The sequence below is a fragment of the Palaemon carinicauda genome, chromosome 42 (genome assembly GCF_036898095.1).
Source record: "Palaemon carinicauda isolate YSFRI2023 chromosome 42, ASM3689809v2, whole genome shotgun sequence".
NCBI lineage: Eukaryota > Metazoa > Arthropoda > Malacostraca > Decapoda > Palaemonidae > Palaemon > Palaemon carinicauda.
The window spans coordinates 29,468,723-29,540,811 of NC_090766.1; the positions used below are offsets into that span (position 1 = coordinate 29,468,723).

Here is a 72,089-nt window from a genome sequence, read left to right on the forward strand (position 1 = left end):
GCAATATGTTTCATGGGCTAATAATACTATTCCAGTGATATTAAGACTTCAATACAAGTGGCAGACAGACAAAAAGTCAAACAAAATTACTTGAAACTGAATTTTTTTATCCCCCGTATTATTTTTGCCAACCAACTTCAGGGGCCCGGCCAAAATGCACATGTACGGGAGTATAAGAAGAAAAACACAATATCCTATAAAAATTCACTCTGCTCCGTATGGCAATGGAGAACGCATATAGAAATATTTTGTCAAAATTCATCTTTTCTCTCATAGTTACATGGAAATTAATAAAAGTAACTCAATAAACCAAAAACATTCCATCCAAGGAAACGCAGTATTTCTTGTTATCGTAATTTTGATAATTATTACATCCTAATGTAAAACAAATTGTGAGCAATGGCCTCTGCATAGATTCCACTAGTCACAAGACTATGCATTACATGGTAATTACACCCTTTGGTCTTCTGTCCTACCACAAACCTTGGAATACATGTTTGAGTTTGACCTCTGATATTCACTCTATTTTTGAGTCTGTTTTTCTCGGTTTTGGCGGTTTCAGCAAGAATTTTATCAGGCCAAAAAGAATAGCATTTCAACATCTTGCTAACATAAGAAGAAAATTTGCTCTAATAAGAGTTCAGCAGTGGGTAATAACAGCGGAGTTTTTGAAGGAGAGAGAGGATTAAGGAGCAATTGTCTTGCCTAAAAGCAGCAAGATATTGAGCAAAGGTATCTTCATTTAACATTAAATTATGAGAAATAACTTTGTTTTATTAATATCCAAAAAGAACAAAATTCATAATCATGATTTATTAATACTGTCTTTGTAAATATATCCCTAAATGTAATCTTTGATATGAAGAAAATCTTTGAATGTCCATATCTCAAAATATACCTTTTGATCTTCAAATTCTATCTTCTCCCTTAGTTTTAAAGGTATAGCATTGAAATTTGTAAATAACTTAGACATTATAAAACAATCAAATATTTCCCTTTTTTCCAATTTTTTTTTCAAATTTTTCCCAGATTTAGAGTATTTTTTTTACCACAATGAGAAATTTCATATCTAGCAAAAAATTCACTTAGAGAGAAAAACCCATTTGATTGGCGGTCATTAACAGGTCTATTTAGGGAGGAGATAGAATTTGAAACACTCATTTTCAGGATAAATCCCCCTAGCGTCACAAACCCGAAAAACAGAGGAAAAAATCCTATGCAGTGTTGAGGTGTCCTAAGTCACCTTGAGTGGTATGAATGTCAAAGTTCTGGCCTTAAAAAAAAAGGCATTAGCTGGCCCTCTTTAACTCGAAACATGAACAGTTATATACCTGTATTGTGTTAAATAATTATTAGAGAATATATTCACTACTGTTGTGCATTTTGCATTCAAAAGTACAATTATATTTTTTAAATGAATATTTACAAAAGCTAGTTTATATTTCTTAATATGTGTGGAATTCCACAACAGTAGGAAAGCTCAGAGGACAATGACATTGGGCAAGATTTTATTGTACTGTACTGTATATCAATTGAGAAAAGCATTTTACTCAACTATGCCACCTACTACGACATATCAACTCGAGCGATCCTACAGCCTTACTGTATACAGTATTCTCTTTCATTCAAGTGTTTTGATAAAAAATTGTAAACAGCTTTGTTCACTACAATATGAACAAGCAAAACTTATTTCTTTGCTCTAAATAGGTGAAAATAAGGGTCCAGCATAATGAAATTCAGTTTAATTAACTTAAGATATTCCAAATATAAAACGGTTGGCTTTCAAATCAAGGGGAGTAAAGGAATGTCTAGTTTTAAAAACTACATGGTAGTTCCGGGAAAAAAATGCATTTAATCATATTCTCCCTCAACTTCCCCTTCCTCTTCAAATTCTGCTTCATCATCAGCAGTAGCCTCCTGGTACTGCTGGTATTCAGAGACAAGATCATTCATATTGCTCTCAGCCTCTGTAAATTCCATTTCATCCATACCTTCACCAGTATACCAATGAAGGAAAGCTTTACGCCTGAACATTGCAGTAAACTGCTCACTGACTCTCTTGAATAGTTCCTGAATGGCAGTAGAGTTCCCAATAAACGTTGAAGACATTTTTAAGCCACGAGGAGGAATGTCACACACTGCAGTCTTGACATTGTTGGGGATCCATTCCACAAAGAAGGAAGAGTTTTTGTTTTGAATGTTGTACATCTGATCATCAACCTCTCTCATTGACATACGACCACGGAAAATGGCAGCCACAGTGAGGTAACGGCCATGGCGTGGATCACATGCAGCCATCATATTCTTGGCATCAAACATCTGCTGGGTAAGTTCTGGAACAGTGAGTGCACGGTATTGTTGGGAGCCTCTGGCAGTCAAAGGGGCAAACCCGGGCATGAAAAAGTGAAGACGAGGGAATGGAACCATATTTACTGCCAATTTTCGAAGATCAGCATTAAGCTGACCTGGGAATCTTAAACAGGTTGTAACACCAGACATTGTCAGAGACACCAAATGATTTAGATCTCCATATGTTGGATTGGCAAGCTTCAATGTTCTGAAGCATATGTCATATAAGGCTTCATTATCTATGCAGTAGGTTTCATCCGTATTTTCAACCAACTGGTGAATTGAGAGGGTGGCATTGTATGGCTCAACAACTGTGTCCGATACCTGTAAAAACACACAATTAATGATATACTAGACTCATAACAAAAAAATTTACACTTTTCCCAAAAAAGCTTACACATCAAAGTTAAACATAAGCTAGGCCATTTTAATTCCAGTTTATCAGCCGAATGATTGTACCTTATAGTAAAGAATCTAATCCTGGAATCAAAATCTATTTCCATAGCTTGCTATCAAAAAATTTCAACTAGGGAAATGCTCAAGCAAACTATTATTATGACGCCAAAAATCAAGACAAACCAAGTCCCCCAGATAATAACCTTTGTATGTGCAATAAATATTTTTGAATAAGTTTAAAACTCCATAAATTAACTTACTTTAAAAGCATTCCCGCATAGAAATAACAGAAATTCTTGATACATATATGTATCCTAGCTCACTCTTGTTAATAAGATTAGCCTACTGAAAACAATGAAGGTTGTGGTTGGGGACTACAACCTGAAAGCCTAAGTCAATATGTTGGACTGATGAATCAATGCTTTTGAAATCTTAAGTAGGGAATTTTATAGATAAAAATCAGTCATTTGAGCAAGGAAAGGATCTGGACCTATACTCACCTTTGGAGAAGGAACCACAGAGAAAGTGACCATAATACGGTCAGGAAACTCTTCTCGGATTTTTGATACCAGAAGTGTTCCCATACCAGACCCAGTTCCACCACCAAGGGAGTGTGTAAGCTGGAAGCCCTGTAGGGAGTCACATTTCTCGGACTCCTTTCGGACGACATCCAAAACTGAATCTACTAGTTCAGCACCTTCTGTGTAGTGACCTTTGGCCCAGTTATTACCAGCTCCACTCTGGCCTGAAAAAAAAAAAAAAAAGAAACACTTTCTCAGCATCAAGAAATTTACTACTTACAACACCAAACATTATTAGAATTAAATTTAGAGCAACACCATATCTTCTGCCTACCTACTTCTTTCTTTCAAACTCTTTCGAGTTATTAAAGTTTTCAAATTACTTGCAAAACGGAGACTTGAAAAGTGAAGAAAAAGTAGACAAGCTCTACCCTTCAAACTGATTTACTCCTCAGACACATTATTAGAATGGTCTTACCCAATGCTAAACTTTCAAGACATACATATATACATATACCAAGGCACTTTTCCCAAATTTTGGGGGGTAGCAGACATCAAACAAATGAAACAGAAAAGGGGACCTCTCCTCTCTACGTTCCTCCCAGCCTGACAAGGGACTACCGAGTTCGGCTGGTACTGCTATGGGTGCCACAGCCCACCCTCCCCCGTTATCCACAACAGATGAAGCTTCATAACACTGATTCCCCTACTGCTCCTACCTCCGCGGTCTTCCAAGGCACCGGAGGAAGCAGCAGAGCCTACCGGAACTGCGTCACAATCGCTCGCCATTCATTCCTATTTCTACCACGCTCTCTTGCCTCTCTCACATCTATCCTCCTATCACCCAGAGCTTTCTTCACTCCATCCATCCACCCAAACCTTGGCCTTCCTTTTACTTCTCCCATCAACTCTTGCATTCACCACCACCTTTAGCAGACAGCCATTTACCATTCTCTCAACATGGCCAAACCACCTCAACACACCCAAATCCACTCTAGCTGTTAACTCCTTTCTCACCCTCACCAATTCATTCCTAACCCTATCTACACGGGATACCCCAGCCATACTCAGACATTTCATTTCAAACACCTTCAATTTCTGTCTCTCCGTCACTTTCATTCCCCACAACTCCGATCCCTGCATCACAGTTGGTACAATCACTTTCTCATACAGAACTCTCTTAACATTCATGCCCATTCCTCTATTTCTTACTACTCCCTTAACTGCCCCCAACACTTTGCATCCTCCATTCACTCTGACGTACATCTGCTTCCACTCCACCATTTGCTGCAACAACAGACCCCAAGTACTTAAACTGATCCACCTCCTCAAGTAAATATCCATTTAACATGACATTCAAGCTTGCACCACCCTCCCTTCTCGTACATCTCATAACCTTACTCTTACCCACGTTAACTCTCAACTTCCTTCTCTCAAACAACCTTCCAAATTCTGTCACTAATCGGCCAAGCTTCTCTTCCGCGTCTGCAACCAATACAGTATCATCCGCAAACAACCGATTTACCTCCCATTCATGGTCATTGTCGTCTACCAGTTTCATTCCTCATCCAAGCACTCGAGATTACCAGACTTCTTCCCTTCTAATCTATCTTACTGTAGGGAGAGTTTTATATTAAAAAATGCTGACCTTTTAGACAAGTATAAACCAGGGTCCATCAGATTTCTATTCTCTAAAGTTACATTTGGATGGTTTTATACTATGCAAACCTTTTAAGTGAAAATACAAAACCAATTGCCTTATCAAAGTTCTTTACTTTCAAACTTAATACTATGCTATCTTTCAGACTTTAAACAAATCGATTCAAGAGTTTAACTGACCAAACTTCCCAATACTACATTGTTGGGTGGGTTTAATATTTTATCCTTGAGATGAGTATTCTAATATTGATATAGTTTTATGCATGGCTCAAAATTCACAGTAGTTAAGGCACCTGAGGTAACCAATTTTTCATTCGGTGAGCTAGTTCTTACTAGCCAGCCCGCTTGGCTAGTCTAATAATATACAGTAATGCCTTACAACACTTAATTAGTTCTGGAGTGGCTTTCGTAAAGTGATTTTATTCATGTTGTAAGTCACATTTCACATGCAAATTGCCTAATTCGTTCCAAACCCTACAAAACACCACATTAAATCTCATAATAAAGCTACAGTATAACCACAATGAAATACTGTACAGCCAAATACATTTGAACCATTCAATATACCTAAACTAAATGTAATACCTATAAATTAAGTAGTTATTACAATATAATAATGGAAAATACAATAAAACAGTGCAATACTGTACAGATACTAAATACAGTTCCATATGTATGTACTATTAAAGTTACCCCTATTATAGACTACAGCTACATTTTCTGTAGTCTGAACCCATTTTCTTTAAACACTGATGGGTCACTATTTTACTCTCGGCCTAAATGGCAAATCTCTTTTCCTAAAGTGAAACATTTTTCGTAAAGCGAGTCACAAAAATATTCGCATCTCATTTCATAGTTCTTGAAAATTTTGTAAGCAGTCTTTCGTGAATTGAGTTATAACTGTATTTTTAAAAAAGGGGCAGGCTTGTTAGTTGAAAATATAAACACTGAATGCAGATATTTAAACAGCGTTAACAAAGCCACCGAACAGTAATGTAACGCACACTAAAGTGTCGCGTACAAAAAAAATTTAAAAAGGCCAAAAACAAAGTCAAAGCTCAGGATGTAGGGCGGATGTTGCCATCTCATGACCTCGTCTCCCTGATCCATGGGTAATGTGGGAAGCAGGTCGAGCCGTTTTCCTCATTGTTAGGTATGTGCTAACCCAAGCACACGTGTACTGAATCTGTTTCCAGATGCAGAGTGAGAACCAGTATGGTGCGGTTACATCACCTGCCACTGCTACCCCTAGGCGAGACAAGCCCTCAGAACCCCCGGCAATGTAGGGGAAATAAGAATACCCAGATGAGCGAGTCAAAGACCAGTTATGTTCGAGTCCGACTCGAGAGTGGGCAACCCTTACTAGTCCCACCTGCCATGGTAAGCCTACCTGAACCATGACGGACGCCTATAAGCCATGAGACGTCCAATAATTTCTTATAGTTTAGAATAATCTTAGTCATATAATTCTCTCCCCGAGTGTCCGCTCTCCCCGTGTGTATTATTTAATTACAAGTTAAGTCCCTGGTATGGAACTGATAAAATCGTTGGAAAGTCAGCGAGAAACTTGTGTCTTCTGTTACGTAATCCCAAGATTTAAAGTTCCATTTCACTCGCTTTGAAGAAGATTTATGCTCATTTTTCTTATGAAAACTACTTGCAATAAGTCTTCTTACGATGTAAAAACAAGTCTAATTCACTGCCTCTCAATTTATTTTTATGTAATTACCCACACCATGTGATAAATCTGGTGGCAGCAGTGGGATAAAGAGGATTAAAAAAAAAAATGTGATAATGAGCAAAAGAGTGCCGCAGCTACCAAAAATACCAAAAATTGACTTTTGACATGAAGAGATAGGAAAATGAAACACTAGAAACAAAGGGGAGACATTTAGGGAGAAGCAGAAAGGAAAAATTCTGAAGGAAAAGAAGTTAAAGAGCATAACAAAGATAATAGATAAATGGATGACCATAGAAGAAAATCCTGGCGATAATGTCGAGAATAGTAGCAGCCAGGAGAGGTTTTGTGAACCAGTTACCCACAGAGGACCTGTAGGGAAGATTGATTGAAAGTTTTCTGGCATCCTGACATTTAAGGTCATTGACGCCAATACCATTTACTGTATATGAAAATTAAAAGAGAATTCGATTAAAACCATAAAAATTAAGAAGTCATTACAATAGTTAAATAGTTTTCAGAAGACCTGCTTCTGAAATAAATCTAAAAATTCAGCTCGCATAGTAACACACATCATGACCAAGAATCTTGGCAAGGATAAACCTGCCATCCTCACCTCAAGCCTCAAACAGATATCTATTTCTTAAGTTAGTAAAATTAGGGCATTCGGTCAACAAATGCCTCACTGTTAAAGGTACTAAACAGTCCTTGCAATACGGTTGGTGTTGGCCCTTCAGCAGAAACTCTTGTGTCAACCGTGTGTGACCAATACGGAGACGACAAAGTCTTCTCCCATTTTCGGGGTATCATGTTATAACTCCAAGGTGATATATTTGTTACTTCCCTCATTTTATTGCCATCTTGACTATCCCAGTGCTGTTGCCATTTATCACAAACCAATTTCTTGATGTAAGGTAGGAAATCGTTACACGGAATGGGATACCTCCTTGGTAGCAACTCGGATGCCGCATTCTTCGCCAGTAAATCTGCCTTCTCATTCCCAGACACCTACATGTGCTGGAACCTAACAAAATCGAACCCTTATACCTTTCCGTCCAATAATAAAAAGCCATTCTAAAATCTTTAAAACTAGAGGGTTACTAGAATTAAAAGCTTCTAAAGCTTGAAGAACACTCCTTGCATCACTAAAAATTGTAAAATTACCCTCCTTTTCCAAAGCTATTTTCTCAATAGCGGTTAATATGCCATACAGTTCGGCAGTAAATATGGAAGCTGTTAGAGGAAGTGCACCTCTACAATTAAAATCATTACTATGTACTCCAAATCCAACGCCAGCATCAGATTTGGAGCTATCAGTATATATAAAAGTCGATCCACTATGTTCTTCAACATGTTCCATAAAAAGAGACCTGGATTCTAAGTCAGTCATATTCTTCTTAACTCCAATAAAGTATCTACAAAAAGATATGTCAGGTAATTTCCACGGAGGCGTTGATGATACCTTGAATGGAAGCACCTTATTTCTAATTATATCCAGATTGTTTAATAATTGTTTAACCCGAAACCCAAAAAGTTGAGGAGATTTTGGGTGCAACTCAAAGTAGGTAGTGTGCCTTACAAGGCTTGCAGTCTGAAAGGCTGAAGAATTAGGGAGTCTTTGCAATCTAAACCAATACTGAATAATAGTGGACATTTGGTAAAGGTCTAGAGGCAACTCCCCAGCATCAACAAGGAGACTTGTGATAGGGGAGGTTCTAAAGGCACCTGTGGACAATCTAATGCTAGCATGATTTATTGAATCTAGTATTTTTAACCGGCTTGGGGTTGCTGAGGAGTATATTCCGCATCCATATCTAATTTTGGAAAATATCAAGGCCTTGTATAATTTTAAAATTGTATTGCGGTCTGCCCCCCCATGATGTATGGGACAATACTTTCAAAGATTCATAGCTTCAACACATTTAGCTTTTAATGCTTTTAAGTGAGAAACCCATGTAAGCCTACAATCCAGTATCAACCCTAAAAATTTAGCTTCACTTGCACATGGGATCCGTTGACCTTTGATGTATAATTGATTGATTGATTGAAAGTTTTCTGGCATCCTGACATCTAAGGTCATTGACGCCGATACCATTTACTGTATATGAAAATTAAAAGAGAATTCGATTAAAACCATAAAAATTAAGAAGTCATCAAAATAGTTATAGAGTTTTCAGAAGACCTGCTTCTGAAATAAATCTAAAAATTCCGCTCGCATAGTAAGACACATCATGTCCAAGAATCTTGGCAAGGATAAACCTGCCATCCTCACCTCGAGCCTCAAACATATCTATTTCTTAAGTTAGTAAAATTAGGGCATTCGGTCAACAAATGCCTCACTGTTAAAGGTACTAAGCAGTCCTCGCAGTACGGTTGGTGTTGGCCCTTCAGCAGAAACTCGTGTGTCAACCGTGTGTGACCAATATGGAGACGACAAAGAGTCTTCTCCCATTTTCGGGGAATCATGTTATACCTCCAAGGTGATATGATATTTGTTACTTCCCTCATTTTATTGCCGTCTTGACTGTCCCAGTGCTGTTGCCATTTATCACAAACCAATTTCTTGATGTAAGGTAGGAGATCGTTACATGGAATGGGATACCTCCTTGGTAGCAACTCGGATGCCGCATTCTTCGCCAGTAAATCTGCCTTCTCATTCCCAGACACACCTACATGTGCTGGAACCCAACAAAATCGAACAGTTATACCTTTCCGTCCAATAATAAAAAGCCATTCTAAAATCTTTAAAACTAGAGGGTTACTAGAATTAAAAGCTTCTAAAGCTTGAAGAACACTCCTTGCATCACTAAAAATTGTAAAATTACCCTCCTTTTCCAAAGCTATTTTCTCAATAGCAGTTAATATGCCATACAGTTCGGCAGTAAATATGGAAGCTGTTAGAGGAAGTGCACCTCTACAATTAAAATCATTACTATGTACTCCAAATCCAACGCCAGCATCAGATTTGGAGCCATCAGTATATATAAAAGTCGATCCCCTATGTTCTTCGACATGTTCCATAAAAAGAGACCTGGATTCTAAGTCAGTCATATTCTTCTTAACTCCAATAAAGTATTTACAAAAAGATATGTCAGGTAATTTCCATGGAGGCGTTGATGATAACTTGAATGAAAGTACCTTATTTCTAATTATATCCAGACTATTTAAAAATCGTTTCACCCGAAAGCCATAAGGTTGAGGAAATTTTGGGTGCAACTCAAAGTATGATGCGTGTCTTACAAGGCTTGCAGTCTGAAAGGCTAGAGAGCTAGGGAGTCTTTGCATTCTAAACCAATACCGAAGAATGGAAGACATTCGGTAAAGGTCTAGAGGTAACTCTCCAGCATCAACAAGGAGACTTGGGATAGGCGAGGTTTTAAAAGCTCCAGTAGATAATCTAATACCTGCATGATGTATAGAGTCTAATATTTTTAACCGGCTTGGGGTGGCTGAAGAATATACCTCACAACCATAACTAATTTTGGAAAAAATCAAGGCCTTGTATAATTTTAAAATAGTATTGCGGTCTGCCCCCCATGATGTATGGGACAATACTTTTAAGATATTCAGAGCTTCAACACATTTAGCTTTTAGCGCTTTTAGGTGAGAAACCCATGTAAGTCTACAGTCAAATATCAAACCTAAAAATTTGGTTTCCGACACACATGGTATCCGTTGACCTTTGATGTATAAAACCGGGTCTGGATGTACTCCCTGTACACGACAGAAATGGACGATTGTAGTTTTACTTGTCGAGAACTTAAATCCATTCATATCGGCCCAATGGATAATTTCATCAAGAGTGAGTTGGATTTTTCTCTCAACCATTGCCATTCTGGCCCCAGCAAATGATATGGAGAGATCATCCACAAATAATGTTGCGAGAACATCCCGGGGAATGACTGAGGATATCCCATTAATTGCTAGTGCAAAAAGGGTTACACTCAGCACACTCCTCTGAGGAACTCCTCCTTCCTGGCATTTACTCTGTGATAGAGCTTCCCCAACTCTCACTTGGAAAACTATGTGAAAGAAATGACTGGATGAATAGTGGTAGCTCTCCTCTCAATCCGCACTCATGGATTCTTTCAAGTATACCGTATCTCCATGTGGTATCATATGCCTTTTCAAGATCAAAAAAGACTGTCACATGGTGCTGTTTGGAAGCAAAGGCTTCACAAATGGAGAACTCAAGTTGTATCAGCACATCAGTCGTTGAGTGCATTTTCCTGAATCCACATTGAATGTGATAAAATATTCTTCTTTTCAAGGTACCAAATCAGTCTTGCATTGACCATCTTCTCCATGATTTTACATAAACAAGATGTCAATGCAATAGGTCGGTAGTTTGCTGCTAAAAACTTGTCCTTACCGGGTTTTAAAAAGGCTAAAATAATGGCTAGTTTCCAAACACTTGGATAACTATAATCATGCCATATTCTATTAAAAATGCTTAAAATAAATAACTTTGTATTAAAAGGTACATGTTTAATCATTGCATATGGAATTCCATCGGGTCCAGGGGCTGTATCCTTACACGTAGCAAGAGCAGAATCAAATTCTCTTCCAGTAAAAGGAGAATTGTATGACTCTTGCTTTCTTGTTGCGAAGTTTAAAACTCTTTTCTTCAATGCTCCTATACTGGTGACCAGGAGCTGCTTCACACTTGCAGGATACATTTGAAAAATGGTCAGCCAGGGCATTGCTAACTTCGGTTGCTCCAGTCATATACTGGCCATTTATCTTTAACACTGGTGGTGGGTTTGGGGTGAATTTGCCTGCTATCTTTTTGATTTTCCTCCACACAGATGATGTTGGTGTTCTACTGTTAATGGAGGAAACAAATGACATCCAAGACTGGCGCCTAGCTTCTTTCATGGCACGGCGGAACTGTGCTCTACATTTCTTGTACATGACTAAATTCTCCTCAGTACGGCGCATGCGCAATCGAGTTAAAAGACTTTCCTGTGGCTCTGTGCAGGGCAGTTAGTTCTGATGACCACCAGGGGACTGGTCATCGTCTGAATATCCCTGTTGTTTTGGGAATGGAATTGACTCCTGCTGTGTGAAGAGTTCCATTAAGTAAGTCTATGGCATCATCAACACTTTCAAACTGTTCTGCATTTCCTTCAATTTCACTTAACTCCCGAAATCTATTCCAGTCTGCCTTATCAAGATTCCATCGAGGCGATCTTTGTAAAGGTGGACCATTGTTGGTGTTTATAATGATTGGTGCATGATCATTAGTATGCCAATCATCTAATGTTCTCCAATTAAAATCGAGAAGACAGTTAGAGCTTGCAACTGATAGGTCAATGCAGGACAAGGTACCTGTCTGTACATGAAAATGTGTGGGGTCTCCTGTATTAAGGAGCCTGACATCTTCATTCTCCAAAATTGATGATATAATATTACCTCTTGCGTTTGCCAAAACATCACCCCATAAAGGATGTCTACTATTAAGATCTCCTAGTAAGAGAAAAGGTTGTGGGAGTTGTTTAATCACCTCTACTATATTATCATACGAGATGTTATCATTTGGAGGCAAGTAAAGAGTACAGATTGTGTATTTTCTCCCTATATCTATCTGTACAACCACTGCCTGCAGAGGGGTACAGATGGACAAAGATATATGGGGAACATCTCAACGAACGTATATAAGACTTCCCCCATGGCTCCCTGCTCGTTGATCATATGGTGTTCTATAGCTAACATACTCTAGAGGACAAGGAGTATTAGCATCGAGCTTGCTTTCTTAAAGACATAACAGTTATAGGGGAGTGCTCACGTATGAGGAGCTTGAGTTCTTCATATTTCGCCCTTAAACCCTGGCAATTCCATTGCAGAATGGAGGAAAAAACTGATTTATTTTTTGGAAGACACCTTAGATGAAGTCTTCCCATTGGCAATATTTGATCTAACAATATTTCCCAGTGGTATCTCTAGAGAGGATCTTGATATAGTGGGTTTTGTGTTCTTTTTCTTTGTGACCTTTTGATCTAATTGTTGAGGAGGATGGTGGACCTCAACTTGAATTTCTGATTGGTTCAATTTGCCTTCAAGTTGATCAGAAACATCAGCAGACATCATATTTATTTGAAGTTGTGACTTTAATGTTTCTTATGGTAGGAGGCGAGAGAGATGGAGGTCTCTCTCTTCTTCGATTAAAAGGTTGCAATCTGTCAGGGTTTTGCACCTTCCCCACTACAGGTTCACCAGGTAAATTAGTTTCAAGTGGAACCTCCATCAGATCAGGCAAGGACACTGCCTGAGAGAGGTTTGTACTATTGTTAAGAATCTGAGTAGTTGGCTTTTGAATAACTCAGATCTTCAAGTATCTGTTTTGATTTTTCTACAATTTCTGGACAGATTTTCAATGGGACTTTCAACCTCTTTAACTACTTTCATTTGTTTCTTCATATTAGAAGTAGAGATATAATTTTCGTCAGTGTGGTTTGGCAAGTTTTTCTTCAGAACCATTGAAAAAGGTTGCCCTGGTCTTATTGCTTTTCAAGAGCTCTTTTACGAGCCTCTTTAAAAGTAACCCTTTCCATGGTCCTAATGGCCTGAATTTCTTTTTCAAAAATAAACTTAATGCAACTTTTAGATGTAGCTGGGTGTGCCTCCCCACAATGTATGCAATTAGGGTTTTCTCTGCATACTCCATGGCTACTTTTTCCACAGTTGGCACAAACAGCTGGCTTATTATTTACTTTTTCTTTGCATTTCTGGCTTAAATGGCCATACATTTAGCAATGATAACATCGCAATGGTGAAGGGATATAAGGTTTCACCTTCAACGATAGCCAACCAACCTTAATAACATTTGGCAATCTACATTGATCAAATGTTATAATCAAAGTAGCAAGAGGAATACGTTCTCCAACTCTCTTTCTCATTCTGATTACTTTAACTACTCCTTGACTTTTCAGTTCATCCTCAATTTCTTTTTCCTCTATATCTAGCAATTCTGGAGCATATATCACACCTCTACTCTGGTTGAAAGTAGGGTGCGAAATGCATTTTACACAATGACCATCCAATGTTGTCAGTGTTTTTAGCCTTTCACCTTGTAATGGGGATAGTGTGTCTCTCAAGAGACTTCCATTTCCTTGGGGTAAAATTTTTGGCTGCCCTCCACATAAATTGACTATTTCTCTGTTAGCTTTGAAAACATTTAAACGCTCATTTCTTCCATTTTCAAATTCTAAGATAAAAAAATTTTCATAATTCACTACTTCATAGTGACCAGGTATTACTTCTATTTTTCTAGATCTTTGGGAACTATTATCATTTTTCACACTCTTCTTCTCTAGAGTTTTCTTATCATTATTTCCATAACGAATATAAGGTTCCAACGTTACTATGTTAGAACCCGAGTTGGAGCTGTCTGTGCCGAGGTCCATGTTTGTATTTTCCAGGTCGTCAACAGAGGGGTGGGTTTTTTTGTAATGAGCAAGCCGGGTTATCCACCTCTTATCGGAGGATGTCAGTCCTCCTATCCCATGTGGCCCAACACGAGAAGAGGCTTCAGCGGGGACCAGTCCTCTATTAGAGAGGGGCTGCCTCTCTTTGGGTGGGCGTACAATGGTCAGTGGGGGTAGTTAGCCCCTCCCACCGTCGACTCCAATGCCTGGCGTCACCCATTACCCGCAAATATGGGTGACTTAAAACCGGATCACTGGAGCCCGACTCTTAACAGACTTGGTCTGCACCCAATGGGGTCTGTCAGAGGGTGATGGCGTCTAAATTGGCACAGGTTGAGATGGAATGCCGTCCATCCACACTGCAAAATCCAAAGCAGCATCCAAAGTATAATCGAACATGCCAAAGTCGTCAACAATATCAACCCAAAAGGAAGAGATGGGAGAAAAAAGAAATAACCAAAAGTAAAAGAGAAAGTGCCGACTGATTTAGTTGGATTAACAGCTGGGCACAGAGGTCCAGAGGGAAGTAGTTCCCACTGTTCATTAGACCCCAGCTGCTGATCCCTAAGCCCCCCATCCTCATCAAGGCTTCAGCATCTGGGGGACCTGTAGGGAAGAGACCTTAGCGCTTTTCCGCCGAGACAGATGGGCCCAAAACAGATGGCACCCAAGGGAGGAAACCTCATGGAAACACTCGTCCCCAAGAGGATGACACGACAATGTTCCTATGGGAAAGGAAGACGGTACACCAATGTGTACGCCCAAAATTCCTGTTTTGTTCAGTTCCCGTTGCGGGAGCAACAGCATCGAAATAATTCGCCAACAGAATTGGCGTCCAAGGACCCTTCTATGGGCCCTGTCAACAGAAGCAGTTGGGGTGCTTCTAATTGCCCTAACTATGGAGGATTTCGTCATCGAAGCAACAGCAGTAGGGGCATTGACAAAAAAGGCGCGTCCAAAAAGGCCAAAGACAACCCCCAAAATTGGAAGAGGTCCCAGACAACAACTGTAGGCTGAGACACACAAGGCAACCCACAGCAATCAACCAACACAAGTTAAGTAACTTAGTAAAAAATCAGCAGTTTTATGATTAACGAATATGTTGCAAGATTTTGTAAAAGTGTGTAGGGTAACAAAGTTGTAATTCCGTTTTCTTTACGTAATGTTACAGCAAAACGAAGAACAGCTTTGATTGAAGAAAGTAACTAGTCGAGTAAAATATTTTCAGTGTTAAAGCTTTGAGTAAAGATTGACCTTTGTTTTCTCAAAAGAAAAATAGAATTGATTTTGTTGATGTGTGGATAAATAAGAAATTGTTCTTTACTCTGTATAAACCAATTTTCATTGCAAGGTTTCTTTGGTTTATAGTAGTTTACTTTTAAGACCTTTGTTGTCAAACGTGTTAAATGTGTTTTTTGGGGTTCGAGCCATGTCATCCTGATGGAAGTTCCCTTCAGCTGCTTCCTACTGTATATTTCTGAGTGTGATATTACAAGAGAATTACCGTCTGGTATCACAGGGTTCCAACCCCGGGAACAACTATCCAACGATATCGTGTATAATAAGGGACGTATCCTAAGATAATCATAGATATCTGCACCCCCAATAGACTTTACCCAGTCTAATTCACTAAAGGAAAGGATAAGTGAGGAGCCGTTACATATCCTATCACCTTTCGGTGCTCCCATACGTCTCTAGCGCTCCATTTTCTTTGTTCGCAGCTTTACGCTACTGTTCTGTTTGTTGTGAGCTCTTTATCAGCTTATTTTTAAGATTTTCTTTGTATGATGGCTTCCTCTTCTTCGTCTAAGTTGAGTACCTACCTCTCTTTGCAGTTTGATTTAGCTGTAAATGTTTTGGACACCTACGGGGTAAATTATACAGCTATTTCGATTGAGGAAGCCTGAGCTCTTCGAGTCCAACTAGCTTGGGTGTCGGGTTTCGTATCCGATTGTCCCTTTTTTCGTGTTTACTTGTTTTATTGTGTATAGTAGTTTTTTACATTACGATGCTTTGGGCTCCATTTTAAGTTTGCGTTTACATAGCATTTTTGTTATTTGTTTTTTTGTGGGTGCATACCAGTTTCGGTTAGCCTAGCCTAGAGACAGTTACCTTTTAGTTGAAGACTGACTCGCTAATGTCGTTTTGGTCTATAGTTACGGACTCGTCGACAGTGGTTTTTTCCCTTCGAGGATGTTTTCCTCAGTTATACTAGTTTTCAGTTTTTTTTTTTTATCCACTTGGCAATTTCTCGGTATTTTGACCGTTTAGGCTCTTGGCCATTGTGCTACAAGCATCCGAGAATTTCAGGGCTAGGTATGGGCAGTTTTTAGAGATCCTCTTTGCGTAGGGTGAGCTCATTTATTTGTTTTCAAGTTGGTTCGCTGGCTTTCTGTACTGCTGTTGCCTTTAGCTCCTGGGATTTTCTTTTGACTTGTCGCATTCAGGCCTAGCCTATCCTTCAACGGCATCTCATTGGTTCAATGTGCTACATTCATTTGCGATTTCTCATGCTCGGTTCTGGCAGTTCTTTCTAGTTCCCCTTTGTGAAGGGTGAGCTCAAAATGTCGGTGCGCCGACTCTTAGTGTTCTGCAGTTTCCTAGCCTCTGGGATTTTTAGATCTAATTGCATTTGACATTGTTATTATTTTAGTTTTAGGGCATACTACCCCATGTCGTTACCTCTCCCTGCTATTGGTCTTCCCGATACAGACATCAACACAAGATTTATTTATATGATGCCGAGTTTTTGCAATTTTTCTTTGAGAGGCCTAGCGCCTTCGGGGTTCTGGCCATCCAGAGCCGTCAGCATACCTCTCCATAAGGAGCAAGTTGTTAGACTGACGGCATTCCTATTCTTAGGCATGTAATAGTGATACATCACTATTTACGGCAGTGTCGACTCTTAAACGTCACAGCCTCCTTATACAGCATTATGTTTCTGCTGAAATTACAGTTTGTCCTTGCCGCCATACTTACAGACACAGTCGTTACTGGCGACAAGTCTAGCCCCTTAATAGGGGAATATCTTTCATGCCACTACTTTGGGAAGAGCCCTGGGTTGACGGCAATGCCGTTACCCAATTGTGCGGTTACTACTGGCAACACTGGTACCTTAATGGCATACGTTTTTTCCTCCCTTTTGAGACAGCCTTCTATAAGGTGGATGCTCTACTATCAGTTGAGTACAATTCCAGATTAACATTAAGACCTTCCTTCTACTACTTGTGAGGTTTCTTTATGTATGCCGGCCATGGAGGTCTCTTTTACGAAGGGCCTTCCATGGCTAGGCTTAGAAATATCCACTACAAATTTATCCAGTTCCCTTTGAGGGTGCGGATTAGATTTGTGATCGGTAACTACAAGTTGGATCTTTTATTATTGGGTCTTTCTCGTAAGATTATGGATTAGAATTTTTAGTCTTTTTGTTGTTACGGAGAGTTACTAAAGTATCGATGCGTTGATATTTTATTCTATTTAATCGACGGCCTTATTGCTTTACGGCTAGCTTCTTCTCTGCAGAGATATAGAAGCTAACGTTCTTTTATGAGCATTCTCTTTCCCTAATCCACTCCTAAACCAAACATATATGTGTGTGTTAAGAGTAGCATCTATCTATTAAAGACTAATTTTTCCACTAACGCCATTAACAGGGTCTGGATATTTTGTTCTCTATCTTAAACTTTCTCACCAATTGCAATTACACAATTTGGGGATTATTATTCCCTTTTTGTCGTCGTCACAGAATGTTATTCCATTCTTTTCAGCTTGGCGATTCAGCGACCATTGTACTCAATCTTTCTTTTTCTCCTTACAGGCGGTGTCTTCAAAGGAGATGCAGTGCAGAGTGCAGGTTTATGCCAAGACCGTAAGGCATCCCTGTGGTTATGATTCCTGCAAGACTCATGCCAAGTGCTGGAGGATGAAGGGTCCAGTCTCCTACTGGGACCCTCAGGACTGCAGTGTATGCAAAGATTTGCACCACTCTGGATGAACATCGAAGGATATCTCCGATGAGACCTGATGTTCTTCCACAGATCCCTTCGTACCTGGGTCAGGGGATTTAAGAAGAATGCTGATCCGTAGGCTCCTTACCTTCCTTCTATGAGTAGAAGGATATCCTCTTCCCTAAAGCAACACCGGATTTGGTGTTGGGCTATTCCCAACCTAGGCTCATACCAACCGTCCAGTTGCATGTGGATGAGGCTTTAAAAACCATGAGCCTTAACCTAGATATGTCTACAGTTTCCTCTATCTCCGGGTAGAGAATCTGCTCTTCTGTCAACCGTGGCATCAGATGACGAACCTCTCCCTCAGGTGGATGACTCTTATCTGCCCGAGCTGGATGATGATAGTGTGGCGTCTGTAAGAGACATATTTCTGCCGTTTCAGCTACTACTACCACAGCGGCTTCCCTGTCTACGGTTACAACTACATTTTCTGTGTCGGGGGCAACTCCTGTTACTGTTCCTTCCCCTTCCCCTGTTGAGCCGATTGAACCAAAACCACCTAAATTTCCTAGTACTTTGGCTGATATATCTCTTAGCTAACATGTAGGCTTTCATGGAAGGGATTCAACAATATCAAAGAATGATGTTCAAAGGCTTGGGTGAGGAGAATTAGGTTTCGAGGTCTCAGGAGGACCCGGGTAAGGCTAAGGTCTTGCCTTCTCAGCTACCTTTCTGTACTCAACAGAATCCCTGGAGGTACGCGGGTCACGCAGTACTTTCCGAAGGTATCCTCCACATTGGAGAAGGGTTAGGCTCCAGGCCAATAGCTGATCTGGAGTTTTATCCGGATGTTGAGGCCTATCCTTTTTGTTATGCAAGGTTGGCTGAAGGAGTCCCATTGAGAGATGACACTATCCCCAAAGAAACTATCCTTCTGGAACACACGAGCCCAGCACCTGGCCGTAAAAGAAATGAAAACAGCAGGGTGTATTAACACACAACTAGGTGCTTTTGGTAAAAGGTTAGCCACCTTTGTAACTCCAGATACGATGGATTTTCCTTTTGCTTCGAAAGGTTTCGTAGCGTAGAGAAAGCTATACGAGAAGGAAAATCTCTCCCAGTGTTTGAAGAATGTAGACCTGGGTTGCTCTTTCTTCCACATAATGCTGACCATTGGATGGATGTTCAGTTTACCTTTTCAGAAGGTAAACTGGATAAAGATGTAGCCAGTCAACAATTTAATAAAAAATTGCCCAAAATTCCTGAACACCACCTTAAAGCTGAATTGGAGGCTAGAGAGACACTATCAGCCTCGATGTCTCTCCAGTGCTTCACTGAAATGATGTTTGGGAATTTTACTGATGCGCCAGTTTTTTCCCTCCTGGCTAAGACACATTTGGCTACTTTTATGAAGGATCTTTATGCTTTCTTTCAGGCTCGAAGAGTCTGTAGAGAACTTTTTCTCGCTCCAGCTACTATATGTCATGAGCCGAAACGTCTCATTGACGCTTGTATATGGGGTAAGGACCCGTTTCCCCAAAACTTTGAGGTGGTGGTTTTGGAAAAAGCTGCAGCCAAGAATAAGAGCCTCTTCCAGAGGTGGGGAATCTCTCTAAAGAGAATTCACTCATGGGGTAGGACCTCAACCAAAGAGGTCCTGCAAACCAACATATCTCAAGAGGTTGTTTGCACCTTCCTCTATCAGTGCTCCTCAGAACGTCTTAGCCGTTCCTCATCTGGTGACCTCACAGTCTCTGGCTTTCTATCTGGTATATGAGAAGGGGTCGCCATCCTTTCGATCCCCCAAGAGAGAAAGAGGCAGTAGAGGCCGCTCAGACAGAAGTGGCAGATCAAGAGGTCGTGGTCATCGAGGCAGCAGAGGAGGTAGGGGTGCACATCCTCAGCTCAAACAATGAGGATACTCCGGTAGGGGGACGACTGAACTTGTTCAAGGACCGGTGGGCTTTCAGTCCTTGGGCACACAGAGTCACTTCCAACGGACTGGGTTGGAAGTGGAAGAAACAGCCTCCAAAGATCAAGAGATTTTTCCAGAAGACAACACCTCATCTGGAACAATATGTGCAAGACCTTTTGAAGAAGAGTTATCCATTGCACAAGATCTATGAAATTTCAAGGTCGTCTGTTTTGTGTGCCGAAGAAAGATTCGACCATACCTCTAAATATTCTCGACTTATCCCATCTAAACCAGTTTGTTCAGTGCGACAAGTTCCGGATACTGACTACTTCGCAGATACGGACCTTACTACCCCGGGAGGATTACATCGTCTCTATAGATCTTACAGACGCTTATTGGCATCTTCCGATAGGTCGACGCCTCTCTCTCTACCTTGGTTTCAGTCTGGAGAGAAAGGCTTATGTATTCAAAGATATGCCACTCGGGCTCAACATAGCTCCGAGAAATTTCATGAAGGTTATCGACGCAGTCGTTCAACAACTTCGGGAAAAAGCCCTCAAGTAGCGGCGTACCTGGACGACTGGCTAGTGTGGGCTCCCTCAGCACGGGAGTGCACAGAAGCAACCTCTCAGTTATCAGAGTTTCTGAAGTCCCAAGGATTTCAGATCAACTTCAAGAAGTCGAGACTGGCCCCAGCTCAGGTTTTCCAGTGACTGGGGATTCATTGGAACCTACAGTCTCATTCCCTGTCCATACCTCCTTCCAAGAGGAAAGAAATAGCGAAGTCAGTCCGGTCTCTGATCAAGTCAGGAACGACCACCAGGCGATGCCAGGGAAGGGATCTAGGCTCTTTGCAATATGCCTCAGTAACGAACACTGTCCTTAAAGTAAGACTCAAAAAAAGCAAGTTTGGAAACCGAGCGCCTCTACAGCTCTCCGCGACCATTAGAAGAAGACTCCAGTGTTACTCCGAAGGCAACTTCGACTGTGGTCTACGGCCAAGTTTTTCATCACAAACAATACCATTGCGCTTTCCTCCTTCGGTAGCGAGTCTTCATACGGACGCCTCATTGGACGGTTGGGGGGGGTCATACCCCACTCAAGAAAGTGCAAGGAGGTTGGTCGTAGAAATTTCAGCAATTCCACAAATATTCTGGAGGCCATAGCAGTCTTCTTGTCCCTCAAAATGTTAAATTGAAGAAAAACATTCACATTCGCTTAGTCCTCGACAGCAAAGTAATAGTCCAGTGCATCAACAGGCACAGGTCAAGGTCTTCTCAAATAAATCGTGTAATGTTTGCCATCTTTACGTTGGCTCAGAGGAAAAGGTGGCATCTGTCAGCATCTCACCTTCACAGAGTACGGAATGTGATGGTGGACTCCCTATCTCGAACACACCCTCTTGAGACGGAATGGTCTCTAGACGGAAAATCATTCACTTTCGTGCAGGGTCAAGTCCATGGTCTTCAAGTGGATCTGTTTGCAACGTCTCAACAAGAAACTTCCCTGCTATGTAACACCAAATATGGATCTGGCAGCAGTGAGCATGGATGCAATGAAGCTGGATTAGAATCAGTGGGAGAGGATGTACCTGTTTCCACCCTTCAATCTTCTCATGAAGGTTTTTGACAAACTTCGATCGTTCAAAGGGACAGCAGCCCTGGTTGCTCCTCTGTGGCCGAAGAGCAATTGGTACCCCATGGTGATGGAAATGAACCCCAAGTTGGTGCCGTTGTCCAACCCGAGTCGGTCCCAGAAGTACAGAGGAAGATTGTCTACGCTTCATCATGGAAAACTAACAACCTTCATCAATGTTTTTTCGCACTGGCGATGGAAAAGAGGTTCAAAATTCAATGTGACAAGTTGGGGTTTGCAGAAAATTATAAAACTTCCACTACTTTGACTTGGTATAAAACATCGTGGAAGAAATGGGTTAAATACGTTAAGGACACTAATCCAGATTCTATTACTATGGATTTTTGATCGACTTATACACACAAGGTCTAGCATCCTCCACAATATCGTCATACAAGTCAGCCCATGCTAGACCCATTTTATATGCTTTTGATGTAGATTTCAGCTCGGACCACTTCAATAAGATTCCGAAAGCTTGTGCAAGATTAAGACCGTCTGCTCTGCCGAAACCTATCTCCTGGTCATTGGATAGTGTTACAATTTGCTTTGAAAATTGACAATCAACCTGCGTCTATGCGTGATCCGACTCGAAAAGTGATTTTTCTAATTACTATGGCTTCTGGTGCTCATGTCAGTGAGATTGTGGCTCTCTAGAGACTAGGGTCACATTGAATTTACGGATAATGGTGAAGTTAACATATCCTGATCCTACTTTTCTGGCTAAAAATTAGCTTCCCTCTAAACGATGGGGACCGTGGAAAATAGTTCCCCATGTAAGTGATCCCACCCTGTGTTCAGTGCAGTGTTTAAAGGCTTATCTTTTGAGAACAGAGCATTTTAAAGGTGGTCAGTCATTTAAAGGTGAAACAGTTGGATCAGATTTGTCTCTGAAACAAGTGAGAGCAAAGATGGCATATTTTGTAAGAAGAGCAGACCCGGCTAGTATGCCATTGGGTCATGACCCTAGGAAAGTAGATTCCTCATTGAGCTTCTTTCAGTACATATCCTTTGAGGGTCTACAGGCTTATACTGGTTTAAGTCCAACAGGGTGTTCTTCAAGCATTGTATGAAACAATTGGAAGAAATGTCACTTGTGGTGGCCGCGGGTAGCGTTATCAAACCTGCTGCAGCGACGTAGCCCTCAAGTGCGTCCCTGGGCATTCTTCCAGCTAATGTAAACTGTAGGCTTTTGTTTCATGATTAACAAAAAATTTCTTGATTTTCAGGAATCATTATTGTATCCCTGAATGACATATGTACCTAATTTTTTATAGTATACCTATTTTAGTATCTATTAAACTATAGTTCAAATTGTGTGTTTAGTTATAAGACCATATATTTATCATTTATCTTATTCTATTTTATTTTTGTCATACTCTCCTTCCAGTGTTTTATGACAGGTTAAATAAATTTTTCCCTCATGACACCTTGTGTACAAATATATTGGTGATTTATGGTTGGGTAAAAAACATGATCTCCATGCTTATTTTAATTGTAATAATTCTTTGTTCTAATTTTTATAATAAAAGACTAAATTGATGCATGCCTTTTATTTGAAGCCCTAATTTCATTTTAGTGGCAATAAAATTAAGTGTGCCATTTTTATTTTTTATCTTCCTGAACATGCTAAAAAATTATTTATGTTTGGTATTTTGTTCCATACATTTTACTCACTGAGCTTACTACAGTTTAAGTTGTTTGACATCTCATAATTAATATTGGATGTCTCCCCCATAGTGGAAGGTGATGGTCCAAACCGGATCTATTTTTCCTGTCAGGGCCCCTGCGCTTATAGCATCTTGCTTTTCCAACTAGGGTTGTAGCTTAGCCAAGTAATAATAATAGGCCATCCTACTGTTCAAATACAGTTTTATTATGGTTCAGGAATATATGTGGAGATTGATACCTATGCTTTTTCGTTGTAATCCGGTTAACATTTTTTGATTTGGGAACCTTTATTTGAGGCCTCCTGCAGAGTAATAGGTAACTCTCTGGCACACTTCCATCAGGAAGACATGGCTCAAGCCTAAAGAAGGGATTTTGACGTAGGAAAAATAATTTTTGGGCGAGATAGCCATGTCGTCCTGATGGCCCACCTGTGACTGCGTCCCTCCCTTCACAATTCCTCGTAGGAAGCTTCTTTTCCACAGTAGTTCCGCCGCGACATGGAATGAAGCACCATTGAAGTATGGGAGCACCGAAATAGATAGAATATGTAACGGCACCTCACTTATCCTTCCCCTTGGTGGATTACACTGGGTAAAGTCTATTGGGGGTGCAGATATCTATGGTTATCTTGGGATTCGTCCCTGATTATACACAATATCTACAGATAGTCGTTCCGGGGGTTGGAACCCCTTGATACCAGACAGTAATTCTCTCTTAATATCACTCGCAGAAATATTATACAGTAAGAAGCAGCCGAAGGGAACTTCCATCAGGACGACATGGCTATCTCACCCAAAATAGATTTTTCCTATGTCAAATCCCTTTAATGGAAAAGAAGTAGAGTCACATGTTGAAATATTTCTGTATTGACGATTATAGTTATCTAAATGGAGAAAAGAAATATTTCAGTCACAATTGAAATGTAGGAACTTTATAAAATGTGTTAAGACTTAATAAATGAAGGTTTTTGAGGTTCTTTTGAGTATGTACTTGGTAAAATTATGAAGAAAGTGTAAACTACTTACATTGATATGGGAAATTTGTGTCAAAATATTTGTTTTTATGTCACACATCGTATTAGTAGTAAAAAGTTAAAACGTTTGTCAGTTTTTGTCTCAAGATTATCCAAATTAAGGAAGTAATTTCAGTTGCCACCAGTCAAGTAATTAGTAATCTGTCACATGCGCAATTTAGCGCTCCCTCGTAAGGGAAGGTTCTCCAACCCTTGGAGGCGAACCTCTTGGCAGCACTGTTTCCCATCAACAAGCCATCAAGTTGTAGGTTGACAACGAGTGCTACCTCAAAACGTAGGCAGCTCACGAGCTACCATATGAAGCGCAGGATAATGAACAGGGCGGCCGCATCGGCCTTGTGTTCTACGTCGCTGCTATCGGTAGAAAAGAAAATAAAAATTGTGATTAATTACAATTCATGCTCCGCTGCACAACATGAACTATTTTCGAGGAATAAGTCACCTTCCCTGTAAGATAATTCCTCGAAAGGGAGCTGAACTGTTATAACTTTAACTCAAGTAATGAAACAAACACACGGGAGTGTTGAGAACCTGCCAACCATCAACGCAGGGGGGGGGCAGCAATGTAGGGGAGTAGTATCAACACAATGACAACTCCCTTACACTGGATATGTTGTCAACAGTAATTAAAGTTACATGTATCTAACAACATGAAAGTATATTTCCATTTATATATATATATACACGCATATAAATGAAAACACAAGAGAATACAAAAACATAAAACAATCAAGGCAAGTCTTTGCGGGAGAGAACGGCAGCATGTCCATCCTCTACCGAGCCAAAAAGTAAAGAGGTTACTCAGCCGAGAGGTGTGAGTGAGCGGGGTAGCCAGTCTACCCCACGCCCCATCCACTAACTAGCGGATGGGGTAATTATCCCCCACTAAAATTATCATGGCTCGTCTTTCAGCTATGCCGAAAGTATACCCCTATAAATAGCAGAGGGTTTGTATTTACGCATGAAACAAATAAATGTGTTAAACAAGTTAGTGATAATTACATTCTAATTTATTAATTTTTCTTCATTGAAGTAACAAATCTTCTAATGGAAAATTATTAAAGCATACATATATAATTAAATAAAAATAATCCAATGTCAAATCCCATTTTTTCATTGAGTGAGAAAATTTTCTCTTAACTGTAATGCATATGTATATTTTTCATCAGCATTATATATTACATATCAAATATTAATTAAAACAATGTATATATGAACTTCTTTTAATCATTTTCATTTTTTTATTAGAAATTCTATACAAAAGGTTTATCCCTGAATAGTTTACATGTGCTAGCTTTAAAGTTGGGCTGGTCTCTTTGTGTCGTCTTTTTCACCAGAAAATTCCGACAGTGAAACCCTGGAGACCCATCCAATATCTCTTAGAGACCACCCTTCTGCAGCATGGTCTGGACTTAGGCCCTGAGGGCCAGCTCCTTTGCGGTTCCCTTTGCATAGAAGCCGAGATGCACTGGATCCCGACTCAGAGGAGGGAGAGATTGAGTGAACGGGATGCGATACCCTAGGGCGATCACATCAACCGTCCAGGGATCTGTCTTGTGAAGCTGCTACCTCTGCCAGCGGCGCTATAGGCATCCTCCCACAGGTGGTAGGTGTTGAGGGCTGTCATTCCTAGTAGGAGTGTGGCCATCTCCCTTACCTCCCTGCTTTCCCCTGAAGGACTTTGACCCCTTCAGTCCCTTGGACTGAAAGGGCTGCTTAGACACCTTAATTGATTTCAAGTTTTCTGGCATCCTGACATCTAAGGTCATTGATTCCGATAGCATTTATTATATATGAAAAATAAAATAATTCAATTAAAACCATAAAAGTTAAGATGTCATTATAATAGTTATAGTTTTCAGAAGACCTGCTTCTGAAATAAATCTAAAAATGCCGCTCGCATAGTAGGACACGTTCAAGAATCTTGGCAAGGATGAACCTGCCATCCTCACCTCGATCCTCAAACAGATATCCATTTCTCAAGTTATTATAATATAATTAGGGCATTCGGTCAACAAATACCTCACTGTTAAAGGTACTAAACAGTCCTCGCAATACGGTTGGTTTAGACACCTTAAAAGGTCCTGAGGACCTAGCGGTTGAATGGTTAGAGGAAGATGCTTGCTGAGGCCGAGGAAGGTCTACCATAGGATAGAGATGTCATGGTCCCATGGAGGAAAGAATTTTTGGACACACTCTTCCTGGCCGACTCCTTCGACAAGTCATGGAAGCGAACCATGAATCCTAATGATCTGGAAGCGAACCATGAATCCTAATGATCTGGAAGCGAACCATGAATCCTAATGATCTGGAAGCGAACCATGAATCCTAATGATCTGGAAGCGAACCATGAATCCTAGTGATCTTAACCATAAATCTAGCCATGAAGCAGCCTGCATGGCATACTTCGTGCCCCTCTCTATGTTCAGGAGCTCAAGTGCGGACAGTGAGGCCATCAGAGAGGAGTGTGTGTGGAAACTCCCTTCAGGATATGGTGGAAGAGGTAGAGACCGATGTTACAAAGAAGTGGTAGAGACCGAGAGGAGGAACCTGCCCTCATGGAACTGAAAGTTCCAGCTATCTGAGAGATAGCCTTCCCCTTGGCAGATGTCTGGCCTTTGGACCAGGGCAAAGCCGCACTGGACCGGGAAGGCTTCCGTGTCTCAAAATCTCGTCAAGAACCATATCCTTCCCTTCCTGGATGATGGAACCTTGAGTAGATAGCCTGTTAATGGCCCTTATACAGGTATGGAACTGCCAAAGGTATGTTCAGACTCTTTCCTCTCCTGTTCCCAGTGATAGTTGGGAATGGCAGCCTTTGGAAGATTTTCATCCTCCAAGTCTAAGGGGTCGTACACTTCCAGAGCCTGGGGTAGGTCAAGGTCGTCAACTGAAGCCATGGATGGATCGGCCACTAAGGACCGCGTCTGTGCCTCAGCCTCTCTAGCTTCCCTTGCCGCGGTTTAGTCTTGAGAATCAAGACTCCCTTCTCACAGTACGAACCTCCACGATCTTAGGAAGTGGAACCTACGAGACCTTCGAGGACTTGGAAATAAACCTTAGCCTTAGGAGCTGGAGGCTCTTCCTCTAGACAAGGAACAGAAAACAGATGCTGGTCCGGAGGCACTACCTCCATGTCCTGAGGATTGAAATCTCCCTGGGCAAGCCCATGTACTACTCGTCCTAGGATGGATGATGTCAGCATGAGGTGGAGTCACGCCTCTTATCCGTCTCCTCTGCTTCTCCGTAAAGACTTCCTTTGCCTTCATGGGTGTGAAAGGCTATGTATGAATCAGCAGGGGCTTGGTCTTCAGCACGCGAAATGCTTGAGAAGTTTGCCGATTTGCTCGTGAAATCGCGAGATTCAAGCACAAACTTGCGAATTTCACGAGTTCACGTACACGTTTCAAGAGCAAAAGTGTTCGCAACAGGAGCACTAGAAGCCACAGAGGAAGAGGAAAGTCTAACTACTTCCTGCTGCCCCAGAGGAGCACCTACGACCAACGAAGTCAGTAAAGGAAGCTTCTGAGTAGGGACTACTCTTGAAGGAGAACGAGCCACATTGGGACGTGTCTCCAAGCGTCGCGTAGGGTAACGCTTAGCTAAGACTCCCCAGCCCGTGAAAGACACCGAGGGTTTAGCTGGACGCCTGCCTGAGGAGTGGTCACGCTCTTCATCAAGTTGGGTACGAGGTCCTTTGTAAGGTCTGGTTGAGGGACCACGCGCTGATGGACTGCGCGTACGCCTATCTCTACCTTTAGAGGAGGAACGTCTACACTTGATCACGAACACGAGTGTCTAGCTCTTGTTCAAGAACAGCATGAACGTCGCGAAGTGCCTATCTCACGAACGTGAGCATCAGCCTCACGAACGAGAACATCATTCTCGTGAACGATACCCTCGCCAGCGCGAACATAGCCCTCATGATCCCGAGCGTCGTCCTTGTGGGCGTGAAGACCGTCATCGTGATCTAGAATGCATTTAAATCTAGCTCTAGACCTGTCTCGTAATTGTGAAGAATGCGATCGCGAGACTAGTCCTTGTGAAGAGGAACACCTCCTAGAAGAGCGTTGAATCGTGAGCACAAAGCTCTAAAGCGTGAGCGTCTTCTAGGCGAAGAATGCTCTGATTGTGATGACCTACGATCATTATGATCTTCCGATTGCCACAAACGATGATCAAGGGAAGAAGTTCCTGAAGGACGAAGCAATGGCAATGCTCATCCCTTAGCGCTGCTGGTGGAGAGCGCGCTGATCCCTGAAGATCATCACCTGCAACCTGACTGTTCCTGAAGGTGGGAAAAAAAAAAAAAAAAAAAAAAAAAAAAAATTAAGGATTAAGGGACGACAAGGTCCCAGGATGGAGGGGGTTCGTCATCAGCAGGGGGTCGTTGAAGAGGCGAACGTGAACGATCACAATGTCCACGCATAGAAGGACCAGGGGAAAGCTACATATGGACCTCGCACAATTCCATAGAGCGAGATGTCGACGACTCTGGAGAGGGTTCTCTTGTGGCCCCACGCTGAAGGCATTGCAGCCCCTCCTTCAAAGGGGGTCCCGAAATCCCCAAGGACGACCACACCTGAAAAAAATCTGCAAGGGAGAAAGGCAAGCCAGCTGCTGGAGGAGAAGTTGCTCGTCTAGAAGCAACAAACCCCCAGTAACCTGGGGTTGCCTAGAAGCAGCGATTTGCGCTCCTGCTTGTTCGTCCCTCGTGAAAGCGCACTTGAGAAGGACTTTTTGAGAGAGATTTGGGGGTGCAAGAAGGAGAATGTGTTCCGCTCGCTCCTAAGGGAGAACTATTGCGCTTAGACTCTTTCCTGCGCCTTCCAAACTTCTTCCATTGGGAAGCAGACCACTCGCTACACACTGCTCAGGGTGAGCCCTGGTCGCAAGGATGCCCTTGACACGTAGGACACAGAGTGCGGGTCAGTCTCCAATGATGATTATGAAGGTCTCGCATGCAGCACCCTCTCACCCTGGAGACGTTCAAATGATGAAGGCGATCTTAGAAGGAAACGCACACCTGAAAAGAGAAAGCATAAATCATAAGTCCAATGACAGTCATGAGGAGAGCAGACATGTCCGATCTCTACCAAGCCAAAAGAAAAAGTGACTTCACTCACAGCTGTGAGAGTATATATAGAGGCAGCTGGGTACTCCCCAGCCACCACCTGCCTACCAGCTAAGCAGTTAGGCAGAGTTGCCACCTCACATTCAAAGTCTAATGGCTACCTCCAGCTGCAGCTGAAAGAATATCCACAACTCTAGGTTTGTTAGTATGGGAACAACAATAAAAGTTTTATTCAAAATTAATTAGCTGTGATAATCACTCAGGAGAACAACCTAACCCATGGATGGGAAAGGTGTTCCCCGAGCGGCTTAGCGTCAAGATTCTGATGTTGTACTCCCTCTGTCGGCTGCCAATGTAGAACGAGGAGAGCGGCGTCCTCAGCGGACCAGTTAGGCTCTGAGTAAGCTACAAGCAGGTTTCCTTATGATGAACTCACAGGAAGCAAACTTACTTCGACGGCTGCTTTTCTGGTCCAATACAGCAGGGGAACCCCTCTCTCTACAGGACCTCCACTGTCGTTACATCTTGTTTGTTCAGAGTATTCAACGTATATCACGTACTGTTCATTTACTGTTGAATCGTCACTGTTATAAGACTCTTAGAATAGTCTTTAGTTTCCTCTTGAAAGCCTTGTCTTCAATCATTCGGATGTCTCGTGGGAGCTTATTGTAGTTCCGGGCCGCATATTTAAAGGCTCTGGAGCCGAGACATATCAAGGCTCCAATAGTTTCAAACCATCCAACTTTTCTTGGCACGATTTGTTAGCTGCGCAATATATAGCAATTCTCTTCAGTATTTTGGATGACCGGTTCTGATAACTTAGTGGGTTATTGTACACATCTTAAATATATTCTCGCTTTAATCGGCACTAGTGCAAATCGATTAGTATCGGGGTAAGCCTTTCTCTAGGTGGGACACCTTTTATCAGTCTTGCTCCTCAGTTTTGTTCTCATTTGATTTTGGTTGTTTAATCGTCATCCATTCTCTAACACTATCAATGATTCAGTTTAGAGTTTCAGTAGTGTCATCTATATTATTTATGGAGAAATAAAAGTGCGTCATCCGCAAATAGTTTGAACTTCACACCATGCCTTCGTAGTATTTTCGAAAGAGCATAGTAGAGATGCAGAATAAGATTGGGCTAAGTACATTCCCCTGGGGTACCCCTCTTTATAGGTTCATTTGATGAATAGTTTCCCATTTGCACAAAGTAATTTCTACCAACCAAGAAGTCTTTTAGGTATTCGAAAGCTTGATCTTCAACACTGATGCACCATAGATCATTTGGTAGCAGTTCATGCACAACTGGATCAAAATCAACACTAAGATTGACCAATATTTAAATACAACATTTATTTTCATCCATCATTTCCAGCATATCTTTTGCAAAAGAGCAGATGGCTGTCCCCGTAGAGTAGTTTTCTGTAAGCAGATTGGTTGTCATACAAAGCTTCTATTACTTCCAAGTGACTGAGTAGTTGTTCAAGAATTATGTATTCAAGCACTTTTGAAACAAAGGATTGAAACGAAATGGGCCTGTATGAGCTTAATGTAACATCTGAAGGGAGGAGCATTAACACAAGGATGATTCCCTGCAGCGGAGGCTGGGTCACAGTGCTTGGAGAAGCGGAGGGGACCACCAGACTACGGGTTGTCCAGCATCAAAGGGGAAGAGACCGTAAGAGATGATTTCGCCACACGAGAAAAGCTCCACTAAGCCGACAAGAAAACAGCAACACTCATACTCTAATGATATAAGAATGTTTATATATAATAGTAAATAAAAATATTACACAAATGTTTAAATATATATAAAAACTTTCAGGTAAAAAGAAAATCAAAAGGAGAGTACTGGAGAGAGAAAAAAAAAAAAAAAAAAGGTAGTTGAGCAGAGAAACTAACGTCTACTCTCACCTAACCCAAAGTAAAAAGTGACGAGACAACATAGGTGTGTGTGAGCGAAGTTGCCACCTACTCCTAGTCTCCTACCCTTCGCTAACTAGCGGTAGGTTAGTTACACGTCGGTCAAAGTCTTATGGCTAATCTTGTAGCTTACGCCAAAAAGCATAATCCTTATAAATAGCGAAAGGGTTTGTATTTTGTACTGGAACAAAATTTATTTATAAGTAAAGAAATGTTGGACAGCAGGATGGAAGAACTAAAATGGGAACAAATGTAGAAAATTTGGCTAAAAATGGGAGAAGCTAGGCATTGATGTAATTCTAAATTGACCCTTTAGTAATGCCTACATATCACTGTGTGAAGTAGACTGTCACTACTAACCCTAAGGCACATGGTTATTGATGACTGTTACTAACTTTTTAATAAGCAAAGAAATGGTATAAAGTAATGAATTTCTACAAATATAAAAACTCAGACTTTACTCTACTTTCACTGATCACTTAACATTTAAGGAAAGTCAATACAAGAACTTACCAAATACAAAGCTATCTGGCTTGAATAACTGTCCATGGGGACCAGCTCTTACACTGTCCATAGTACCTGGCTCCAGGTCAACCAAAATGGCTCTGGGAACATATTTGCCCTGGTTTCCTTCGTTATAATAAACACTAATCCTCTCTAATTGGAGATCCATGAGGTCTTTGTCACCACCCGCAGTGTATTCTCCGGTTGGTTGAATGCCATGTTCATCACTTATGATTTCCCAGAACTGGAACAATAAAAAAAAAAATTAAAATTCCACAATTCACTGCTTACATTAACATCCACTGCTTACATTAGCATCTTGTAAAAATTACTCTCGTGTATGCATCCATGCAAGATTAATAATTTATACAGTAAAGTCAGGAGTAAAAAATAAACTTTTGGTAGCAAGAGTAATGCTTTAGCACAAATTAAAATAACTTACACCAAAGTACATTAGGGGATTTTAAAAGATTAGAAACTAAGTCACACAACAAAACGGTTTTTGACGTAGGAAAAATCATTTTGGTGGAGAGAGCCATGTCGTCCTGATGAAAGTTCCTTCGGGCAGCTTCCTACTGTATATTTCTGCGAGTGATATTACAAGAGAATTACCGTCAGGTATCACGGGGTTCTAACCCCCGAAATGACTATCCTAAGATATCGTCTATAATCAGGAACGTATTCCTAGATAACCATAGATATCTGCACCCCAAACAGACTTAACCCAGTCTAGGAATCTAAGGAGGAGGATACATGAGGAGCCATTACATATCCTCTCCCTTCATAGTACTACTCTTCTCTGATAAACTCATTCCACACAGCAGCGCAACTACCGTGAGAAGAGGCATCCGATGAGGCATCAGGGAGGGACCAAGTAACGGGTGGGCCATCAAGACGACAGGGCTATCTCCCCCAAAAATGGATTTTTCATACGTCAAAATCAGTTTTTTGGGGCTCGAGCCATGTCATCCAGATGGAAGTGTGCCAGAGAATTACCTATGCCTCGGTAGGAAGCCTCTAAGAGGTCCCAATACCAAAATGCACTTATAGGATGACTCCGTCAAGGTATAGGTATCACTCAACTATATACAGCAGTGTCCCAGAACAGTTTGGAGGCAGAAATGACCAGCATGATGGTCCGAGAAAGAGGTAATGAGGAGCAAAGGACCGCCCTCCGCAATTGGAAAATCACCTGATTCTTGTTTCAGGAACTAAGGAACCCTTAACTAAAGGAGGCATCACAGGTGAGGCGTATGGATCCAAAAACCCGCCAAGAGATTAAATCCAATTATGGTCAGGAAAGATAATAATGAGAAGGTACACGAAAGTTAATGCCGCTACAGTAATTTAATTATAATAGTAGAGCGTAAAAATAAAAGGCATGTAACAATCCACAGCCTTTTACTCACAATAATCAGTGCCAAGGTTAACAAGCAACCATCATTAACCGCATATGGGAAATTATTGTACAAAGCAAATGCATACCGTCCATACCCATACATAAGGTAACATTAGGGGACAAGTCATGACACAAGGAACCATAGGAAACTTACGACAAGGTAAACCTGATCAAGAGTCACATGATCACGTTTGTACAAAAAGGAGTAATCACCCAAACCAAATGAGATATAGCTAAACTACCATTGAGACATTTAAGCTGTAGCACTGAAGGAACACACACAGCGTCAGAAAGACACCAGTGAATCTGAAAAGGAAATGATGAAGTGCATTGTTTCCTTTAAGCAAAAACTACTGTTTACTCATTGCCAATAACAAGCTGAAGGAGTGCCCTAGGACGTATTGTGGGCTACATCGTAGCAGCGGGTTTGATAACACTTCCCACAGCCACCACAAACTGGCGTGTCTCCTCCAATTGCTTCATATAATGCCTGAAGAAAACCCAAGTGGACTTCCGACCAGTATATACCTGCAGTCCCTCTAAGAACATATACTGGAAAAAGTTCAAGGAGGAAGCCACATCCCTAGGGTAGAGACACGATGTCTTACAAGGCGGGTCCGCTCTTCGTATGAAGTAAGTAATCTTAGTTCTTAACTGATTCAGAGACAAATCAGACCACACTATCATTTTGAAACAAAAGACCACCCTTAAACTGCACTGTTCTCAGCAAAAACACTTGGACAATGCATTGGAGACAGGAGAGGATCACTAGGTAGGGGAACTTTTTTCTATAGACCACAAAGTTTAAAAGGAAGTTCATTCTTAGCCAGAAAAGTGGGATCAGGGTATAAATTAACCTCACCATTATCCACAAATTCAATGTGGTTCTCGTCTCTAGAAATCTTCACGATGTCACTAACCCGAGCACCGGAAGCCTTCCCAATTAAGAAGATGACTTTGTGAGTGGGATCAGGAATAGAAGCCTTTTGATTGCCTATGTCCAAAGCAAATTGCAAAACTTAGTCCAAAGACAAGAGATAAGCTTCGGTGGAGCCGACAGCCTTAGCCTTGCACAAAACTTCGTAACTGTGTTGAAGAAATCAGAGGTAAAGTCGACATCAAAGGCGTATAGTATAGGTCCAGCGAGGGACTAAGGGTACGACGAAAACATGGAGGAAGCTAGACCTCAAACATGCAAAGTAAGCTGGAAACCTAAACAAAAATCCAAAGAAATCGACCCTGGATTTGTCTGACATATTAGACCCATTTCGTCCATGACGTTTCATACCAAGTCATGGTATTAGAAGATTAATTTCCACAAAAACCCACTTATCACGTTGAATTTTAAACTTCATTCCCAGGACTAGGGCGAAACAAATCAGGAGATGAAGATTGTTCGTTTTTCATGATGAAGCATAAACAATTTTTCTCTGTCTATCCTGAGACAGAATCAGGATGGTCACGGCACCAAGTTGGGGTACAAATCCGTGACAATGGGAAAAAAGTTACTCTATGGCTACCGAGGAGCCACCAGAGCCGCCATCCCTTGAAAAATCCAAGCCTGTCCGAAACCTTCACGAGGAGGTTGAGCAGTTTTAACAGGTAAATTGTTGTCCAACAATTCCCATCCAGGGACATTGCATCTATGCCCACTGCTGCTTGAACTACTGTCGGTGCTACCTAGCAGGAAGTATGTTGAGACTCATCGCAAACAGATCCACTTTAAGGCCAGAGACTCAATCCCACTGAAGGGGAGATATTGACAAGTGCCAACCTTTCTTTTGAGCCAACGTAAAGACGGCTATCATTACGTGGTTTAACTGAGGAGACCTCGACCCTTGTCTGTTGATGCAATAGATTATAACAGTGTTGTCGAGGTTTAGATGGATATGAATGATATGAATGTTCTCCTTCGGGTATAATTTCTTGAGGGACAAGAAGCCGGCCATGGATTCCAGAATATTGATGTGGTATTGTTAAAATTTCTGAGACCAACAGCCTTACACTTTCTTGGGCGAGTTATGACCCCCCCCCCCAACCATCCAACGAGGCATCTGCACAATGTGCCACTACTGGAGGAGGAAAGCGCAACGGCACTGTCTGTGAAAGACTTTTGGCAGTGGACCACGGTTTTAGTTGCTTGTGCAGTAAAACTGGAGTCTGCTTCTGATGGTCGGGAAGAGCTTTGGAGGCTCTCCTTCCCAAAACTCTGTTAGAGTCGTACATTGAGGATAAGGTTCGTGAATTGTAAAGATCCTCGAACCCCTTCCTGGCGTCACCTGGTTATCATCCCCGACTTGATCAGGGACTTGACTGGAGTCTCTATTTCCTTTCACCTGGAGGGAGGAATAGATCGGAAGCGAGACCTAAGGTCCCAACAAATCTCCAACCACTGGAAGTCTTGAGCTGGAGCCAGTTTCGAATTCTTAGTTAATCTGAAATCCAAGAGACCAGAGGAACCATATAACTCGATGGGCTGCTTCCGAGCACTCTGTGCCGAGGGAAGTTACACTAGCCAGTCGACCAGGTACGCCTCTACTTAAAGGTCTTTCTCTTGAAGTTGTTGACGAACGCGTCGGTAAACTTCGAGAAAATCCTCGGAGCTATGTTGAGCCCTAATGGCATAGCTTTGAAAATGTATCCTCTTCTAGATAATAAGAATTATATAATAAAGAAGTCAGAACCTAACTGTTAACTGCAGTTCAGGATTTACCTGGCGAAACATCAGTCTCTAACCAGGGAGGTTTCCCCGACTTCCCGGCCCACCAGGTGACACGATTGATAGCAATTCATTCAAATTACCCCTAATGAGTCAATATGGATAAATACCAACACAATATCGTACTCAAAGAGAAATAAATTGATCTACCTCATACTTGGGATCAAACCCTAGCCCCTTCTAATGAAAGGACAGGTCGCTTCCAACCATGCCACCAGAGGCTCTTCTCCGGGGGCAGGGGGAGAAGTGTTGACCTATCGAACGATACAAAGACATCGGTAAGATCTATATAGAGACAGTGAAAGCCTCCAGGGGTGGTAAGGCCCGTATCTGCGAAATAGTCAACAACCAGAACCTGTCACACTGAATGAACAGGTTTAGACAGGACAAGACTAGAATAGTTTGAGGTATGCTCGAAACCTTTTTGGAACGCAAAATAGACTACCTTGAAATCTCAGATCTCACGCAGCGGAGAACTCCCCTCTTCAAGAGGTCTTATACATACTGTTTCAGATAAGGTGTCTCTGGATGAATCTCCCAAGCTGTGGTGGCCTTTGTTACCACTTCCAACCAAAGCCGTTGGAACCGACGCTGTGTCCCAGGACTGAAGAACCCACAATCCTTGAACAAGGCTAGCTGTCCCCCTAACAGGAGACCTTCATTAATTGTACTGAGGACGTGAACCTCTTCTTCCACTGACGTTTCCAAGTCCAAGACCCCTGGACTTGCCTCCACTGTCAAGACGCCCGCGGAAGACGACCCTTACTCATGCAAATTGCGGAAGCCCGGGGACTGTGACACCACTTATTAGGGCACAGCGTACAGTGAGGGATAGCGGCATAGGAAAGAACAAACGACTTACGATGATAAGTAAGTTTGCGAGACCTCTTGCGTTGGCGCCTCTCCCAAGGGAGAACTACCTCTTCAATGAGATCCCCCACTACTAGAAAAGTCTCTAATTTCTCCGACAGCCTTATCTGTAACTTCCTTTGCTATCTTCGAAGGAAACTGGTCATTTCCCCAGATGCTAGAGGCGAGAAACGTGTCTAGTATATGCTCTCTGCAGGCTCGACAGGCCAGAAAAGAAGCATAAAGGACTATCATAAAGGTGGCGAAATGAGTTTCACAAGGAAAGAGAGGCAACTGCAAAATTCCCGATCATCAACTCCATGAAGCACTACAGAGATACCGACACTGACAACCATTGTCTGACCCATGACTCAGCCTTAAGAAGGTGTTCAGGAATCCTGGGCAGCTTCTCTAGAAATTGGCGGGCGGCCACATCTTTATCCAGTTTACTCTCAGCAAAAGTAAACTGGACATTGGTCCAGTGGACGGCATCATGTGGTAAGACAGGCAAGACTGGTGTGTACTCTTCCAAAGCTGGGAGAGGCTTATGCATATTGACACCCTGCCATCAACATTGCCGCGTGCAATAAGGTGGTTAAGAGGGCAAGACCTCATACCAAGTCTACTCCTCTTGCTTCTTCAAAGCCTGGATGTCTTCACATGAGGCCTTGAACATCACCATTTGGTATTACTAATTCCCTTCCATGAAAGCATTCGTGTTAGCCATAAGTACAAGATTCTTTGTAGTACCCAAGCTACTCTGGAACATAGGGGCCCCAGGAGCCCAGCAGATGATGATGGGAGGAAAAAAGGGCAGGAACAGCCCCCATCACAAAAGAAGTAATCTGAAGGCAGTTGTCAAAGTGGGGTCGAAAGTGGAAGACATCACTGAATCTTTGATAAGATCACTTAGATCAACCTCTTACCCGAATGCAAAGGGACAGCAGGAAGAACATGCGGTTGACATCAGAGGTATCCTTCGAGACCCATCTGGAGTGAAGTAAATCCTGAGGGTTCCAGTACGATACTGGACCTTTCATTCTCAGACACTTTGTATGTGCGTGGCAAGTATAGAGACCACAAGGATGCCTCACAGCCCTGACGCAAATCTGCACTCAACAGTGCGCCTCCGTCATAGGCACCGCCTGTAAGGAGAAAAGGGTTTAAATACGTACTATATCCTCCAACAGTCACCAAATACTGAAAGAAATGGGTTATTAACATTCCATGTTAACAATTGAGGGAATGGTAATCCCCAAATAGTGTGTAAATGCAATTGGTGAGAAAGGAGATAACGTACGAAATGTCCATTCCCCTATTGAAGAACTTGAGATTGGAAAAAGTAGCCTCCTAAAAGTCCGTTGCTATAGGCCCAAATAGGGGAAAGGGGGGGGGAGGAAGAGCTCATAGAAAGAACTGTCGCTCCTATATCTCCGCAGAGAAATGGCCAATTAGAAGGGAACGGTAGAGGTAAACTTTATAATTTAAGAAATCGAAGTATCGATTAACGAGCAAAAGTCTATAGCAACCCTAGGGCTATAACAATAAGTTAATAACCTCAATTACAAAAGACCTGGGAGTGGGAACTAACCTATAGAGTCAGAGAGAAATAGACAAACTGGTAGAAAACCAATAACCATATGTAGCGGTTATTGCAAAGTCAGGAGGAGGACCCTAGGCACGAGATGGAGATGAAAGTAATCTCCGTGCCTGGTCCGACGTTGGTCTCCTTCTAGGGTTGAGACTCCCAAGAAACTTAACTCAAAGAAGACTCCTTGGAGTAGCTCTGACTGGAGCTGTCGCAAGCTGTGCTGGTGGAGGAGCCACATGCAAAGACTTTTACAGGGTAGAAAGGAAGGTGGTTACCCATGCAGGAAGCTCAGAACCTTTAAGCAAGCCAAGGGCTTCCCTTGAAGGTCCACGAGGAGAACGGCCCCTAGAGGGAGCCTGCGTAGACGTAGGGGAGCGTCTTTGCGGCAGCAAAACATGGTCCTTCGACGGACAAGAAGGACGATCCAGGCTATCAAGAGCATTGGCGAACCTATTAGGAGGCTCCTTGAAACCCTCTGGAAAGGGTGTAGGCCTGCCGCTGGAGGTGGTAGAAGCCGGAGGCAGAGGTGTTGGTACTACACTTGCTCGCGGTTCCGAAACCTCTGCTCATGGAAATTGCTGATATGCACGCAAATTCGCAAGATTCGAGCGCAAAATCACGACAACAGTCACGATTCACAAGCAGAAGTTCTCGCAATGGGAGCACTAGGAGCCGTACTGGAAGAGGAAGGTATGGCCCATTCCTCCTGTAGCAAAGAAGCACCTACGCAACACTAAGCGTTAGAGAACGCGTCACATCTAGACGCGCTTCCGAACGTTGCATAAGCGAACAGTTTGCCATAACACCTCCGGCGGTAAAAGGCACTAGAGGTTTAGATGGACGCCTGTTTAAGGGATAGTCAGTTTCATGATCAGGTTCGGTCCGAGGTCGTTTAGAGGGACGGGTTGAGGGGCTACGCGCTGATGGACTGCGCAAACCCCTACCTCTACCTCTAGACGAGGAATGTCTAGACCTTGATTATGAATGTACTGTTCGTTCGAACAGTTTGAAGCCATCTAACTACCCTCGTGTCGACACGATTTGTTTGCTGTGCAATATGTAGCAATTCTGTTAAGTATTTTGGACGACCGGTTCTGATAACTTGGTGGGTTATTGTACATATTTTAAAGTCAATTCTCGCTTTAATCGGCAGCCAGTGTAAATCGATTAGTATAGGGGTGATCCTTTCTCTGGGTGGGACACCTTTTATCAGTCTTGCTCCTCTGTATTATGTTTTGTAATTTGTTAAGTTGTACTTTTGGTAAATTGTAATAGATAAGATTTGCAGTAGTCAATCCTGGTAATAACACAGTTTATCACGTTTGTTTACAGAATTTTCGTCCACATACTTTTTTATAAAAGCAGTATTTCTTAGATGATAACCAGTAGTTTTTACATTATTTATTTGGGCATTGAGAGAAGTTACGGTCAAAAAATAGACCTAGATCTCAAACTTTACTTGATATCGGCACAAAGTCATTATTTATGTTCATTTGAATATCACACCAAGCTTCTCACGCGGTTTCTCTTATCCACCACCATGAACTCAATTTTGTTCTCTTTAATATTAGTTATTCAATTGTCATCCATTCTCTAACACTATCAAGGATTTGGTTTAAAGTTCCAGTAGTGTCATCTATATCATTTATGAAGAAGTAAAATTGTGTCATCTGAAAATAGTTTGAACTTTACACCATGCCTTTGTAGTATTTTCGATAGACCAATAGTATAGATGCAGAATAAGATTGGGCTAAGTACATTCCCCTGGGGTACCCCTCTTTATAGGTTCATTTGATGAATAGTTTCCCATTTGCACAAAGTAATTTCTACCAACCAAGAAGTCTTTTAGGTATTCGAAAGCTTGATCTTCAACACTGATGCACCATAGATCATTTGGTAGCAGTTCATGCACAACTGGATCAAAATCAACACTAAGATTGACCAATATTTAAATACAACATTTATTTTCATCCATCATTTCCAGCATATCTTTTGCAAATGAGCAGATGGCTGACTCCGTTAAGTATAGTTTTCTGTGAGCAGATTGGTTGTCAGGCAAAGCTTCTATTACTTCCAAGTGACTGAGTAGTTGTTCAAGAATTACGTATTCAAGCACTTTTGAAACAAAGGATAGATTCAAAATAGGTCTATATGAACTTAATTCCTGGTAATCCTGAGCATTTTTCAGAACTGGTGTGACTGTAGACATTTTCTCACTATTTATTCAGTCATTCCTTTCACATAAGAGTTTTTCAAGTGAGAGTGGGGGAAGCTCTATCAGAGAGTAAATGTCAGGAAGGAGGAGTTCCTAATGGTAGTGTGCGGAGTGTAACCCTGTTTGCACTGGCAATTAATGGGATATCCTCAGTCATTCCCAGTGATATTTTCTCAACATTATTTGCGGATGATCTCTCAATATCATTTGCTGGAGCTAGAATGGCAATGGTTGAGAAAAAATACAACTACTGTATTTACAAAATTATCCAGTGGGCAGATATGAATGGATTTGAGTTCTCAACAAGTAAAACTACTATTGTACATTTCTGCCGTAGCCGGGGAGTACATCCAGACCCGGATATATACATTAAAGGTCAATAGATCCCATGTGTAAGTGAAGCTAAATTTTTAGGTTTGATATTTGATTGTAGGCTTACATGGTTTCTCACTTAAAAGCATTAAAAGCTAAATGTCTTGAGGCTCTGAATATTTTAAAACTATTGTCCCATACATCAAGGGGGGCAGACCGCAATACTATTTTTAAATTATACAAGGCCTTGATTTTTTCCAAAATTAGTTACGGATGTGAAATATACTCCTCGGCTACCCCAAGCCGGTTAAAGATATTAGATTCAATACATCATGCTAGTATTAGATTGTCCACAGGAGCATTTAGAACCTCACATATCTCAAGTCTCCTTGTTGATGCTGGAGAGTTCCTCTAGACCTTTACCAAATGCCTTCTATCATTCGGTAATGGTTTTGATTACAAAGACTCCCTAATTCTTTAGCATTTCAGACTGCAAGCCTTGTAAGGCACTCAACATACTTTGAGTTGCACCCAAAACCTCCTCAACCTTATGGCTTTCAGGTGAAACAATTATTAAACAGTCTTGATATACTGTAATTAGAATGAAGGAGTTTCCATTTAAGGTATCATCAACACTTCCAACATTTCATACTCGCAACAGAAACTGTCACTATTGGAAAAACTCTGTAAAATGAAAATTTTCTACGTAACTTTACAATCATTGAACACACTAAACTCCACATTCATTATAGTTTGTGCGTTTTCCGGGTTGATAAAGGATACATTAATTGTTAGCGAAACTGAAATTCGCTACATGAAATGGATGAGTGCTGGCACACAGTTTAATTAAATGTGCATTTCTCACTCTTGTTTACTTTGGGCAGACTGATGGAGAGTTATTGGCATTCTACTTGCGTTCACTTGTGTAAGCAGTTTTAGTTTTTTTGCACGACGTAATCAATAACTAGCTTTTTTCAACCAATTACAAGCTTGTAAATATTTATGCACTAGTTCCCAGATGGTGTTCTACAACAGACTTTTTTCTCATCCTCTCCTTCAGTTTCAACTTCACTACTATTAAAAAAAAAAAAGTCTCAAAGAGGGAAGTACAAGCTATTTCAAAATTTAGTGTAAATCAAATCAGTAAATATATGATACTTTAATTTCTAGCCAAAATGAACCAAATATTTTTCCTACTTGCTATCTTGTGTTTTATGTATTTCTAACCATGATTATAGGGGCAAACCACCCATTCATGAGTTTCTGGACCCCCTTACAGAGACAATTATGGAGAACACCCATGGGAAACTGGGGTTTTTTGGATGGTGGAATGTCATAAACAAGTTATTTGCAGCAATAATAATTACCATAAATGCAAAATAGGCATAAGATAACTAGCTGGAAAAATATATGGTTCATGCAAGTGGCTGAAAACAGGCCAAAACGTGATTACTTAACGATTTGAGATTAGTGAGAGGATACAGAACCTAACAAAACCACCCAACCTAACCTAGTAGTTCCCAGGTCACAACCCCTAGCTCGGGGGCAAGCCCCCAAGACACCCCCCTTCCCAGGTCACAAACTAAAAGTAAATCAAATAAATCCTTACATTATGAAAAAGCAAACCACAAATAATTCCTTGCCTTATGATTGACTTTTTTTTTTCTTTGTCTTGGCAATCTTAACAGAAGCTTTGCAGTAGAAATTGAGGTAGTCTTCCCTATAAATTATGTCAGCATCAGACCTTTGAGGCATTACAGTATTTTGCTGTTATTTTTTAATTCCACAAGAGTAATAATAGCTTTACACTGAACGGAGAGCATTCCCATCATAATCAATTGCCGACACAAATTAAATTACGCTAAATTTTGAAATAAATTTATGTACTTCCCATAAGTTCCCTTTTGGAGACATCTTTACATGATGGTGGTCAAGTTGAAATTGAAGGGGAAGGTGGAAAAAAATGGCTGTTGTAGAACAACATCCGGGAACTTATGAAGTAATTGTAAGCTGTTAACTGGTTTAAAAAACTGCCCGATAGATAGTACGTCATTGTAAATGCATAGAAACCAAGCATGCACAATAAGTCTCCTTCAGTCTCTCAGATGTAAACAATGGACTTAAAAGAGTGAAAAACATACTAATCAACCAAAACATTATTATGCCCCAGCCTCTATTAAACAGAGAAAAATACCTAACTAGTCAGCACTTTTAATAGCAAATTCCAGTTTCACTAGTAACTAAAGTATCATATTTACCAATTAATCTATATTGCCAATCAATGATGAAAACATTCGGTGCTACTTTATCGTGAGGTCTACCACACTTTAATGCGAGATCTACCTCCCGTTAGCACTTTAGCGTGAGGTTTACCTCCCGTGAGCACTAACGATAAAGGCTACCACTGTTTAATCCTAACCTAACGGTATTCTTTTAAATGAGCAGGGAGAGCGGGATCGACAGGTCACGCGGTAGACCTCACGCTGTAGCAGCACCAAAAATTCTCTATTCTATCGTTATCGTTGCTCATGTGAATGTATAATGCCCAAAGGTTACCCACTAGGCTGGCGCGCGCAACATATCCATGTACCGCTTGCCAGAACATAGATGCAGGGAGATTTATAATTACCTGCGAGCAAAGCAAGCCTAGGCGGAGCAAAAGCCATTAGAAGCATGTGAAGTGAACCAGAGAATTATGATACTTTAATTTTCATCCACTTACACGAGCCTTATATTTTTCCAACTGGTTACCTTTGTGTTTATTTTGAATTTCTGACCATTATTATTGCTGCAAAATCATAAAAAAAATTGGGGTATATATAGAATTTTTATCTTTAAATGACCTTTAATCCCCTCACAATTAAGTAGGTAAAAATATATACCCTAATACATCCTACAGTAATGGGGGATACCCAGTGGGAATCTTTTCTATACATTATTCGGGGTGTATGTAAGATAGCGACCAACTGTACGTATTATTATTGTATGTCTAACTTATCTTGGGCTTATTTTGCAATTCTGACCATTATTATTGCTGTAAACTTTTATGACATTTCCCATCCAAAAATACCCGGTTTCCCACTGGGGTCCCCCATAATTGTCTCTATATAATGGGGTCCAACAACTCATGAACGGGTGGTTTGCCCCAATAATACCAAAGAATTAGCTTTAGAAAAGAAAATAAGGTAATTGTTAACAAGACCAAGCTCTCCATTTACTCCCAAATTATGCAGTCCTGCAGCTCTCCTCTTCTTGTATAGTAATTAGGAGGTTCTTTAAACGCTGGGAAAGCCAAAAATGGCAAGATATGTTGAGGAAGGGGGGAAGAGGTTATAAAAGAAAATAGCTTGGTTTCCTCACTAAACGACTTGGAACTGACATGTCAACTGTCAACCAAACAGAATTCGTGATGCCAGCGTACATAAACAGAAGTTCGTGATGCCAGCGTACATAAACAGAAGTTCATGATGCCAGCGTACATAAACAGAAGTTCGTGATGCCAGCGTACATTTGATATACTGTATATTCAAAATATACAGTACTCAATCAAAAATGGAGTGATTACTCAAAAGTGTCACTATTTGTAAATTGCATATTTTATGGACACTTTTGAGTAATTAATCCAATTTCAATTAAGTATATTTTGAATATACAGTATATCAAATGTACGCTGGCATCACGAATTCTGTTTGGTTGACTATGTTGGGTTAAGGTTTACAGTCACTCCGGCCCCTAGTTACACCGGCCCTCAGTCACTGCGGCCCCCAACCCTAGTCACTCCGGCCCACTAATTATACTATGTTATCTAGAAAGAACATATAATAACAGGCTCTCTTTTATTAAATAATTACGCAGTATAGTCATACACACACAATAACTACATAATACTATGTAATCTAGAAAGAATATATAATAACAGAAATAACCAAACAAGGATCACCACACCCTGACCACAACAAACACCAGCCGCCCGTTTAGATACTACCGCTAGAGAGAGATGGGGCCCTTTGACTGGCCAGACAGTACTACATAGGACCCTTCTCTCTGGTTACGGTTCTTTCCCTTTGCCTACACAGACACCGAATAGTCTGGCCTATCCTTTACAGATTCTCCTCTGTCCTCATACACCTGACAACACTGATTACTAGACAATTCTTCTTCACACAAGGGGTTAACTACTGCACTGTAATTGTTCAGTGGCTACTTTCCTCTTGGTAAGGGTAGAAGAGACTCTTCAGCTATGGTAAGCAGCTCTTCTAGGAGAAGGACACTCCAAAATCAAACCATTGTTCTCTATTCTTTGGTAGTGCCATAGCCTCTGTACCATGATCTTACACTGCCTTGGGTTGGAGTTCTCTTGCTTGAGGGTACACTCAGGCACACTTTTCTATCTAGTTCCTCTTCCTCTTGTTCTCCTAAAGTTTTTATAGTTTAAATAGGAAATATTTATTTGAATATTGTTACTATTCCTAAAATATTTTATTTTTCCTTATTTCCTTTCCTCACTGGGCTATTTTCCCTGTTGGGGCCCCTGGGCTTATAGCATCCTGCTTTTCCAACTAGGGTTGTAGCTTAGCATTTAATAATAATAATAATAATAATAATAATAATAATAATAATAATAATAATAATAATAATAATAATGGGAGCGCTGACTGGCTTTATCGTGATGTAAACAACTCGCCCTCCTAGTTCAAAGCTCTGATAATGTAACAAATTAGTTTTGCCTTCTCTTTACTTTTTCAATACATTGCTATTAACATTACATAAAATACAATAATATATTACGATATAGTTTAAATATGAAAAATTAACTGTATACAAAGTATGCGTCTAAGTGAAAGAAAAAAAAATTCAGGCAGCCTACTGATACTAAAATATTTCTGTATACAAAAATATGCGTTGAAGTAAAATAAAAAAAAATAAAAAATATAAAATTTCTACCTCTACTATCACAATCATCATTATTAATATTTATTATTACGGAGGATATGTGAGAGAGAGAGAGAGAGAGAGAGAGAGAGAGAGAGAGAGAGAGAGAGAGAGAGAGAGAGAGAGAGAGAGAGAGAGAGAGAGAGAGAGAGAGAGATGTCAGGTTGTTGTGACTTGACCCACCTTTTACCAGACCTCTTTCTTATTGGCCAATATTCATATTGTGCGTAGGAGTTGAAGAGTATTTATACTTTGTAAATAATCCGAAAAGTGATAATTAAGGAAACACCCTTCTGTCCACCCAAAAAAAAAGAGAGAGAGAGAGAGAGAGAGAGAGAGAGAGAGAGAGAGAGAGAGAGATAAGAGTAGGGGAGATAAGATAAGGGGAAGTGGGAACTGTGACCTTGAGTTGTGTTGGGAAGTAACACAGGGTGTTTTATTTAATGTTGTTTATTGCATATATATGGCTTCATTCCACCAGGGGAATGGTCCTCTAGCCTCCGTGGACATAAATGTACAATAAAAGTTGTAAAAAAGTATAATTACATTTATGGATATATAAAAACACACACACAAACACACACTCAACAACCCAACAATATACATTGCTAACTTTACACATGTGCGTGCCACCAGGGAGGCCAGAGTGACCTAGGTCGAACGCAGGGGGAGGCCGGAGTGACCGAAGCCGGAAAAACTAGGGGCCTGAGTGACTAAGGCCGGAATAACGAAGGGCCGGAGTGCCTTGCTACCCTATGTTGACATGTCAGTTCCAAGTCGTTTAGCAAGGAAACCGAACTATTTTCTTTTTATAACCCCTTCCCCCTTCCTCAACATATCTTGCCATTGTTTGCTTTCCCAGCATTTAAAGAACCTCCTAATTACTATATTAGAAGAGGAGAGCTGCAGGACTGCATAATTTGGGAGTAAATGGAGTGTGGTAACGATTACCAAAAATAAACATTGTGGGTCAGTCCTCCAAACCACTCAGGCGAGTTTTACCAGAGATTGTGGGTCAATCCTCCGGTATTCGTCAGGTTTATGTTAGTTGACGTCCACCTTCAATGTACGTGTAAGGATCTGGCCGCTCATATACAAAGACTCCCATTATTCTCTGGGACGAAAAACTAAACCAAGAAGAATTGCAAAAACTATGGGGGATCGTAGGTAACACTTTAGAAACATGACACTATAATACAGTGCAATAATACCAAAAAAATAATAACCTACAGTGAAAGAGCATGTGAAAAGCTATACAAAAAAGGGTTTCATTGTAGTGTATTACAGGGCAATGTAACCTAGGAAAACAACTACTTTTTCTTATAGAAAAAATTACGCTCTTCGAAAATGACACGTTCCCGTCACAAATGAATAGTTTCAGACATATATATACATCTATATCCTCAGATAATGGGGGACCCCCAGTGGGAACTCGGGGTTTTGGGTGGGGAAAACATAATGGGGAATCGATATATAAAAGTAAAACAAACCTTTTCTTCTCTATAAAAGTAGTTTTTATGAGATTAAACTAAGTTTTTACCTCGAATTTTTCAATAAATTTACCTAATTACCTTTGTGCAAGAGGGTCCAATAACCCATGAACGGTTAGCAAAACATAAAAAAACAAGATAGCGAGTAGGAAAAATATATGGTTCGTGTATTTGGCTAGAAATTAAAGTATCATATTTACCGACCGTTTTTCATTACAATTACTCGATGGTAGACCAACGATAACTCAAATAAGTTGGCTTTCCGCCAGAAATCAATATCATACACCAAATACCTGTATTTAGAGCCGTAAAAGACGGTTTAAATTAAAAAAAAAAAAAAAAAAATAGAAAAGCTCTTAGATGTGGTGCTATTAGCACAAGCGCAATGCGAACAGGATTGGCAAACCTCTCATACCAATGATGTTAGCCAACATTCACCCAATAGTACGTGAGAACAGAGTAAATGCTTAGGGAAACACTAAGGGTCATCACTACTTAAAAATAAAGAAAAAAAAACATGGTTGAACGACGACTCGTTTAATGACAACTAAATTTTCTGAGAAAATGTGACGAAGTGATTTTCCACGACTCGCTTAAAAATAATGTGAAAACTTTACAAATATATACAAATGACTTATCTATATATACATGCATTGTAAGTGTACATGTAACTGCAGTAGGCTAACAGCAATAGCATGGGCGCGGTCATTGTCATGCAAGTTAATATCTAACAAAATCCCTCACGTAAACTATAAAACGATATTGTACTCACCTTTGTACCGATTTGGTTGCCGCACTGCCCCGTTTGAATATGAACAATTTCACGCATTTCTGCTTAGGAAAGCAATAAATACAGAACAAATAAACAGGACGTTGGTTTCTGTGGCTCAGACTCTGAAGAAGTTTGACGTCTCTTTGACACTGAAATGGATCAGCCAAGCATTCACACTTCAGCTTCCTTCCAGGACAGCGTTGTCATTTCTGATTTTTGAATACGCGCTACATGAGCTTCCAGAACGCGCCAGATAAGCGCTATCATTGATGAGAAGAAATTCTCTAGATATAACACCAATAAAGCAGAAATTGTTTCAATATAATGAAGTTGGGGAAGACTCTGGCTATAGCATTGATAAATCAGAAATCGTTTCGGTATAGTTAAGTTTGGAAAAATACTCTAAACATAACATTGATAAAACAGAAATTGTTTCAATATAATTAAGTTGGGAAAAATATTCTGGAGACAACTAATTATTCATATATATTATCAGCAGAAAAAAAGACTGTATATTATGTGCTGGATTTGTCTAAATATTGCCATATACCGCAACAGTGTATGATCAGAGACAGTAGTCTTTGGTACAGTGCCTGATAGGAAAAACGCGCTAACTTCTCCTGTAAAAGGCTAGATGTAGCCCTAAAGGCGCTAAAATGGTAACTCTGATCAAGGAGGGGCGCTGGAGTAGTCAACTGAGTACTTACACGTTCATTTATTGAAATTATAAAAACTGAGTACAAGCCAAAAGTTAATTAAAATTTATAATTCTCTATGTATAATGAGATCTCATCCATTGCATGTATATTTATAAAATTGATGAGTATATTTCAAGATACTATAGCCTTATGCCAATATGTTGGCGGGAATAGAAGTCAACTAAATGTTCTTTAATAATTGTATTAGACTTAATTAAAGTAAAAATTAGTATGTTATGGATGATAATGAACCCCTTTGATAATACTTCAAAATATAATATGCAGTCAGATATAAATTGTGTATGCATTCCAAGCACCTAATCTTACTTCAAATTGCTCATTGCTGAATGGAATTTTCAACTTAAAACTATTGGAAATTAAATCATATTTAACTTCGTTGTACACAAAGACTAAACTAAATACATATTTACTTTACGCCTCTAATATGGAATATTTTTTTTTCTAGAAAAACGAGATTATATGCTTTATGAATATCCATAGATATCCTACCACTAAATGCCCGAGACCAGTATTGATCAATAGTGCTGCAGTAAATAGACCATTTTTTTAGATGACCCCCCCCCCCCCCAGTGCCGTCATCAAGGGTAGTGGGATATTTGGGGCTGAGCCCCTACCCCAAAATAAAATCCCAGCCCCCCCCCCCCCCCAAAAAAAAAAAAAAAACACTGACACAACACAGCCCATAGAAACTTACAGTAGCCTATCCCTAATCAACATGCTAATCTTAGATATTGGCAATTTATATCAAATATCCAAAGAAAGTCATGGACTGCAGTCAGTGTATAATTCAGTAAGAAGTATTTCTTTATTAAATAAATAAGCAGCTAAGCTAACTGGAAGATTTACAAATTTCATTAAAACATATGGGTTAAGTCAGGATTATCTTCTCAAAGCTGAAGCCGATTGTGTGTTTTTTTTTTTTTTTTTTTTTTTTTTTGCAGTAATATCTGAAGAGATTAGAGAAGTTTTTATTACTGAGCAGCTCTGTGTCTGCATTAGGTATTTCATAAATTTATTAAATTCATGAAATGAGAGGTTCATAGGATAAATTTCTTTAAAGAATCTTAGTGCTACTTATGCTACTTATGCTACCATACAGCATCTGTAATGAGTGACAAAATAAGTGGTGTACACCCACACAAACCTGAGAATCTATGAAGAGTCCATGCTTTTATGTACAATGTGCAGCATACAGATTGTAGTTAGTCATAGCTCATGGCTGCCTGCCAGAAGTAGCAGAATATTCAACTTTATTTCAGTTGTGATTAACTTCATCCGGGGTTGAACCTTATACCATGATATATTCATAGACCTCCAGAAAGACTAAAACTTGTCAGTTATAGAACTTCCTAAAGTGTGACAACGCAAGTGGGAATACCACCACAAGGCCCTAAGTCGATATGACAACGTTATGAGATTTTGGTGGATACTCTGGATCCTAGAAGCTTTGTCTGACCATGGAAGATCTGGTGAAGAAAAAGCCTTAGCTAATGTATTCCTACAAGCTTTAAATACGTTTGAGACAGCCTTTCTGTTGATTATCATTTCTGAAGTATTTGATATTACAATCTCACGATCAAAGACATGGCAGAATGAGAATATGGAACTTACAGCACTTAGCATGCACAAAACACTTGAAATTATTAGTGATAAAAGAACAACCCACTACCATTTTAACACCATTTGGCTAAAACCTATTGATTTTGCTACTGAGAAAAACATAATTTCAACTTTCCGTCAGCCTTCAAGGAAAGGGAAACCATCTTCACGTCTGTTGGAATCCTTTGTAATCGAAAACATAGGCCAACGAGACCCTTTAGAAAGGATTGAGAACCCAAAGGCCTCCTGTGAAAGGTCTCTGTATATCCATAGTTTGACAAAGTCCTCAATGAATTTGGACAAAGATTTGATGAACCAAAGAGTATCCTCCTTGGTGTAGCTGCTTGTCACCCATCATCGTAAAAAAAAAAAAAAAAAAAAAAAAAAAAAAAAAAAAAAAAAAAAAAAAAAAAAAAAAAAAAAAAAAAAAAAAAAAAATTAAATGAATATGACTTGCAATACCTTGCTCACCAGTAGTCAATTGAAAGGGAGAGCCTCCATTCAGAACTACTTATTGCTCAGAAAACTCTACAGGATGATATGAAATCTATTTCTGGTGTTTCGGGTAAACCAAAACCAATGAAGGAGGGTTTCACCATACTTTGGAATTTAATGCATTTGGCTTTAGATTTCACTGTCAGAAATGCCAAATGTGAGCGATCTCTTCTGTCTTAAAATTGGTCAAAATTTAGCTTGGGGCATCAATGGGTCAGAAACGACTGACCAGTCTAGGCACAATTTCTAATGAGAAAACTGTGGTTAGGTAGGGGATAGATTTGCAGCTATCCCAATATCTTTACCGTCAATCTCATGTGAATCCACCACAAGGAGTTTATCTATAATCTAATTAAGTTAGATGAAATATACTTCGTGTAATGAATGTGGTTTATTATTCTATTTTTTATTTTTTGTGAGAGATATTGCTCCATACTATTTTTTTTTCTTTTTAAACAGTTTAGTTCTGTAAGAATACATAAAAATATATGTGTAGAGAATAGTTTCATCATGGTATCTCATGTAATATACTATATATATAAATATATGTAATACGCATGCTATACTCCATTTTTTTTACTACTGCTCATCTAGCAAGTTACTATCTAATGGTCACAGATATATCAAGTTGGTAGGACTTCAGCTCCTCCCCCCCCCCCCCCCCGATAAATTTAGCCTCTAGCGACACCACTGCCCTCCTTCCTCCAACAATTCATAATCCTATTTTTCCTCTAGGGTCTCTAGATCACGAAATGGGTGGTTGTGAAGAAATTGAAACCGTTTTAGTGTGAATTTGGTACTTTTTTCTGGAAGGGAATCGTCAACTTTGAAAATCATCAAAATAAAAGCATAAACAAAGTCATTGTTATTTAGGCCCTCTGTATTGTCATTATGTCCAAATAAGCCTATTTCTACATTGTAGTATCTTATATCAATACTACAATGCAATTGATATTATTTTCTAATATAAGAAACACGTGACGTGGTATGGTCCCAAATAAAGATGTATTTTCTTATGCTATTTTACCATTAGTGTTTCCCGGACAAATTGAATGTGTGGTTCATATCAATATATTTTCTCTAAATTTCAGGCCAAGTTCAAGACCAGTTCCTTAGAAAGTCAGTTTGCAATAACATTATGAAAGACGAACCTCCAGAGAAGAGACCTTGTATCCTAAAAAGCAAATGTGTTATTTGCTTTAAATCATTTGGAACCAGTCAAGGTTAGACCCAAGTGATAAAAAAGAATCCAACTATTGGTGATGTAATGACTATCCTGAATGTTTCACGAGCAAGAAATGACGATCGATGTCTAAGCAGCACTTTCATTACCTGAAGATGATTTAAAATCAAGAACATTGAACACTTCCTTCCATAAATCCAACAACTATATGTTGCCTACAAGCAGGATGAGCAAATAGCCACTACAACATTTTCTGGAGAATATGTCTCATGTGCGCACATGCTCAAATTGAGGGTAGAGTTCTCGTCGTTCAACATAAGAAAGCAATGTTTCAGCCATAGGTCAGAGCCCAAGAGAGGAAGTGCTTTGTGCTGCTGATGAGTGATAAGATGAGATTATTCATGGTAGAAGGATGGAATATCTAGACTTTTTTACATTAGATGCAAAATATCACGGGAACTGTTACGCCCTTTATATTAGCAAACGAAACATTGAAGCAGCAAATAGGGCAGTCACAGCCTATCCGACTTATGAACCATCATATGACAAAACATTCGAATATATAGTTTAATACATAAACAATTTCATCCTTTCTAAGAGAGATGTTTCTAACCTGTCTTACCTGCGAGATAACTTTATCTAAGCACTAAGGACCGATGATAGTAGCCATTCCTCTTGGAAACTAAAGAAAAGTTTGGTTCTTTTCTTTAGTGAGAAACTAGTCCTCATTGAATGTCGTGGTGGGTCTGATCTTTTGTGTTCCACTAAGATGACTGTTGGCGATGCTCTAGCCAAGTCATAATTGCTGAATGAAAACACTGACCTTGAAAATGAAGATTTGATTTTGAAGAATGTTTTTATTGATGAGAACCAATGTTACATATGGGTGCTGACATCCTGTGACAAAAATGTCCAACATATATGATGACAATTAATACATATCAGCATCTGATCTTGATATCAAGTACTGTGGAGACTTTGTTCCAGGTCATCTGTACAACTTTACCAATTGGTGTCTTGATGACAAGGCAAACCGGAAGGTAATCAGTTGTACTGATGATGGCAATAACCAAAATAATTTTAAGATCCTTTCCCTATGCAACGCTATCATTAACTTCTTGCAACATGTAGCCTACACAAATTAATTCCATCGGGACTGGGTATTCATATTGATCATAGTTTTGGTAGGCGCCATTTGATTGAAATAGTGACTGCCTTAAGCACGGTTTACAAGCTACGATAAATTGTAGCGATTTGTTGAACACTGAGATAGTAAAGATCTATTGGATGATTGAAAGAGCGTTTACATGCAACGATTTTTAATCCAATATTTTTAGTCTTAGTCTTTGCTTGACCGTCACGGAAGAAACATTATGGTGGTCTGCATTTGGGATGTGTTGAGTGGGAGAAAGATCAAGAAAAAAAAAACGAACATAAAAAGGAAATGGAGCTGTGATTGGTTAATGAAGAAACAAGTGTTTTCTCATATAACTCTGTTGGATACATTGAGAGATGAGCCGAATGACTGGCGAAATTATTTGAGAATGGGAGAAGACACTTATATGGAATTGTAAAATTTAGATTCTCCATTAATTAGGAAACAAGACACAGTTATGAGAAAATCAATATCTCCACATGAAAAATTAACCGCTACCCTAAGATTCCTTGCAACCGGAAGAAGCTTAAAAGACATGGAATACTCAACAGCCATATCAAAACACTCTCTCTCAATAATAATCCCAGAAACGTGCGAGGCTATTTACCAAGTGCTCAAGAATTTCCTACAGGTAAAGTAATAAACAATTATAATGCATTTATTTTTCAGAAACATAAGATACAAGCTGCAGAAAACTTATAACAGTACATTTTTATTGTTATTATTTGACACTTATTCCTTTTTATAAGAAAAAACATTAACTGGTAAACAAAGAACATTTTAAACACTAAATAAGTTCTACTACACCGTAAAATTTGAAAAAATAAGTAGATACATTATTATCCACTGTCTTCTTGGGTTCAGTCTCTAAGAGTAGTTTGTTTAGAAACACCCAGTTGAGGTTCTGGTTGTTGATTGCTGGTATATTGAGTGCGCATCTGATCATAACCAATTGTTTGAGGGTTTAGGGTCATCGTGTTAAGTTGCAGAATGCTATTGGATGGTCGACTGTTCTGTTGTTGAGGGTAGTATACTTGAGGATCATAGGACTGATGATGGTAAGGGTTATTTTGTTGAGGGCATAGTCCCTGGAAGTCATTTCTAATTGATGATGTTTGACATTGAATTTTCGTAACTTTGAAGTCCTTATCAAGTTTCTCAATCTCCCCTTGAAAAAAACGTCATTAATTAGTTTTCGAGCAAATACAGCCTTCATACCTTTAAGGCAGCGTAGTTTATGAGCTATATACTTTCCGTAGGCCTCGAATTCGTCATCAGGACGAAGAAATTTTAAATGTTGCCCCGTTAGCTGTATGAGTTCATCTGTTGGAGTCAGCTGCTGTTTCTGTTTTGGGCGAGGTGCTATTGGTTTTGGTGTAAGGGTTCGCGATGTACCTGGTTCATTAGAATCTGACTCTAACAAAGCCAGTGAAGGATGAGGGGTTTCGCCAGGATCATCCTGTTGTTGTACATCTTGAGATTCAAAACCATCCTGAAAAATAAGATTAGAACAGAACCCAATATCAAATGTTATTATATGGATACATGTATGAATGAAAGCATATTGATAATTATTACCAATTTCTTACGCAACTAGTATCGGAACAAATAGCATGATATTAATCACTTTCATTATATTTATTTTGCAGATTCCTACAACAAGTAAGGAATGAAGAAGAATAGCACAAGATTTTGAAGACAAATGGCAGTTTCCTCATTGTTTGGGGGCTATTAACGGCAAACATGTTAGGCTTGTTCCCCCAAAAGATAGTGGATCATATTATTATAACTACAAAAAAACGCACAGCATTGTATTGCTGGCTATAGCAAACGCTCACTGTGAATTCATTTATTGTGACGTTGGAACGAATGGTAGACATCTGATGGAGGTGTGATCAAGAACTCACTTTTCTACGAAAAACTTGTAAATAATCAATTAGATATACCTGAGTCTGAACCAGTTAGTTCCAATCTTGATATGGAATACGTTTTTGTGGGGGATGATGCCTTTGCACTGCGGCCTGACCTCATTAAGCCCTACAATCGGGATTCACTGAACAACGAGAGAAGAATATGTAACTATCGCATTTCCAGAGCACGACGAGTGGTTGAGAACACTTTTGGAATTATGGCATCAAGATTTCGTATTTTACATACTGCGATTCCTGGAACGGTACGGTGGGTCGTCCGCGACCCCGAGCGTCAAAACAAAAGAGGTTTTTCTCACGTGACTCACCCCCGTGACTGAATTTGTGGGTGATCGACCTGCAGTCGGTGTCTCGCCGCCCTACACGCTCTAGTAGTGTCTAGATGTGCATCGCTGTAGCTGTACTCCTTCCCAGATTTCTGAGACGCGTCGGGGTCGAGCGCGACCGAGTTTACCCTTCTAAGGTAATTAGCATAATTATCAAAGTTATTACGTATTATGAAATTGTCGTAGAATGGTGCAACTTGTATAGGTTATCAGTTGTGGAAAGTCTTGGTGGATTGTTTGGCTACTATGTGCATGATTTTTTTTTTTTAGTTGAAATGTCGTTCATCACCACGAGGACCATTTTACCGCGAGTGCCCGTTTTTCATTTTTTTTCATTTTTTGGCCAAGTCATTTTTCCGTAAGAAATTGCCAAATAGTGTCGCAAAACTTTTGCTTTTTTAGTGTTGGAAAGTGTGTCTAGATGATCTGGCTACCCATGCGTGACTTTGTTTTTGTCAGATACGCCGTAGATATTGGTATGTGGGGTATTTTCCTGCGGTTGCCAATTTCTGTTTTTTTTTTCAATATTTGTAAAAATTTACTACGTAGTAAGGAATTGCCGTATATTATTAATATTTTTTCATGTTTATTTGTTAAAAAGTGTGCCTTGATGGTTGGGCTAACACGTGCATGTCTTTTTTCTTATCTGAGATGCCGTATATTAGAATGTTGGCCATTTTTCCGCGAGTGCCCCTTTTTATTTGTTTTGCATATTTTTGCTTAGTCATGTTACCGTAAGGAAATGGCAAGTAGTGTCGCAAAACTTATATTTTTATAGTGTTGGAAAGGGTTTCTAGATGATCTGGCTACCCATGCCTATCTTTTTTTTTAGCCAGATATGGCGTATATATAGGTATGTGTTCGATTTTCCTGTGATTGCCATTTTTTCGTTTTTTCCCATTTCTTTCAAAATTACTACGTACTAAGGAACTATCACAGAGTAATGATTCATTTATATGTTTATTTGTCGGAAAATTTTGTTTACTTCTTTTTTGATTGAATATAATCAAATTTTTTTAGCTAAAATATATTGTTTTACATTTTTTTTTTCGATTTTATTTCCCTTCAAAAATTTTTTTGGGGTCAGAATTCTAGTTTTATAGTCGTAAAATAATCTACAATCATCCAGCAATCCACCATACAATTTTTATGCATATCCAAGAATAATTAGATTAGTAAATAACACCTTGAAATTGACATACCCTTCCTACATTTCTGGTGGCAGATTAGGGAGTCTGAGTCAGTGTGGTTGGCGGCCATTTTGTGGACATATCCGAAGCGTAAGTTGCCCTATCTATATATATTCTTGTTCCTTTGTGATATTTTGGTATATTTTTACCTGCATAAATATCATATTATATATTAAATATATGTATTCTTTTACGAAATTTCTAAGTACTCAAAAAATGACCTTTAGATATGGCCCCTGATATAAATGTAATTTACAAAATAATGAAGTTTTTTTTTACATATTTCTATTTTAGGATAACATATGTTTATTCCCTAAAAAAATTAGCCACTTCCTATTTTATTTGGGTACCCAAAAAAATTCATGAAATTTGGACAAATTTTTTTGGCCAAAAAAAGTTACCCTTTTTTTCTCATTTCAGATCTTCACCTCCATGGGTCCGACTTCATCCAAAATACATCAAGATGTGTCCTAAACATTCAAGAATCAATTCCTAAAAGGATTTGTGTATATATGTATAATTTTTTTTTTATGAATTTTTATGTAAGGTCTTTATTTTTCTACTTAATTTTTAAAAATATTTATAATAAATAGTTTTTCTGCAGATGAGTAGTATTTATCTTTACAGTAGTTTTAAGCATTCATTGAACTTTTTTTTGGCAAAAAAAAAAGGAGGTTACTGCAAAAACAGATTTTTCAAGAATTTTTTTTTGCGTCGGGGTCGCGCGCGACCGAGTATACCCTTAAAGGGGTGTCCGAGGAGCGTACCTATCCAGGGTTAAAAGTTGAATCTACAGACTCAGTAGCCCTCGCTTGTTGTGCGTTACACAATTTCATGCACAATAAATCAGTTGTCACAGATAACATAGTTTGGGAGTTGTTGGGGTCATCTCAATGACCTCTTCCGGCGCCATTGTTCGAGTCATAGACCTAGAGTCAGCAGGCACTGGCGTCGAGAGTCTGACAATTTGAAGAGAGCCACGATTAAGGACTGACATCCTTCCCGATTGTGCCCGGGGTTTCGAAAGATAAGACTTTAATACTTATAGTTTCTATTGTATAGTAAAGTAATTTGGACTTGGTCTCTGTGGGCTGTGGTCTCAGCCCTAACATAAATGTATATTACATGTTATGAGAGCACTATTCAGTAGTAGAACATAAGAGAAAGACTTTGTCGAATCTACCATTGATAAATTGACTTTGGAAAATTATATCCAGTGCTCATAGGAAAGTTGTAATAATCTTTTTGTCAAAATACAAGAAAGTTGAAGTGCAGATTAGTCTCTGTCTTATCCCATTTTCTTGAACTTTGTTTTTAATTAAATTTGTCTGTAACTTGACAAATTTTGGTGGCTTTGCGGTGGGATAACTTCAACAATCTAGTGAAAAAAATAAATTACAACATGAGACAGGGACTTGAAGATTTGTACATTGAAATCAACAAGACCGTCGGAGGCCTACGGCATTTCGTAAGGACACAAGGAGAACCTGTACACAGTGGAACATCGATGGGCGTAAAGAGATTAGAATAGCAGGGAGAATACCAAAACAGCCCTCACTAGAAGATGGGTTTGAACCCCAGGCCGGAGCGAATGGACGATACAGCCAATATGAAACATTTATGAGTTCTCTGGAAGCAGCGACGACGGAGCAATGTTGGACTGATCGTCAGAAAATCATCGTGGCGAAACAGAGAATTCGAGGAAATGCCCTTAGGAAAGTGAGGAGAAAACTCGAATTCATGGAACCCAGGTCATGAGCACATCGGAGAAGACACTTACAACGGAGGTTAGGTCTAAGTACCGCCAGTAACTTTGTTCCCGTCCAGAAGGAAGCAACCAGGAGTTTGGTGGATCAGTCACCCACAGAGGACCTGTGGGGAGGCGACCTTAGCGCCCTTACGTCGAGTTGAGAGGGCCGAGACAGACGGCATCCAAGAGAGGAAACTGTAGGGAAACACATTCATCCTAGAGAGGATGACACAGCAATGTTCCTGTTGGAAGAGAAGACGGTACTCTCTCATGTATGTCTAAAATCGTCGCCGTATTTTGTTTCCCGACGCGGGAGCTACAGCATCGAAAATCGCCGTTAGAAATGGCAACCCAGGACCCTGTCAACAGCAGTTGGAGTGTGTTTGATTATCCCTGTCATAGAGGATTTCGTCGTCCAAGCAGCAGCAGCGGGCATATTGGTAGAAATGGCATGCCCACCAAGGTCAAGGACAATCACGAAAAGTGGAAGAGGTCCCAGACAGCAACTGTAGGACGAGGGACCCAAGGCGACCCACAGCAATCAGCCCCCACAGAAGTTAAGTAACATGATATAAAATCTGTAGTTTTATGGTTAACTAATATGTTTTGAGATTTTGTAAAAAGTGTGTAGAGTAACGAAGCTATCGTCCCGTTTTCTTTACGTAATGCTAAAGTTGGATGAAAGAACACTAGTTTGATTGAAGAAAGTAACTAGTCGAGTAAAATGTTTTCAGTGTTAAAGCTTCGAGTAAAGATTAACTTTTCTGTTCATAAAAGAGGAAAGTCAGATTAATTCTGTTGCTGTGTGGTTAAATGAGAAATTGTTCTTTATGCAGTACGAACTATAAGTTTTCATTGCATAGTTTCTTTGCCTTATAGTAATTTAAGTTTGTTTTTGAGACCTTTGTGGTCAAAGATGTTAAATGTGAATTTTGGAAGAGAAGTAAAGTCACATGTTGAGATAAATTTGTGTTAACAATAACAAGTTGTTTAATTCCAGAGAGGAAATGTAGAACTTATGTAAGTTCAGAGTTAAGACGTAAGTTATGAAGTTCTTTGTAATGTCCCTTTTGAGTGTATACTAAATAAAATTATGGAGAAAAAAAGATGTAAATTAGGTACATTGGTAATTTGGGAAATTAGTGTCACAATATTTGTTCTCACGTCGTATTCCGTGTTGTCGATCAATAGCATACTTAGATCATTATAAAATGTTTTAAAAGAAAGAGTTAAGATATTGTTTGTCAGTTTTAGTCTGAGATTATCCTAAATGGTGAAGATTCGTTTGTTAACGCAATAACAGAAGTGAGTTCAGGTGTTAACAGTTGTTAAGTAATTAGTAATGTCACGTAGATTTTAAAATTTTGCGTTTGGTTTCTTTTAGTCACAGTGTGTCATAAGTGATTTGTTTGCCAGTGTTCGGATGATGACACCGAGCATTGTTAACAAATTATTTTGGATAAGTAATGTCAAATGATTTAACAGGGAGCGTGAATGCATTTTGGTTTAAAGGGTACCCAATTAAAGTCAGCTGACATGAATAAAGATGAATGAAGCGCATGAGATGTGTGAATTCCCTGAGTAAGCATTATGATGTCACAGACACTGTTGAAGAGCACACCTTGAGTGAGGGGTTTTTTTTTTTTTTCTTTTTTTTTTTGAGAAGAAATCAAAGATCTTGACAAGTAACGTAATTTCTTTTTACTTAAAGGTCAGAATTAGGTCTTTCTTTCTAAATCTGTAGAGGGTTATGTGTTTTGGAAAAATCATGACAAGTAAACGAAAATTGATTGTTTTTAGGAAATAATTGACAACATGATATAGAGAAGAGAATTTGAGTTCTTATGCGATTGTCAGTTCTAGTTAACTCGCGAGAACAAATAACTAATGTGAAAATTTTGAGAAATGGCAAACAAGTTGCCGTAGGTTTTCATTTGTTTGTGGCAAAAAGTAAAGTAAATAATCGGAATGATTGTAAAACCAGATATTGGTGACACGATAGTTATAACAGTAGACCTAGTGTTGCAAGACTTGATAGGCTAACCTGTGGTTTGAAGAATAACTTAGTCAAGCAATAAAATTTGATTCATGTAATGAGTTCATATGTTAATTCCTCATTTTTGAGTATCAAGGGAATCATCTCAACCAAACAAACGTTGGGTTAGAAGGTGACAATGAGTAACCATACTGTTGCCTTAGTTAGTTAATTACTGTCTGATAAGCAAAAGTTATGTTTTATGTCAGATTGTGTTAAAGAGAAAAAGATATGTTTTTTATGTCAAGGTATAACGTAAAAAGTGGATTTGATTGTAATTAAATGATTTGGTGAATCCACGAGATAAAGCCCAGTATTTTAGTGGCTTTATGTACGTTTAGAGACCAATACGAGGCTAGCTAATTGCCCTTCAGAGTTATGTAAGTCTCAGTGACTTATCTCAAAGGCAAAAAGAGACTCAGGTTTTTTTTTTTTTTTTTTAATGCTGTGAAGAATTTTCTTCACTCTTCTTCTTTCAATCGTTTTTTAGCTCTCTCCAAATAATACTGTAGCTACCCCCTTAAACGTCCTCTCCTACGTCAAGTTTTCTTTAACGAAACATCGGGAGAACTATTTTAAATCTACTAAAATCTGTTGACAAGCGCACGCAATGCTCGTGACGTCACAGCGTAGATACACACAGCGCAAAGGCGTTATCCCGGCGTATGTTTGTTCTTTCCTAAAACTACGTGGGTCGAGATTAAATTCCTAAACTAATTTAAATATAATTTTCAATACTGCTGAATTAATGCATCTTTTATTTCTCAATCCCAATTAAGGTTTGTTAATTTTAAGATGTATGCCCATCGCACCAGCACATTGCTGATTCTCATTTAACTTAATTTTTAGCAAGCCAGAATAGGTAGGATTGTTGAATATATAAACTCCCTTATAGCAGCAAGATTTCTCTAAAGTATTTTGTACAAAATCCTGCCTCCTATGCACTCCTGGCAACAATATATTGCCCTGTCCTAAATTCCTGATATGACACCTCAACTGGATTACCCTGCGCATCATGGCCGTCACTTGTTTGGAAAGGTGAAGCTAGGTGATCCCTCTCGACCTTATGGTCGCCCCATTCGTTCAGAATCCGCCGTGACCGACTGACCGGCCCGGTCAGTGAACCCGTGCACCTCTGGCTCACCCACACCCCCTCTCCCAAACTTGACTCACAAAGGAGTCCTACCGGCTGGAGACAGTGAAGGAGTGGAACCTGGGAAACCCTACTACCACAAACGAGGATTCTTGGGGTCAGCCAGTCAAGAGTGCAAAGTGCCAACTTGTGCAACCAGGTCAACAGCCACCAAAGGGCAAAGGACAATCTTCAAAGGAGTGCAGGTACTACAACAGTGGCCACTTAGTTATTCCCCCATTCTTAGTTTAGACTAATTTTAACTTGAGTAAGGAACCTGGCAATTACATACTTCGGACTGTGTGCGGTGGGATTGTGTGTATATATTTTTTCGATATCATTTTTCGCTTTAGAGACTAGCACAGTCTCTGGGTCACATGAGCCACGTGTCCGACCCAATTTTGATTATTAACTATTGCAGACCACGTGTCTAATCAACCATTTTTCATCATTTTGAATTGCATTTCTTTTAATACCATTTTTGTGTTTGTTAAGATGTCCGTTTTCTTTTGATGTAAATTTGTGAAATAACTCAATATTAGGTTAATTAAACCTCCTTCGTATTTTTGCTCCCTCATTTATTTCAATGTACAAATTATGAATATTTGATCACGGGACAGAATACCCGATATTTGAAAGGAGTAAGCCTAAGTAAGTCTATAAGTGGTTTTAGCGAGGAACTTTGTATTAATATATCTGCTTCGAAGGTAAAGATCCATATCTTTAAACTTTTAAACTTTACTTTACATCACTGCTCCCATTTTTGGTTTTGTCTCTAATTACATTAACATAAGATACCTGTCCAGCATCTCACTGGGGTCACTGGGACGGAGCCGGAACAGAGCCTAAGAGTGAGATGACTATAGACCTGACAAAGCTAGAGTAGGCCAAAAATTACTTTTATTTCCACGTGTGGAGTTCCCCGGCCTCTGGACAGTAAAATTTTCCCCTTTTGTATTTAAGAGTGACGGTTAGTAAACTGTGGCAGTAAAGATATTAACAGAGTGATTGTGCTCAAAGTGTAAGTGCTCATTATCCTCCCCTGTTGATCTTTGTGTAACTGCCGTAGGGAGACTTTACTGGAGTAAGTTCCCACTCAAACATTAAAATAAATATTCTCCACACGAGTGGTCCTTCGAACCGGATCTTTACCTTTGACTTGTGAAGCATTGACATAATTAATCAGCTTGATTAAGCATACAGTAACTCGCTATATCACTTACCCATACGCACCAGCCAGTTTGTCGAATATGTAATGCCCAGACTTTAATTGGGAAGAGAAATTTGTAATTATTATGCTCTTTTTGTATTGACCACGTGTTTAAGGAAAGAACTATGTAACCAGGTTAATTTGTTACTTGAATGTTCTCTACAGAAAGACTAGAATTTGTCGTAGGAACTTCGCTTTGTCTCGGATCCGTTCACCCACGTGTTGTGGCGGAATCCACTTATAGCCAGAAAGTTCTAAGCTACTTGAACTAAGGTTTTTGTTGTTCAGACGCCCATGTTTACTGCTCAACTAGAGTACCAGTGTACTCGTTCTGTCAATTAATTTTGCTAATTTAGCATCTAATTTGTAACATTTTGTACCTTGAGCTACCTTCCTTTGTGTCGTTTACCTTACCTAACTAACCTTAACTTTTCTAACTAACGTTCCCTGTATACCTAGCACATGCCCTTGTCCTGCAGAGTGAATTGGGGCAACATAATTTTAAGTCTTCTTACAAGTAACGTAGAAACTTAATTTCACCAAGTCCGTTTCATTCCACGTGTTTGTTCCGAGATGGCGGATCTTGTTTACAACCCAAACTACGAGTGCGTAATAGTTTTCTACCGTACATAAATTACTGCGTGTAGCTCCATTTAATTTCTTTTAGCGAGGAGATTTTTGTATTGTCCTTTACGAGGATATTTTTTATTTTGTCCTTTAACGAGGATATTTTTGTTTGACCTCCACGTGAGGGAAATTTCATTTTTGTTTAGCCTCTACGTGAGTGCACTCTAATAATTAAATTGTTGCCTCGTGCGCCCATTTATTTTTTGAAATTTGCGGCTGCCTTAGTGTGCCTGCTATTGTGAAATTGTCACAATAGTATCAGCCTCGACCTGTTATTTTAACTTTTTAGCTTTCATAAGCCCATGTGCTTTCTCATATGCATTACTTTCAAGAAATTTAATTCAGTCATTTATCACCATGTGTGTATGTAGTTCCTTTTAGTAAAATTTTTGTCACGTGACCTAGGCATCGTCTGCTTTGTTGAGCCCGGTCAGTTTGAATTTCAAGTAAATTCATGAGTAACATATGTTTTTTTCCAATTAAACAATTTTCCCTCATCATGAGTAGCTTTCAATATTAATTTATCAAGCTTGCAAATTTGTAACGTTTCTTTTTCACATGCCTTTGAAAATTCAGTTATCCCTTGGTTTGCTTTACGAATCCGTTCATCAAACATGGTCATTCCAAGATGGCGGACTTCACCTGTAACGTAAACATCCCTCCACCGCCTAAGGCGGAAACGCTTAGCCCCGAGGAGATTAACGCTAGGCTTAAGGAACAGGAGTTGACATTCACCTTTGTTTGTGAGGAAGCAGACCTAGCACTTCATGCTCTCGCTTCAGTAGATTTTCCCAACATGGGTCCTGTAGCCGTAAATCATTTTAAAACTGAAATTAGTAACGTAAGAGACGAACTTTGTAATTACAAGAATTTTTGGAGACGTCATTACGACCATCCCATTGTTAAATTAAATTTTTGGGCTCAAGCCATGTCGTGCTGATGGAAGTTCCTTCATTAGTAGCTTCCTAGGTTATACGTGACTACAGTGATATATCCCAGAGAATTTACCGAAGGTACCCAGAATTCTAACTCCTGGAGTGAATATCCTTTAAAATTCTAAGAAGGGATATCGCGTAAGGACGTAATGGCACACCTCATAGCAATCTGCACCCCAGATAGAGTTTACGTTCGAGGAGGTGTGGCAAAAATAAAAGGGGGGCCCTTCAAAGGCCATCCCCGTTCCCTACTACTATCGATAGTACAACAGCGCCATCCCTACGATAGTGGCCATTCCTTTATTTGTAGCGATTTCGCTCGGTGGTATTTTCCGGTGATTGAATTTATTTCGATCGGTTAAAGGATTATTATTATGTTTTCTTCATCTTCTTCCGCCTTCGGAAAGTTGAGTATCGGGTCTTTACTTTGAATATGTTTTAGCTCTTGTTTCTCAATGATATGGAGTATTTATTGTGTTTCTAGAGCTAGGTCATTACTGGAGGCGCCATGGGCGCTGTCGTTCTTAGGCATGCGTTATTTAGTTAGCGGAACGACTTCCAGTTTTTAAATAGCCTTATTTAATTCTCGTAATTAATTAGCTATTTAGGCATATTCTTGTGAAGACGTGATTATATGCATAATTTTTTCATTTTTCCTCTGTCGATCGTATAGTTAGAGTTTCGGTGATTTAGGTAACCGAGACTCGTCTAGCTTAGTTAGGCTAACCTAGACACTGTCTATACGTTCGACATTCCCCGATTACCTTTGTGTTTTGTTTTCATTCCATTGGAGACTGATTCCTCCTGTAATGTTATGAAACTTCTCACGTCTCTTCGGAGACTTTAAGGTAATCCCTTTCCCTCTGAGTGTAGTCCCAGACTACAACCCTTATGGCCGTGCCTGAATATTATTCAGACATGGCTGACCTGGGGTTTGGTTTCTGCCTATCCCCTTAACCTTTGGTTGTGGATATACCAGCAGGTTTTGGGATTTGGTCAGAATCTCAGAGTATTTAGTCTTATGTCGTTGATCTTTCGACAGGGTGAGTTGGTTGGGGGATACCTTTACTCCCCTGCCGACAAGGTTACCGACAATGGAGGTTAGTCCTCCATAGTCGCTTTGGTTTTGGTAGTATACCAATTTCTCCTTGCGACTAAAGACTTGTCCTGTGCCACAGTTCCTTGGGCTGAAAGTAACCCCCTTTTAGCCTAAGATAACGTGGCACTGGAATCCTGTTTCTCTTTGTGGGAGGAGGCGCAGTGTCGCCCCCTCCCCTATTCAAGATGAGCCATTGATGGGGAACAGAAATGTTCCTACTATTATCTCCTTACCTTCTCCTACAGTTCAAAACCCTCCTGGAGGAGTATACCTGAGAGCTATAGAGCATACAGGTAGTAAGAAAGCTACGGCTCATCGAGTCCCAGGGAAGGCTATTTTGTGTTCACAAGAAGGACTCAAGAAGTCTCTGAGTCATTCTGAACCTGTCGCTACTCAACAAGTTCATAATAATCTGCAAGTTCTGAATGTTAATCCTTCTGAACATATGGACCTTGTTCCAACTAAGGGTGTTCGTAGTCTTGTCAGACCTGAAAGGTGTCCTCTGGAACCTTCCAGTCAACCACCCCCCTTCCTCCTGCCTAGGATTCATGTCACGGAGAGTAACATTCATCCTAGAATAGATACGTATCAGACTCACAGTCCTAAGTATCTTCATAGTGATGACCCGGTTCCTGGGACATCACAGATGCAAGATATGCTTCTGGAAGTCTCGACTTTCTCCAGCTCTAGGGTTTCGATGGCTAAAAAACCATCGAAGCCCTCAGTCACATTAGCCCCTTTTTCCCTCGGGAAGTTAAAAGGAGCTCGCGAGGTCTGTCAGGAGATTCAGCTAATTGATCAGATTCCCAAAATGCCAACAAGGAAAAGTGCTAAACTTTCCCCAGTTCGCAATAGTGACAGACCTAGTGCAAAGTGCACATCGGAAAGATGCGTTAAGAGCCTGGAGAAAACATGCATCAAACGCTTGAAGAGATAAAAAAAGACTGAGATCAGTCCCTCTTTAATCGCTTCTTTAACAAAAGTTAAAACACGAAAGTCCCAGGACTCTGCTGGTCCTTTCGTGGGCGGGGAAGCACCCTCCACACAGATCAGACTCCCTACGTCTGAGCTGGTACACCGAAGCGATATTAAGACGTCACAATCAAACGTCTCATACAGTCTTAGTGATGTTACCCATCCTTTTCCTAAAGGGATGGCACCTAACAGCAGTTCATTTACATTTGATCCACGATGTGACGGTGGATACTCTATCACAGTCCAAGGCGATAGAGTTGGAATGGTCCATGGACGCAGACATATTCCCTCCCAAATGGGAACAAGTCCCGGAACTGCAGTTCGACCTCTTCATCACGAGCGTCTTCAAGAAACTACCTCGCTAAATAGCCCCATACGAGGTTCCTCTAATGGGTCTGATAGACTAGATGAGGCCGGTCATAGCTCCGATCCTAGGTATATTTCCGAAGGTTCAGAAATTAACTGCCTTCGGTTTATCACAGAGAATCCAAACCCTTCATTTCATGAATTTCTTGCTCTAGCGGTTAGAAAAATGGTTTGGGATCTCAGAAGGCAATATAGGATTCTTAGAAGAATACAAGGCTAAGTCTACTAAAAGACAATATGAGTCTTCCTGGAAGAAGTGGGTGGAGTTTGTTAAATCAAAAGGACCAAAAGAAATTTCTATGAAGTTCTGTCTGTCCTTCTTTGTCCACCTTCATAGCCAGGGGTTGGCGGCCAATACGATAAATACGTGCAAATCGGCCTTGACTAGACCTCTCCTATATGCCTTCCAAGTGTATCTGGCAAATGAAATCTTTAACAAGATTCCGAAAGCATGTGCTAGACTTAGACCTGCAGCACCACCAAAGCCCATCTCTTGGTCTTTGGACAAGGTCTTACATTATGCCTCATCGGTGAACAATGAAGATTGTTCTCTTAAGGATCTAACCCAAAAGGTTATTTTCCTGTTCGCAATAGCCTCTGGGGCTAGAGTTAGTGAAATAGTGGCTCTATCGAGAGATGGGGGCCACATCCAGTTCACAGATTTAGGAGAACTCAATCTCTTCCCTGATCCATCATTTCTCGCTAAAAACGAGCTACCCACTAAGAGGTGGGGTCCCTGGAGAATCTGTCCTTTGAAGGAAGATGTCGCTCTATGTCCTGTAGAGTGTCTAAAGGTCTATCTTCGTAGAACTTCAGACTTCAGGGGAGGCCAGCTCTTTAGAGGAGAAACTTCGGGATCAAATTTATCTTTAAATCAACTAAGGGCAAAGCTCACCTACTTTATTCGTAGAGCGGATCCGGACAGTACTCCCGCAGGTCATGATCCGAGAAAGATTGCTTCATCACTGAACTTCTTTCAGTACATGGACTTTGAGCGTCTTCGTTCATACACTGGATGGAAATCATCCAGGGTGTTTTACAAACACTACGCTAAACAAGTGCATGAACTGAAACACTTTGTAGTGGCGGCAGGTAGTGTTTTAAAACCTGCCCCCTAATTTTTTGTGATACATTTTTTGGTTTGGGTCCTCACTTGTCCTCGGACATGTTCTGGATAGGAATCATCCAGGATGTTCTACAAACACTATGCTTTGCTAGTCCATGATCTGAAGCAATATGTGGTGACGTCAGGTATTTTATTTACTCTGCCGTTTATTCTACGATGAACAGATAATTGACTGGGACTGTCAATTAAGGGGAGAGGAAGTCATCCTTTTTAAGTATGCCTTCTTTTATTTATGTGTTACCATGGTAGCACTAGCTCTGTTCTAAAATCCCAGGTGTGGAATTATACAGATAGCTCTAGTGCCGGTGTACGAAGTACATAGGGCAGTTAATGGTAACCAGTACAGGTTTTATGAAGAGCGGTTATCTTTTACCTTCTCTTCAATATAAGAGTGGCATTTCTTGACTTCATTCCTTCAAGAAAGAAATACGATTCCTGTACTTGTTCCAGGTATAATCCCATTGTCAAACTACATTCGTTTTGCTAACTATCTCTTGTAGTCATTTATTTAAAATAAATGTCTATTTGAATGTAGTGCGTCCATCTTCGCCAGACAATTGTATCTATACATGCCAGACTTTTTATTTGCTTAGAATGCATCCTTCACATTTGTATGCATCTAAGGTTAGACATAAGCGACACTGATGTCTTTTTGACCAAATATACAACTTGAGACTATTTGTATATTCAGTGGATACTTAAGTTGGTCATACTATTTATGTTAACCTTGAAATCCCTTTTCAACTGTCTAGATGACTCTTCCCTGTAGGAGGCAGGAAGCACTAACATTGTTTATGATTAGTGATGATGACATATAACGGTACTGTCACAAGTCTCATATTGTCAGTATGACCATTGAAAAGGTTGATATAAGGTTTAGGCACTGACGGAAAATCCACAGATACATTAATGCTCTGGTATGCTTCCATCAGCACGACATGGCTTGAGCCCAAAAAACAGATTTTGAGCCAAGCGAAAAATCTATTTTTGGGTGAGATAGCCATGTCGTCCTGATGGACCCACCCATCTCTTCTGCAGAAGAGATCTTCAGTTCCCTCCCGTAAGTACTGTATCTGTAACAGAATATGCTCAATGCTACAAGGAATGGCCACTATCGTAGGGATGGCGCTGTTGTACTATCGATAGTAGTAGGGAACGGGGATGGCCTTTGAAGGGCCCCCCTTTTATTTTTGCCACACCTCCTCGAACGTAAACTCTATCTGGGGTGCAGATTGCTATGAGGTGTGCCATTACGTCCTTACGCGACATCCCTTCTTAGAATTTTAAGGGATATTCGCTCCAGGAGTTAGAATTCTGGGTACCTTCGGTAAATTCTCTGGGATATATCACTGTAGTCACATATAACCTAGGAAGCTACTAATGAAGGAACTTCCATCAGGACAACATGGCTATGTCACCCAAAAATAGATTTTTCGCTTCGCTCAAAATCCATTCATCACGTCCTTGCTGCCTGCTCAAGTAAAGTTAAAATTGCTTTCAATAGCCTAATGGCTCATCCCAATTTAATAATTAAACCTAATCAGTCTTCTCCTTCGAGGGTAACACCTTCAGTGGCACGTCCCTTTGCAAATGCTATTAATGTTCCCCTAATTGATACTTCTAACGTCTCAGCAGTCAAGCACATTGTTCCTACTTTTGCATCAACTCCCCAACCTGTTCAATCGTCACATTTCAATGCTATGTTGCCAACACGGCATACGATTAGTGAGTTTATATCAGTCCCACATGCTCCGTCCTCATCTCCATACCTTCAGCCGCCCGCGTTTGATCGCCCTCAACCCCCTTTGTCTTTGCCGCCGGTGACAGTCCATCCCGGAGGAAATACCATTCATTGTCTCACCATGGACCCCCCTAGTGGCAGCGCAAATACTTGCCGTGTGCTTGAAGGCCAGCAGAGGCCTGTACCGGTAGACTCATTCATTAAATCTGTACCATCCCACAGACCAGTGCTCACGTTGCCTGACTGTCCAGTTCTTAAGCCCGTAACTTCCGCTCCAACCCGTGTTGACGCTAAAACATCCCCGTCAGAATTTGAAACCTGGTCTCAGAACGAGCCGCGTGATCGCAAAGTTAAGACTTTAGCAGTCAAAAGGGAACCCTTTGCACTGACGGCGGATTTAGCGAAGGTCACGCATGTAGACCTAGCACCGAAGCTTAGAGCCTGTTTACAATTCACCTTGCTTGAGGATAACGGTACATTGAATGTAATTCATTATTTTCATTCAGTTTTATATGGCGCAACTGTAAGCCTTTATCATTATTGCCAAGTCATTCAGCAATATTTTCCAGGTCAATCCCATGCTTTAACCTCCAAGCATAAATTTAGTTATTTCCTTGACAATTTGCCACGTTGTTACTATAATCCCCCTGACATCCTTCAGCTCATTCTGAATATAAATTTCACTTTTAATGTTCCCCTTTCCAACGTTTCCCTTAAAACCGACATCCAAGACTTTCACTGTCAGAAATACGATGTCCCCATGGACCTAGTTCGTCTCGATTTATCATTCAGGCTAAATCAACTTTTCACCTTTAAACGCCAAGAAGGAAGTAACTTTTCTCCTTTTGTCAGGCGACGAATACAAGGTTTTCAATACGCCAGTAATTTTCTTTGTAAAAACGTTTTATGTAAAACGTTAGGTGTCAGACTTGGATTGGGATTCACCCCCATAATCTTTTAATTTGTCATTGGCCGGACTTGTTGCTGAATTTGACTGTTATTGGCTTACGTTTTGTTTGCTCTGTCCGTACCCCTAGGGTGGGAAGAATTGAGTACTTTTAATCGTTTTATTACCATTGCATCCTACGTTTAAAGTTAACGCTAACCCTTTACTTACCTTAATGCTTCCATGAAGCATTGCCTGCGGGTTCAGTTTTTCCCAAATTCACGTGCAAGCCTAATTTTAACTCCATTGATTTTGATTAACGCTAATAGCGTTTTGTTAACTATAAGGACAGTGAGACGAGCTATCACTAACAACTGACGGTTTATTCAAACAGGTGCAAGAATATAATACAAGGTGAGGACGGAAATGTAGCATGCGCGCTGGCGCCAATCTGGCTTGAACCAACCACCACAAAATGTGTGTTTTTTCACACGTAGAAATACTTGAAATACAAGTCAATGAAATAAGGTAACGAAATGATAAATACATGAAATTGTAGCTCTTAGGGAGCGGAACAAATATATACAATTAGCCACAGTGTGGCGAAAGGAGAATTTAAATGAAATGGAGAATTCGATGAGAATGCTGAACGACGGAGGGAGCGATGTCCTTACAAGTACTTCCCCCCCAAGACATCAGGCGGCGTAGAAGGCTGATGAGGCTAGTCTTCGTATCGTTTCGGGCGTAGAAGGGTTCCTCTTCTTTTCGAACGAAGGGGCGCGTTGGCGGTTGGCGTATGGATCGCTACCTCTCGTCGTCGTTTGTTGCTTTTCTTCTCGTTGGGGGCCTTGTTTTGAGGTGGCACTCTAAATCTGCCAGGTCCCGCGGAGGCAGTGTCGCTTCCTTAGAGAAACGCCGGTTTCACACGGTCTATTGAGACCCAGTCCTCTTGGCCATGCACGTCGAGAAGGAAGGCTTTCGTCGTTTTACTGATGACTCGGTAGTGGCCTTAACAGGCTCTGGTTAGCGGCTGTCGATGAGCGTCGACGCGGACGAAAACATATCCGCAGTCGTCCAGGTTTCTTGGCTTGAAATGCTTCGTTCTGTCCTGGTAAGTTTTGTAGAAATAGTTGATTGGAGAATGGTAATTGCATTCATAGGAAATAGTCGAATTGACTAGTTAGGTCGTTCTTACTTTCTATTTTGTTTTGGTGTTCGGTCTTGGACGGAAAGTAAACTGAATGATTGCCATTTGTTAATATTAAATGTAAATGTTTAACTTTCCCCTTTTTGTATTCTAATTGAATTGATTAATTAAATGTTAAATGTATTCCTTATAAGGAAACAGTTTTGATTTCCCGTCTTTATTTTTCAACGATTGTTCGTGATTATTCGAACAAAGGAAAGAAAACAGGAGTTGTTCTCAAGTTGAATCAGACTGGAAGAGTCAGTTGAGCTCAAGTTGTTACACGATCACTGTCGGCCGCATCCATGGAACGTGTGTTCCTTCCGTTAAAAGGTGAACTATTTAGTTCGAACTACTATCCAGAATCAAGATTATAGCAGTCCTATTCGAGTACAGGTAAGTTGAAGAATAAAG

General features: G+C 40.2%; 1 protein-coding gene across 1 annotated transcript; it reads right to left on the reverse strand.

Annotated features, from left to right (window-relative positions):
• Positions 1-1,727: 1,727 nt before the first annotated feature.
• On the reverse strand, positions 1,728-48,193 carry LOC137632951 (tubulin beta-2 chain). Its single transcript, XM_068365076.1, has 4 exons — positions 48,012-48,193; positions 31,742-31,976; positions 3,246-3,490; positions 1,728-2,673 (listed from the first exon to the last, which is right to left on the reverse strand). Exons 1-4 carry the CDS (start codon positions 48,066-48,068, stop codon positions 1,852-1,854), a joined length of 1,359 nt encoding a protein of 452 aa, XP_068221177.1. The 5' UTR covers positions 48,069-48,193; the 3' UTR covers positions 1,728-1,851.
• Positions 48,194-72,089: the final 23,896 nt, after the last annotated feature.

Coding starts and splice junctions, on each gene's coding strand:
- LOC137632951 (XM_068365076.1), bottom strand. CDS start 48,068: ATGCGTGAAATTGTTCATATTCAAACGGGGCAGTGCGGCAACCAAATC. Junction 31,977..48,011: donor GCAACCAAATCGGTACAAAG/GTGAGTACAATA, acceptor TTATTGTTCCAG/TTCTGGGAAATCATAAGTGA. Junction 3,491..31,741: donor GCCAGATAGCTTTGTATTTG/GTAAGTTCTTGT, acceptor TTTTTTTTTCAG/GCCAGAGTGGAGCTGGTAAT.